The sequence below is a fragment of the Argopecten irradians genome, chromosome 2 (assembly GCF_041381155.1).
Source record: "Argopecten irradians isolate NY chromosome 2, Ai_NY, whole genome shotgun sequence".
NCBI classification, from domain to species: domain Eukaryota; kingdom Metazoa; phylum Mollusca; class Bivalvia; order Pectinida; family Pectinidae; genus Argopecten; species Argopecten irradians.
The window spans coordinates 36,451,986-36,524,074 of NC_091135.1; the positions used below are offsets into that span (position 1 = coordinate 36,451,986).

At 36.3% G+C, this 72,089-nt stretch overlaps 4 protein-coding genes and 1 pseudogene across 6 annotated transcripts; 3 read left to right on the plus strand and 2 right to left on the minus strand.

Moving 5' to 3' along the window:
* The first annotated feature begins 1,524 nt into the window (after positions 1 to 1,524).
* On the plus strand, positions 1,525 to 9,919 carry LOC138316626 (uncharacterized). Its single transcript, XM_069258300.1, has 2 exons — positions 1,525 to 2,056; positions 8,475 to 9,919. The coding sequence occupies exons 1-2, from the start codon at positions 1,525 to 1,527 to the stop codon at positions 9,917 to 9,919; spliced, it is 1,977 nt and encodes a 658-aa protein (XP_069114401.1).
* A 3,646-nt stretch (positions 9,920 to 13,565) lies between these two features.
* On the plus strand, positions 13,566 to 32,890 carry LOC138315340 (uncharacterized). Of its 3 annotated transcripts, none has more exons than XM_069256297.1 (3): positions 13,566 to 13,808; positions 25,727 to 25,864; positions 30,173 to 32,890. In XM_069256297.1, exon 3 carries the CDS (start codon positions 30,221 to 30,223, stop codon positions 31,049 to 31,051), a length of 831 nt encoding a protein of 276 aa, XP_069112398.1. In that variant the 5' UTR covers positions 13,566 to 13,808; positions 25,727 to 25,864; positions 30,173 to 30,220; the 3' UTR covers positions 31,052 to 32,890. The 3 variants fall into 3 exon arrangements, with proteins under 3 accessions (XP_069112398.1, XP_069112396.1, XP_069112399.1); XM_069256295.1 differs by lacking the exon at positions 13,566 to 13,808 and adding an exon at positions 17,510 to 17,646; XM_069256298.1 differs by lacking the exons at positions 13,566 to 13,808; positions 25,727 to 25,864 and adding an exon at positions 17,521 to 17,646.
* Positions 32,891 to 33,174: 284 nt separating this feature from the next.
* On the minus strand, positions 33,175 to 47,536 carry LOC138315335 (protein unc-93 homolog A-like). The gene is made up of 7 exons (XM_069256276.1): positions 47,041 to 47,536; positions 37,955 to 38,767; positions 36,689 to 36,843; positions 36,179 to 36,412; positions 35,823 to 35,958; positions 34,890 to 35,021; positions 33,175 to 34,361 (listed from the first exon to the last, which is right to left on the minus strand). Exons 2-7 carry the CDS (start codon positions 38,655 to 38,657, stop codon positions 34,126 to 34,128), a joined length of 1,596 nt encoding a protein of 531 aa, XP_069112377.1. The 5' UTR covers positions 38,658 to 38,767; positions 47,041 to 47,536; the 3' UTR covers positions 33,175 to 34,125.
* Positions 47,537 to 50,075: 2,539 nt separating this feature from the next.
* On the plus strand, positions 50,076 to 57,880 carry LOC138315343 (uncharacterized; annotated as a pseudogene).
* A 4,490-nt stretch (positions 57,881 to 62,370) lies between these two features.
* Positions 62,371 to 66,378, minus strand: LOC138316627 (methyltransferase-like protein 27). The gene is made up of 5 exons (XM_069258301.1): positions 66,280 to 66,378; positions 65,830 to 65,958; positions 63,908 to 64,043; positions 63,293 to 63,385; positions 62,371 to 62,627 (listed from the first exon to the last, which is right to left on the minus strand). Exons 1-5 carry the CDS (start codon positions 66,376 to 66,378, stop codon positions 62,443 to 62,445), a joined length of 642 nt encoding a protein of 213 aa, XP_069114402.1. The 3' UTR covers positions 62,371 to 62,442.
* Between the last annotated feature and the right edge of the window lie 5,711 nt (positions 66,379 to 72,089).

Here is a 72,089-nt window from a genome sequence, read left to right on the forward strand (position 1 = left end):
AGGCCGCCATCTTGGATTTCGATAGTTAAAGTTTGTTATGGCTATTTCTCAGATAGTACTGAAGGGATCTGTCTCAAATTTCATATGTAGGTTCCCCTAGGGACCTAGTTGTGCATATTACATTTTGGGACCGATCGGTTAACAAGATGGCCGTCAGGCAGCCATCTTGGATTTTGTTATTCAAAGTTTGTTATCGCTATTTCTCAGAAAGTACTGAAGGGATCTGTCTCAAAATTCATATGTAGGTTCCCCTAGGGCCCTTGTTGTGCATATTGTGATTTGGGACCGATCGGTCAACAAAATTGCTGCCAGGCAGCCATCTTGGATTTTTATATTCAAAGTTTGTTATCGCTATTTCTCAGAAAGAATTGAATGGATCTTTCTCAAATTTCACATGTAGGTTCCCCTAGGGCCCTTGTTGTGCATATTGTGATTTGGACCGATTGATCAACAAGATGGCCGCCAAGGAGTCATCATCTTGGATTTTGATAGTTGAAGTTTGTTGCCGCTATTTCTCAAAAGGTACTGAAGCGATCTGTCTCAAATTTTATATATAGTATGTTTGAAAAAGTTTAAAAAGTAGAGAAAAGATCCATCTTTCCTTTGTCAGATATAGATCATTCTTTGGTGGGCGCCAAGATCCCTCTTGGATCTCTTGTTGTGGATTAATAAGCCCCCCCCCCTTCCCTTGTCACAATTATTTAAGTGCCCTTGGCTTTAATTACAGTGAATTTGGTAGGTCTACCAGGAGTTTACTATAGACTGTATAAAAATCTACAATATGCAATTTTAGGGATTCAAAAATGACAATTCCTGTGCGGTTTGCAAAATTATAGGATATTTGCCATTGAGAATGGGGTAGATATTCAACCCCAAATAGGCAGGAAAACCACCGCTCTTGGAAAATATAATTGAATTACAAAAATATACAGAAATCATATAATTATAGAGTGTACATACATATACGTTTGCAACAGAGCAGGGTTTAATATTGTGCTGGCTGTTCAAGCAACAGGGATCCTCACAGAACAAATGGGGTCCTTAGCTCTCATGTAATTGGAATAGACGGTCAGAAAAACGTTGCTTGATTTCAGCATGATTTGGGGCCGATTTTCGTCACCATTCCCCATGGCAAAACCTATATATAAATTTTTCCCAATTCAAGTCAGAAAGTTCCCAAAAGCAAAGTTTCTTGAAAACTATCCAAAAATATTGCATGAACTTTAGTTGGTTACGGCTTTAAATATTTGTGAATTGGCTTCAGAAAAGTACATATACTACACTGAAAATAAAAAATCTTATTTGTTATATATGCCACGGGCCCCATTAATTCCGAAAGCAGTGAGAAAAAGCTCTTGTACTACTGCAATGTACATTTTATATATACTGACAAATAAAGTATCAATGACTTGAATACATTTAGATATTTTATAATTGATATAAAGATCATTGTGATCATATTTTACATTTATGATTTCAGATTTCTACATGTTTGCATTGAATTGAAAGTGAAGTGACTCCAAAATGATCAGGTTCTTCCAAAGACATTTACGCCCTTCTCGTCCTTCTGTTCGCACTTTGTTTACTGAAAATCATAACAGTTCCATGCTGCGCTTGAACTTCAACCCCCTTCAGGTATCTCAAACCTATGTGCCAAAGTGTCTAAGTGCAACATCACCATCAGATATTCTCACTGGCGGAGACATAGAGGAGGTTGAAGATTTTTCATCAGGCTGCTGGCTTCAGGACCATCTCCACCAGTTTGGCAATGGTATAACACAACTCGTGACTGGTACCGATAGACAGCATTTCGACGAGGATGTTGACGACAACCAAACCTGGTCAGGTAGTGAAACCAGTACAGAGCTTGATAACCATGAACAATATGTAATGCCTGAAATTCTGGGCAGCTACAACAATGAATGGAATCACATTTCCTCCCAAAATTACCAACCATCTACAATATCTCGTTACATTGTGGTAGAAGAAGCTCCTCCATATGGTTTTGATGATCCACCTCCTTCGTATGACGAGGCTATTCAGTCACAGATGTACAGTTTGACCAGTTTGACCGATTTTGATGTGTTGTTTTAGATTGCTCCTAAAACGTTATTTTGTTGATAATTTTTTTGTTTTGTTTTCACTGTTTATATGAACACATTTCTCTGTTCTTGTAACTTCCATACTTGGTATTTATATATACATACATTGTACTACAATTTATACATATTTTGTTTTAGATGTTCTGCTATATAAAGTGTTAGTAGGACACCTACTGTTTCTGATATTGGCATGATACATTTTTGCAAATGTGATCAGGTTGTTTGGTTGTTTATCAAAATGTTATGTGTTTTGCCTAAAGCTTATAACTACCAGTATGTAGCTTGTAATTGAAGGTACAGATTACTTGTCTGAACCGGATGTCACTGGAAACAGTATACAATGTATACAGTTGGCTGGTATAGACAGGTTTCCAAACTATACTGGTGTTAGTTGTTATACATTAGTAAGGAAAAGGACTTAAAATTAGGCTGGAATAGGCAAGAGTTGGTTTTTTTCAGAGTTGGTTCCCTAAACCTAAACCCAGATAATTGAAATGAAATTGTAACTATAAAATTTGTTTTGTTATTTAAATAAATTGAATTTACAATTTAATTAAGATACATTTATAATTTGGGGTCATATTATCTTTCCTGTCATTGTCAAAATCACTCCACAGTAGTTGACTATCACCGAATCAAAAAGCAAAGCTGAGAAAGAAAAACTTACGTCGTTTATATAGATTTACTAATTAAAATTAGTGTGTCTATGAAAAATACATGAAATGTGCCTTTGAAGTGTAGATGTGAGATAAAGCGTTTATGTTAACATGTATTTTTATTTTGTTATTCTGTGAGTTTTATTGTAGGGAGGGAGCCTAGTTGTTTGATAAATTAATACCATATATGACTCAATAAGGGTCCTCATCCCCATAAACGTCTCTCACTTTTTGGGGCCCCAATTCTAAAATTTACCTCATTATATGCAAACTGAAAATATGAAAACCTCGTAGTTTTCTTTGTTGATTTCTTTTTCAATCTGATTTATGGCTGACTTAATATTTTTATGAAAGGCTCAGTTATTGTTGGTTCTATTAAGCGCCCCCTTATTATTAGTTATGTATATGAACTCTTTAAATGAGAAAACATTATTTTACTCACCATCATTTTTACATATATATACCTAAATGTGTATCATTTTCATGTAGTAAAACTGCTTTATTGTAAGTCCACCTGTATTTTACTAACCAGTTGTTTGTTATAAGATGTAGTAAGATAGTTTGACTTCATATATGAAATGACCACAACAATATTGTGTCATTAAATAATCAGTGATGTTTGCCATTGTTATTTGTGTGAACTCCAGGATTATACAGTAGTTCACTGATGTTAACTCATGTGTAAGCTAAAGATTTTTAGTTTACTATTGATTAACGTGTGCATTATCTTAGGTTTACCGGTACATAGACGGTTATCCACTTTAATCAGCCTATGGTCTGATACGGAGCGTAATGTTTGTAGACACTGGGTTTCAGAGGGTGAAGTTATATAATTTGTATGTTTTAACATAAAATATCTGTTGTTTTATTAAACTTGATTCAGACGCAAAGAATGACTTTTACATGTATAGTGTTTGACAGATCCTGAAAGAAATACTAGTTATTGAAATGTACTGTCTTAATTAATCAAAATAAATTCAGTTTTATGCTTGAATAAGTTTCAAAGTTGGGGGAGATAATCAATTGTCAAATTCGCAAAAACCTATATCTAATGCATGACTCTATATTATGTGCTGTCTGATATTGCAGAATAATCTGTAATCTTTTCCTTTGTTTAACATTGAAATTATTGTATTTTATATATTATTGGGCATCCTTGATATTCCAGGAGCCACTGCCACTCCTTATATAAACCCTCTTAAGTGATATTATTGAAGCCAGAAATTTGAACTAAAATACATGTAAATGTATAATATTGTTATAGGTGCTACACTGCCAACAAATATCGGTACTAAAAATAAGAATAGACAAATTTGGTTTTTTTCTTCAGTTACTTGACACTTTTACTTTGAAAATGTGAGCTTCTCATTTATCTATTGAACCCAAATAGAAGAATAATAAGTTGCATTTCGAAAAAATGACCTGAATACATGTATAGACAGAGACGATTTTATTTATTTATCGTAACATTGGTTTGTGATCTGTGATGTAGCATCTATAACCTGAGTACCGTATGCTAATCTGTACAGCAATGGTGATAAAATATGTGATTGTACATTGTTAGACAGCCTTTTATGTACCTGTTAATTGTACTCAAATAATATTTGTAAAAATATTTGCTCAAATAGAACATGTTTTAAAGCAATACTCAAAAATATGCAAATATCAACATTGCAGGGAGGAACAAGACAACAATGTGTTATATGTGATCTGTGTTTGCATATTACAGAGTTACCTCCCTTGCAGATTGTGAAACTCACATCATATTCTCTGAAAAATGAAATTACACTCACCTGACATCACAATTGATACCTACCCTACAAGGGCAGATAACACTGTAATATGGGAATGCAGAATACATGTTGGAACAATATTGATATTCATTTTTAGTTCGCCTATTCGAAGAATAGGGGGAGCTAATGTTGTCACCCTGGCGTCGGCGTCAGCGTTGGCGTCCCATTTCACGTTAAAGTTTTTTGAGCAAGTTTCTGTTTCGTCAATTGTTTAAGCTTAAGTCATCATAAATGTTTATGATTTTATTTTCCTAATGTGTATGGATGCTGAACGTGATAATACAACCAATTTGGGGTCCTTTAGGGGGTTTTTGAGTCTGTTAATTTGTCATATTTCCATGTTAAAGTTTTTGAGCAAGTTTCTATTTTGTCAATTGTTTAAGCGTAAGTCATCATAAATGTTTATGATTTTATTTTCCTAATGTGTATGGATGCTGAACGTGATAATACAACCAATTTGGTTCCCTTTAGGGGGTTTTTGAGTCTGTTAATTTGTCATATTTCCATGTTTAAATAGTAAATACTTGAACATCAACTTCTTCTGAATAGGCGAGCTTTGCTGTTCTCCAACAGCTCTTGTTATTTTTATGAGGAACAGTGGGGTTATTAATTCTGACAAATTCTGCATTCGCAGATTATCTGCTGTTGCAGGATGGTATCTTTTGTGACATCATCTGATTGTGAGGGTAAATTCATAATTTTTTTAGAAAAGTAACATCATAAATATGGCACACAATAATTAATCAATACATATACCTACCTGCAAGAGCAGATAACTCTGTAGTATACGTAGACATGATAAATTCTTCTACGCAAATACAGACGGCTTTGTGGAATACCCAACTACTGGGTTAGGATTGCATGTACAATTTTAATTCTTTTTAAAACAGTACTGTATTCTATAATATTTCTATGTAAGAAGTGCAGATGTAATTATAACATATAAGGACAATGCTATTTTTTGTTAAAAAAAATAGATGATGTTAAGTTTTTATTTTGGTTATTCTGTTTTCTATAAACTTTATAAATAAAGATTACTTTATACTATATTCAGGTTTTGTTGTGGTATTTCTTCATCACAGCAATATTAATTATGTCTTCTGCTTTATTTACAGTTTCATCTGACAAAGTTACAACCCTTTATGTCACTGAGTTAGTGGTTAATTATATCAACACTATTATCGTGAAAAGTCTTTTGGGCTACAATACTGTAGCTGAAATAGTCACCAGGTTCCTCTCTCTTATAATCACCAGATTCATCAGTGTCTTCATACATACAAATACTGTAACTGTACCAATCGCCTGTCGTACAACTACTGAGCTGGTCTTTACAAAGTGTACTTATTTTTGTATCCAGTCTGAAGTACTAGTCCAGGATGTGCTCCGCTGTTGCCATCTCGAAAAACATTTTGAACTTCTTCTCCAATTCCACTGTGTGATCATATAGATTAGGTGCCTTATAAAATAAGACCTTGTACGTAGAAGAGTAGACAGTCTAGAGTCAGGAACATAGAAGGTCTAATTTGAATATGATTGCTTGTCTTTTGCAATGTTGAGCTTTATACTCGCGCTCACACAACTGCGAACAACTCAAATATATAATAGTCACCAGATTCCTCCCTCTAATAGTCACCAGATTCCTCTCTAATAGTCACCTGTTTCCTCTCTCTAATATTCACCAGGTTCCTCTCTCTAATATTCACCAGGTTCCTCCCTTTTATGGTAGGGCTGGATCAATATACCGATATATATCGGTTTTTAGCAGCGTATCGAATATCGATACGCAAACATGCTGTATATTGCTGTATCATTTTAACAACTCGACCTACTGTTTTCATTATAGAAATAGAAAATTCCAAACAAAATTTATTCTAAAACATCATTCAAGTAAGAGAATTTCAATCGAAAGGAAGTGTTTAAAGCATTTGTGTCACCAAGATGGATTAGAAATGCCTTTTCATAACAAAAATTAATTAACACAGATAATAACTCGAATCAAATGTTTCGTTGATTTTTTCCAAGTTATAGAATGTTTTATCAAAATTGTCTTTTATTGTCATAATTTTCAGAACAATGGTCAGCTGAATTTGAAAAAGAGGTCCACTGTATCGTCAATACGTATTGTGTATTGTTTCAGTGTATTGTCAATACGTATCGTATCGTTTAAGACCTTCCAATACCCAGCCCTAACTAATAGTCCCCAGGTTCCTCCCTCTTATGGTCACAAGAGGTTCCTTTCTCAAATAGTCACCAGATTCCTCCCTCTAAGTCACCAAATTCCTTTCTAATATTCACCAGGTTCCTCCCTCTAATGGTCCCCAGTTTCCTTTCTCTAATAGTCACCAGGTTCCTCTCACTAATAATCACAAGTGGTTCCTCTCTCTCTCTTTAAGTCCCCAGGGGTTTTTTCTCACTCTAATAGTCACCAGATTCCTCCCTCTAATAGTCAGCAGGGTTTCCTCTCTCTAAGTCACTGGGTTTCTCTGTCTAATATCATCAGGTTCCTCTCTAATAGTCAGGTTCCTCTCTCTAATAGTCACCACAGGTTCCTCTCAGTTCTCTAATAGTCATCAGGTTCCTCCTCTCTAATAGTCACAGGTTCCTCCCTCTAATAGTCATCAGGTTCCTCCTCTCTAATAGTCAACAGAGGTTCCTCCCTCTAATAGTCATCAGGTTCCTCTCTCTAATAGTCACCAGATTCCTCCCTCTAATAGTCACCAGGTTCCTCTCTCTAATAGTCACCAGATTCCTCCCTCTAATAGTCACAGGTTCCTCTCTCTAATAGTCACAGGTTCCTCCCTCTAATAGTCACCAGATTCCTCTCTCTAATAGTCACCAGGTTCCTCTCTCTTATAGTCACCAGGTTCCTCTCTCTAATAGTCACAGGTTCCTCTCTCTAATAGTCAACCAGGTTCCTCTCTCTAATAGTCACCAGTTCCTCCCTCTAATAGTCACCAGGTTCCTCTCTCTAATAGTCAACAGATTCCTCTCTCTAATAGTCAACAGGTTCCTCCCTCTAATAGTCACCAGGTTCCTCTCTCTAATATGTCACCAGATTCCTCTCTCTAATAGTCACCAGTTCCTCCCTCTAATAGTCAACAGATTCTCTCTCTAATAGTCACAGGTTCCTCTCTCTAATAGTCACCAGATTCCTCCCTCTAATAGTCACCAGATTCCTCCCTCTAATAGTCACAGGTTCCTCTCTCTAATAGTCACCAGGTTCCTCTCTCTAATAGTCAACAGTTCCTCCCTCTAATAGTCACCAGATTCCTCCTCTCTAATAGTCAACAGATTCCTCTCTCTAATATCACAGTTCCTCTCTAATAGTCAACAGATTCCTCTCTCTAATAGTCAACAGGTTCCTCTCTCTAATAGTCACCAGATTCCTCTCTCTAATAGTCACCAGATTCCTCTCTCTAATAGTCACCAGATTCCTCTCTCTAATAGTCACAGATTCCTCTCTCTAATAGTCAACAGATTCCTCTCTCTCTAATAGTCAACAGATTCCTCTCTCTAATATCAACAGTTCCTCCTCTAATAGTCACAGTTCCTCTCTCTAATAGTCACAGATTCCTCCCTCTAATAGTCAACAGATTCCTCTCTCTAATAGTCACCAGATTCCTCTCTCTAATAGTCACCAGATTCCTCTCTCTAATAGTCACCAGATTCCTCTCTCTAATAGTCAACAGATTCCTCTCTCTAATAGTCACCAGATTCCTCTCTCTAATAGTCAACAGATTCCTCTCTCTAATAGTCACCAGATTCCTCTCTCTAATAGTCAACAGATTCCTCTCTCTAATAGTCAACAGATTCCTCTCTCCTTATAGTCAACAGATTCCTCCCTCTAATAGTCACCAGATTCCTCCCTCTAATAGTCACCAGATTCCTCTCTCTAATAGTCAACAGATTCCTCTCTCTAATAGTCACCAGATTCTCTAATAGTCCAGTTCCTCCCTCTAATAGTCAACAGATTCCTCTCTCTAATAGTCAACAGATTCCTCCCTCTAATAGTCACCAGATTCCTCTCTCTAATAGTCACCAGATTCCTCTCTCTAATATAGTCACCAGATTCCTCTCTCTAATAGTCAACAGATTCCTCTCTCTAATAGTCAACAGATTTCCTCTCTCTAATAGTCAACAGATTCCTCTCTCTAATAGTCAACAGATTCCTCTCTCTAATAGTCAACAGATTCCTCTCTCTAATAGTCAACAGATTCCTCCCTCTAATAGTCAACAGATTCCTCTCTCTAATAGTCAACAGATTCCTCTCTCTAATAGTCACCAGATTCCTCCCTCTAATAGTCAACAGATTCCTCTCTCTAATAGTCAACAGATTCCTCTCTCTAATAGTCAACAGATTCCTCTCTCTAATAGTCAACAGATTCCTCTCTCTAATAGTCAACAGATTCCTCTCTCTAATAGTCAACAGATTCCTCTCTCTAATAGTCACCAGATTCCTCTCTCTAATAGTCACCAGATTCCTCTCTCTAATAGTCAACAGATTCCTCTCTCTAATAGTCAACAGATTCCTCCCTCTAATAGTCAACAGATTCCTCTCTCTAATAGTCAACAGATTCCTCTCTCTAATAGTCATCAGATTCCTCTCTCTAATAGTCAACAGATTCCTCCCTCTAATAGTCAACAGATTCCTCCCTCTAATAGTCACCAGATTCCTCTCTCTAATAGTCACCAGATTCCTCTCTCTAATAGTCAACAGATTCCTCTCTCTAATAGTCAACAGATTCCTCTCTCTAATAGTCAACAGATTCCTCTCTCTAATAGTCACCAGATTCCTCCCTCTAATAGTCAACAGATTCCTCCCTCTAATAGTCAACAGATTCCTCTCTCTAATAGTCAACAGATTCCTCCCTCTAATAGTCACCAGATTCCTCTCTCTAATAGTCACCAGATTCCTCTCTCTAATAGTCACCAGATTCCTCTCTCTAATAGTCAACAGATTCCTCCCTCTAATAGTCACCAGATTCCTCCCTCTAATAGTCAACAGATTGTTCCTCCCTCTAATAGTCACCAGATTCCTCTCTCTAATAGTCAACAGATTCCTCTCTCTAATAGTCAACAGATTCCTCCCTCTAATAGTCACCAGGTTCCTCTCTCTAATAGTCACCAGATTCCTCTCTCTAATAGTCAACAGATTCCTCTCTCTAATAGTCAACAGATTCCTCCCTCTAATAGTCAACAGATTCCTCCCTCTAATAGTCACCAGGTTCCTCCCTCTAATAGTCACCAGATTCCTCCCTCTTATAGTCACCAGATTCCTCTCTCTAATAGTCACCAGGTTCCTCCCTCTAATAGTCAACAGGTTCCTCCCTCTAATAGTCAACAGATTCTTCTCTCTAATAGTCATTAGGTTCCTCCCTCTAATAGCCAACAGGTTCATTTCTATAAAAGTCACCAGGTTCATTTCTCTAATAGTCACTAGGGGGTTTTCTCTCTAATAGTCACCAGATTCCTCTCACTAATAGTCGCATTATTCCTAAGTAGCTAATTTCCAAAGAAGTGCTGACATTTTTACAAAACAATTAATACTAGAAAGTTGATGACAAATGCTGTAATGCTAATCAGTATTAAAATCATGGCATCAAAGAATTCAATCTGGCTTGTTACGAACATTTTTTCCATCGGTTTAAATATTTACTTCATCAACTAATAAAGGAAAAAAGTTTATAACGTCGCTTCTGGTTGTCTGATACAATTGATACCAGATCATCATAGTCACAATCTGAAACCAGAGCCGAGATTGACGACACATCAACGTGTAAATTATACGTAAGAATAAAAGTTATAATCTTTAATGAAAATTAGTTTGTCAATAGGAAAGAACAAACATAACAATGCGAAATATATTTAAATAACGTCAGCCATTTCTTCAATAAAGAATATGTTTACCATATTTGGATATTCGAATTAAAATTACTATGGACAATAGGACAAAAATGAATTGATTTGATAAGAGCTAATTTTTTGCTTTATATACAGTTTACCATATGTTTAGCTGACTGATCGTTGATTTGTATCTCATTAGACAACTCGTCAATAAACATGTTATATTAAACAATGAAAGAACCACGTTAACATTTATGGACAGAAATGTGTCAGGTGAATATATACATTTTATATCGGTACACAAACCGATGATATATTGATAGGATTTATTGTGGGGACTATACGAGATAAAAATGAGGTCAGCTAAAGTTTTATGATGACGGATGAGTTAATTAAAAAAATGCCACCAGGAACTCCTTATTGGTTTTGAGTACAAATTAGCTCATCACCTATTAATAAGATATGATGAATGTGGCATTCAACATGACATATTACAATTTACAGTAGCCTACAGAAAACTTTAGGGAGAGTACGTGCTGAGTTGTGAAAATGGCGTATATGGATAAAACTTATTGATATGATAAAGAAACATATAGACTTGTTGAAAAGGACACAGTGGCGTAGGAAGATGAAACGTAATGTGGGGGGGGGGGGGGGGGCAAAGGTCCTCAATATTTCGTAACACCCACCCGTCCATCCCCTCGAGCGCCCCTCACCAACAGGAGATACTTGATACATGTATACTTTTTATATATATCATTACATATAACCCTTGTACACATCTACAGTGGCGTCGCTAACAGGAAGTTAATGAATACGCAAATTAGCGTGCGAGTTTGGGGAGTCCGGGTATCCCCTGGAAAATTATAACGATTTAGAATGGCCGAGATGAGTGTTACAATGTATTTGATGATATTTCGAGCGCCGAAGGCGCGAGATTTTTGTGTTTTTGGGGTCTGGGGTCTCCCCCGGAAAAAAAATTACTATAGTGGAATGGCATCCTCGATACTCCAGGGGTTCCGATCACTTACGATCTCTACACCCCTGGACTATCTCATAGTGAAATTGAAGGCAGCTCAGCTGAAAATATTTGACCAATCACAGACCAGCAAAGATTTCCTTTGAAGACTACAGAGAGAGCGACGCCCAACTTCAAAGCCACATAGTCAACCACAGTGTACCGTTATACGGTTCTTTTGATGTACATCAAAGGACTAAATTACCTGTTCTGTTCTGTTGCCTCCAGTTTTACGATGAGATAGTCCAGGGTGTAGAGATCGTAAGTGATCGGAACCCCTGAAAAAAATACTATAGTGGAATGGCTGAGATGAGTTTAAGGATGCATTTTGTTGAATTTGCGAGCGACGAAGGCTCGAGATTTTGTTGTTTGGGGGGTCCAATGGTCTCCCCCGGGGAAAAAATACGATTTAGAATGGCTGAGATGAGTTTAACGAATCATTTTGATGAATTTGCGAGCACCGAAGGCGTGAGATTTTGTTGTTTGGGAGGTCCTGGGTTCTCCCCCGGGAAAATATTACGATTTAGAATGGCTGAGATGAGTTTTACGATGCATTTTGTTGAATTTGCGAGCGCCGTAGCTGCGAGATTATGGTTTTTATGGGGTCCGGGGATCTCCTCCCTGAGAAAAAAATATTACGATTTCATATTTTGATGATTTTTAAGCATTCTTAACACGGTAATTTTTCGATTTAAAGTTACCTGCATTTAGAAATGATAATTGTGAGTGTTGTTTTACCATTATGCAACCCAGCTCGATCTGAACATACCGGATTCACACCATCGGCACATTGTTGTGTTACTCAGAATAATAATGAATTGATTGTCTTGCTAAGACATATAAACAAATTAATCTTTTAAGAAGCAATTTTGAAATAGTATAATCACTTGGTGGACATTTTTCAGTGGCGTAGGAAGATGAAACGTAATGGGGGGCAAAGGTCCTCAATATTTTGTAAAGCGTTCTTAACATGGTAATTTTTTTCGATTTAAAGCTAACATGATTTAGAAATGATAATTGTGTCGTCATAACATTATGCAACCCTACTCGATCTGAATATACCGGCTTCACACCATCGGCACATTGTTGTGTAACATAAAAAATGAATTAATTAAGACATATAAACAAATTGATCTTTTAAGCAACATTTTTTTAAATAGTATATAGAATCCCTTGATGATGGACATTTTAGTCTAGTTCGTGTGTATTGAATTTTTACTATTTAAGGTTTGACATCATTATGTGTTTGAACGTTTTAGGAAATGCGCGCCGCGCAGCGAAAAAAGACATGTTTGCCCCCCTCCCCCCCCCCCCCCCCACCCACCACCACCACCACACCACCACCCCACACCACCCTCCGTCCTGGGGAACGGCGGGGGGGGGGGGGGGGAGTTGCCCCTTATCCCCCCCCCCCCCCCCCCCACTTGGGCAATTTGTTGTGTCTCTTTGTCATTGCGGTTCTTGCTTTTTACTGTGCTATCTCACTGAAGCATATTGTCAAAGACAGAAAACATCAATTCCTGAAGAGCCATCATGAAATGGTGAATGTACGAGAGGAAAGTCGTTGACTTTTATATATTTATATATAACCACATCCTGTTCTGTAGAATAAGACGAGTTAATAAGGTTATCAACAGGTAAAGAGCAGAATCAATACTAGTGCCTCATAAACACAGGAACATCTTTAGTTACCATCCTTCACGATCTACTAGCCGGAGTAAGCCAAGTTCTCTACCCCATACAATATTTATCAAAGTCGATACCCAGACTGGTGGTCTCAGTATCGTTATTTTACACAAAACACAGTCTGTGTATAAAATCTCGTTGATTAATTAATATCTATATGATATAATTATTATATGAATAAACAATGTCTTTCTGCATTTGCGTAAGGAATTATGAACATATCAGAGTCTAGGGATCAATAATTTACATTTGGACGATTTTGCTATCAAGCTAACACAATTTCGACCGAAGTGCTTGCAATAAACACTAGTTGCGTAGACAAAGCACAGGGCCTTATGGGAATCTATATATATCTATAGTTGTGTATTTTTTTATTGTGATATAACTTATGTATCCCTAATCCAGCTCCACAATTCCCTGTGTCAGTATAGATCAATCGACAGGTATACATATATAGATACTGCCTGGACGTGTACTTTTGATGGTACCTTGGAAACAGTTTACACTATATTCCATGATGCCATGTACTTGCGTTGATACCGGAATATACACGACAACGAATCCATACTTCTGGTGATACCGGAATATACACGACAACGAAGTCATACTTCTGGTGATACCGGAATATACACGACAACGAAGTCATACTTCTGGTGATACCGGAATAAAATGGCCATTGGATATTAGATGTCTCGCCCTTGCAACACAGGTGAGCTTTAAACTCATAGTACTATTTTTTAAAGTATATGAGATAAAGATTATTTATAGCATATTACGAAATCAGAAATATATACTGCTTTAAGAGTGGCTCCGTCAGTCTAGCAATAAAAAGAAATATGCTACTATTTGTTTCAAATGAAATTCCCACTGCGCCATTCAAACCCTAACATCTGCTTTAAATACCCTGTGGTAGAAGTACCACCTCACACAACACCCTGTGGTAGAACTACCAACCCCACACAACACCCTGTGGTAGAGGTACCACCCCACACAACACCCTGTGGTAGAGGTACCACCCAACACAACACCCTGTGGTAGAGGTACCACCCAACACAGCACCCTGTGGTAGAGGTACCACCCCACACAGCACCCTGTGGTAGAAGTAACACCTCACACAATACCCTGTGGTAGAAGTACCACCCCACACAACACCCTGTGGTAGAGGTACCACCCAACACAATACCCTGTGGTAGAAGTACCACCCCACACAACACCCTGTAGTTGAAGTACCACCCCACACAACACCCTGTAGTAGAAGTACCACCCAACACAACACCCTGTAGTAGAAGTACCACCCCACACACCACATTGTGGTAGAGGTACCACCCCACACAACACCCCGTGGTAGAAGTACCACCCCACACAATACCCTGTGGTAGAAGTACCACCCCATACAACACCCTGTGGTAGAGGTACCACCCCACACAACACCCTGTGGTAGAAGTAACACCTCACACAACACCCTATGGTAGAGGTACCACCCCACACAACACCCTGTGGTAGAGGTACCACCTCACACAACACCCTGTGGTAGAATGACCACCTCACACAACACCCTGTAGTTGAAGTACCATCCAACACAACACCCTGTGGTAGATGTACCACCCCAAACAACACACTGTGGTAGAGGTACCACCCCACACAACACCCTGTGGTGGAAGTACCACCCACACAACAACACCCTGTGGTAGAAGTACCACCCCACACAACACCCTGTGGTAGAGGTACCACCCCACACAACACCATGTGGTAGAGGTACCACCCCACACAACACCCTGTGGTAGAGGTACCACCCCACACAACACCCTGTGGTAGAAGTACCACCCCACACAACACCCTGTGGTAGAGGTACCACCCCACACAACACCCTGTGGTAGAGGTACCACCCAACACAACACCCTGTGGTAGAGGTACCACCCAACACAACACCCTGTGGTAGAAGTACCACCCCACACAATACCCTGTGGTAGAAGTACCACCTCACACAATACCCTGTGGTAGAAGTACAACCCCACACACAACACCCTGTGGTAGAGGTACCACCCCACACAACACACTGTGGTAGAGGTACCACCCAACACAACACCCTATGGTAGAATTACCGCCCAACACAACACCCTGTGGTAGAGGTACCACCCAACACAACACCCTGTGGTAGAGGTACCACCACCCCACACAGCACCCTGTGGTAGAAGTAAACACCTCACACAACACCCTGTGGTACAGGTACCACCCCACACAACACCCTGTGGTAGAGGTACCACCCCACACAGCACTCTGTGGTAGAAGTAACACCTCACACAACACCCTGTGGTAGAGGTACCACCCCACACAGCACCCTGTGGTAGAAGTAACACCTCACACAACACCTTGTGGTAGAAGTACCACCAAACACAACACCCTGTGGTAGAGGTACCACCCCAGACAACACCTTGTGGTAGAGGTACCACCCCACACAACACCCTGTGGTAGAAGTACCACCCCACACAACACCCTGTGGTAGAGGTACCACCCAACACAATACCCTGTGGTAGAAGTACCACCTCACACAACACCCTGTGGTAGAAGTACCACCCCACACAACACCCTGTGGTAGAAGTACCACCTCACACAACACCCTGTGGTAGAGGTACCACCCCACACAACACCCTGTGGTAGAAGTACCACCCCACACAACACCCTGTGGTAGAAGTACCACCCCACACAACACCCTGTGGTAGAAGTACCACCCAACACAACACCCTGTGGTAGAGGTGCCACCCCACACAACACCATGTGGTAGAGGTACCACCCCACACAACACCCTGTGGTAGAGGTACCACCCCACACAACACCCTGTGGTAGAAGTACCACCCCACACAACACCCTGTGGTAGAAGTACCACCCAACACAACACCCTGTGGTAGAGGTGCCACCCCACACAACACCCTGTGGTAGAGGTACCACCCCACACAACACCATATGGTAGAGGTACCACACCACACAACACCCTGTGGTAAAGGTACCACCCCAAACAACACCCTGTGGTAGAAGTATCACCCCACACAACACCCTGTGGTAGAGGTACCACTCCACACAACACCATGTGGTAGAGGTACCACCCCACACAACACCCTGTGGTAGAGGTACCACCCAACACAACACCCTGTGGTAGAGGTACCACCCAACACAACACCCTGTGGTAGAGGTACCACCCCACACAATACCCTGTGGTAGAAGTACCACCCCACACAATACCCTGTGGTAGTAGTACCACCCCACACACAACACCCTGTGGTAAAGGTACCACCCAAACACAACACCCTATGGTAGAATTACCGCCCAACACAACACCCTGTGGTAGAGGTACCACCCAACACAGCACCCTGTGGTAGAGGTACCACCCCACACAGCACCATGTGGTAGAAGTAACACCTCACACAACACCCTGTGGTAGAGGTACCACCCAACACAGCACCCTGTGGTAGAGGTACCACCCCACACAGCACCCTGTGGTAGAAGTACCACCTCACACAACACCCTGTGGTAGAGGTACCACCCCACACAACACCCTGTGGTAGAAGTACCACCCCACACAACACCCTGTGGTAGAAGTACCACCAAACACAACACCCTGTGGTAGAGGTACCACCCCAGACAACACCTGTGGTAGAGGTACCACCCCCACACAACACCCTGTGGTAGAAGCACCACCTCACACAACACCCTGTAGTTGAAGTACCATCCAACACACAACACCCTGTGGTAGAAGTACAACCTCACACAACACCCTGTGGTAGAAGTACCACCCAACACAGCACCCTGTGGTAGAAGTACCACCCCACACAACACCCTGTGGTAGAGGTACCACCCCACACAACACCCTGTGGTAGAGGTACCACCCCACACAACACCCTGTGGTAGAAGTACCACCCAACACAACACCCTGTGGTAGAAGTACCACCCAACACAACACCCTGTGGTAGAGGTGCCACCCCACACAACACCCTGTGGTAGAGGTACCACCCCACACAACACCCTGTGGTAGAAGTACCACCCCACACAACACCCTGTGGTAGAGGTACCACCCCACACAACACCCTGTGGTAGAAGTACCACCCCACACAACACCCTGTGGTAGAAGTACCACCCCACACAACACCCTGTGGTAGAGGTACCACCCCACACAACACCCTGTGGTAGAAGTACCACCCCACACAACACCCTGTGGTAGAGGTACCACCCCACATAACACCCTGTAGTAGAAGTACAATGTACCACTCACACAGCACCCTGTCGTAGAAGCACCACCTCACACAACACCCTGTGGTAGACGTATTACCCTATACCAGTATACAGTTTCTACCTAAACATGTATTGTGACCCTTGACCTCCTTTACCTTTGACCTCTTCAAGCTGTTACAGTGTTGAGATTGTGTTCAATAATTACATACCGACCGATTTACGTACCCAGTAAGTAACTTTAAACACAACGTACACACTTCAGTAGTGTTCTGTGTATCGATACAGACATGGAGGAAAATATAAGCAAAATCACAGTTTTACAGGTAAGACAATTCTTATATATATATATATTCGTTTGTTACATGTTGATTTGTCTTGACGCTGTTCACACTATGTAACTATTTGTCTAATACGGTTACAGATCAACCGTGAATGACAGCGTTTAAGGTTTATTAATGTATTGGAATTCGACAGTTGTTTCTAGAATCAACATGTTTTTGTGTATATGTACCATGTATTTAGGATGGCATGTAATGAAAGCTGGCATACACATATGTCTCTTGATTCAACGATACGTGTCTTGATTAATTGACATATGCACAACTGAACAAATATACCAGGAATTTAATATGCACATATATATTGAGGACTATATTCATTGTTTTAAATGTACAAATCAATGCTTTGATGTCATTGCTGTTACATGTGCATTACATACTACACGTACATCATATATTGACAAATGTTGATATAAGATTGCCTTACATCTAACACCGATGAGTATATATCATGCGGCTCCGCTATGAAATAGGAGTGGGGTTGGGATTGGGGAGGTTCCCGAGGTGCCATTATAAAGTCTAGTGATACGTGTGACCTCCCCATCCCATCGCGTCTCGTCCACCTGCAATATTGCTTTGGGTTTTTAATTATAGATAACACCAACTATTAATTTATAATCTGACGTTTTGAGCTTTGGGTGATCAGAGTTGATATCAAAGGGAGGGACCGGGCGTTGGAGTGGTGTAATATATATTTGCCATCTTCATAGAAGGTACCCAACAATATAAGCCTGTAATGACTTTACTCCACCCTACCGAAAAGTTAAAAACTAATAATCTTCCTCCATCTTAACTCGGTATACATATATAGGTTAATACTGGATTTTCAGTAATAAACTCATCAAGGATTTGTTTGAACAGAGATTGGATATTTTCCTGAGGCTGTGGACAGACCACAGACCGACCACAATAAGGAATTCCGTCCTGTTGTTATAATAAACCAAAACACACGTGTGCGTTAATACTGTATTGTGGACTAGATCTGGCTTGGTGTTTTCGGACAACAATGGTCAATGTCCTTGTTCACTGTGAGTTGTTAGATGAAGGACAATATACAATGACCATTAAAACATTTCTGTGTGTCGCTATACATGTAAACAGCTAGACAATGCTTCCTTGTCATTACAATCATAGTGAAGAGCTACTGTAGAGATATGTAGGACAGACTTGTATAAAAGCGGTGGGAAATTTTGAAACTTAAAACTCGATCAGTAGATTTCTGCATACATGTAACATGTCATACACTTAAACTCCCGGAAGAAAAAAATAGCTGATGACATATGATTTTATTGTGCTTTTTGTTATCAGGGTATGCCATAAATTAAAATATAAAATTAAACGAAATTATTTAGTATTGGCCCAGAATTCGCTCAGATAACATCATTGGTAAGCTGAGACCATCCTCGATACTCCAGGGGTTCCGATCACATGCGATCTCTACACGTCAGTTATGGTAACCCCTGGAGTCTCGAGGATGAGCTGAGGCTAGCTTGTGAAGATGTATTATAGTGTCTTCGAACAATGACATAGGTTATTCATAACGCGTTTCAGAGGAAACCAGAAGACACTGTCTACCTTAACAAATTTTAGCGACTGTCTTTCAGAGTCTATATAACTCATATCGCGATCACAGCAATGTCCTGCGAAATATCTCACGAACATATAACCAGCTATAGCTGTTCTGTTATCAGTTGTGGTCAATTTAAATATCGTCAGATTAAATACCTGCGAAAAAAAGTTAAAATAATGAAAGATAAGCTGTATGGTTTGTTGGTGTTAACTTGATCGACAAAAAACGAACAATTCTCCTGCCAATTATCTTTAAAGAGAAAACCGCGAGGTATTTGATAGTCAATCAACCCTATTTAATGACTGAAAACGATCTACATAAGAACGATATTATGTCGAAAGATATGCCGACTGTATATAACTAATTATCAGGTACCTGTGTTCTATTTGTGTTTATGACATCATTTCTATTCGGATAAACTTCAAAGAATGAATACGAAATTTTCTGCCAAGCGAACTTTATAATTTATAATGATAATACGCATGACCCGTCGATATCTAATATACGAACCGACGTATTCATCCGGATCACGACTCGACAATCAGTGGCGCACGCTGATGTTGACACTTCGCCAGAACGACATTGATTTATCATTTTAAAACTAATGATGTTGAGCGAGATTTTGTCTATTTAACAGCGGGTTTTGACATGTGTATGGTTGTCAATCAGTTTGTCTGTTTAAAGTCATATTTGTATTGCAATGGAATTGTATGTAGCTTTAAATACAGGGCAGTAATTGTTTATCTTCATTAGACAATGATATTCTATTTGTTTTACCTTTTATATTGACTAAATAGTTTGCCGTTGTTTATCAATGAATTTTGATTTATCATCATACGAACATTATGCATACAAAGTTTCAGTTGAGTTTATCGAGTAGTAGCTAATGTATAAGTCTCTAACAGTTTAAGTTCATTATCAAATAAGAGTAATGGTAATGGGGAAATCATGGAGTCAATATATATCTTAAGTTTTATAAAATTTATTCAACTCCCATGCACTACTTTTGGTTTGATAAAATATTTTGAGAGCTTTGTCAACTCAGATGGACGACGATTACAAGTTTAGGATTAAAATTTCTCATAAGAAACAGCCATGTACACCTACACGGTGTTCTTCACGTAAATGATACTACTGTGATGTATGCAGGATATTAACGACAAACATCAGCATGTACACCTACACAGTGTGCTTCACGTAAATGATACTACTGTGATGTATGCAGGACATTAACAACAAACATCAGCATGTACACCTACACAGTGTGCTTCACGTAAATGATACTACCGTGATGTATGCAGGACATTAACAACAAACATCAGCATGTACACCTACACAGTGTGCTTCACGTAAATGATACTACTGTGATGTATGCAGGACATTAACAACAAACATCAGCATGTACACCTACATAGTGTGCTTCACGTTAATGATACTACTGTGATGTATGCATGACATTAACATTAAACATCAGCATGTACACCTACACAGTGTGCTTCACGTAAATGATACTACTGTGATGTATGCAGGATATTAACAACAAACATCAGCATGTACACCTACACAGTGTGCTTCACGTAAATGATACTACTGTGATGTATGCAGGACATTAACAACAAACATCAGCATGTACACCTACACAGTGTGCTTCACGTAAATGATACTACTGTTCATCAGCATGTACACCTACACAGTGTGCTTCACGTAAATGATACTACTGTGATGTATGCATGACATTAACAACAAACATCAGCATGTACACCTACACAGTGTGCTTCACGTAAATGATACTACTGTGATGTATGCAGGACATTAACAACAAACATCAGCATGTACACCTACACAGTGTGCTTCACGTTAATGATACTACTGTTCATCAGCATGTACACCTACACAGTGTGCTTCACGTAAATGATACTACTGTGATGTATGCAGGACATTAACAACAAACATCAGCATGTACACCTACACAGTGTGCTTCACGTAAATGATACTACTGTGATGTATGCAGGACATTAACAACAAACATCAGCATGTACACCTACACAGTGTGCTTCACGTAAATGATACTACTGTGATGTATGCAGGACATTAACAACAAACATCAGCATGTACACCTACACAGTGTGCTTCACGTAAATGATACTACTGTGATGTATGCAGGATATTAACAACAAACATCAGCATGTACACATACACAGGGTGCTTCACGTAAATGATACTACTGTGATGTATGCAGGACATTAACAACAAACATCAGCATGTACACCTACACAGTGTGCTTCACGTAAATGATACTACTGTGATGTATGCAGGACATTAACAACAAACATCAGCATGTACACCTACACAGTGTGCTTCACGTAAATGATACTACTGTGATGTATGCAGGACATTAACAACAAACATCAGCATGTACACCTACACAGTGTGCTTTACGTAAATGATACTACTGTGATGTATGCAGGACATTAACAACAAACATCAGCATGTACACCTACACAGTGTGCTTCACGTAAATGATACTACTGTGATGTATGCAGGACATTAACAACAAACATCAGCATGTACACCTACACAGTGTGCTTCACGTAAATGATACTACTGTGATGTATGCAGGACATTAACAACAAACATCAGCATGTACACCTACACAGTGTGCTTCACGTAAATGATACTACTGTGATGTATGCAGGACATTAACAACAAACATCAGCATGTACACCTACACAGTGTGCTTCACGTAAATGATACTACTGTGATGTATGCATGACATTAACAACAAACATCAGCATGTACACCTTCACAGTGTGCTTCACGTAAATGATACTACTGTGATGTATGCAGGATATTAACAACAAACATCAGCATGTACACCTACATAGTGTGCTTCACGTAAATGATACTACTGTGATGTATGCAGGACATTAACAACAAACATCAGCATGTACACATACACAGGGTGCTTCACGTAAATGATACTACTGTGATGTATGCAGGACATTAACAACAAACATCAGCATGTACACCTACACAGTGTGCTTCACGTAAATGATACTACTGTGATGTATGCAGGATATTAACAACAAACATCAGCATGTACACCTACACAGTGTGCTTCACGTAAATGATACTACTGTGATGTATGCAGGATATTAACAACAAACATCAGCATGTACACCTACACAGTGTGCTTCACGTAAATGATACTACTGTGATGTATGCAGGACATTAACAACAAACATCAGCATGTACACCTACACAGTGTGCTTCACGTAAATGATACTACTGTGATGTATGCAGGACATTAACAACAAACATCAGCATGTACACCTACACAGTGTGCTTCACGTAAATGATACTACTGTGATGTATGCAGGATATTAACAACAAACATCAGCATGTACACCTACACAGTGTGCTTCACGTAAATGATACTACTGTGATGTATGCATGACATTAACAACAAACATCAGCATGTACACCTACACAGTGTGCTTCACGTAAATGATACTACTGTGATGTATGCAGGACATTAACAACAAACATCAGCATGTACACCTACACAGTGTGCTTCACGTTAATGATACTATGTTCATCAGCATGTACACCTACACAGTGTGCTTCACGTAAATGATACTACTGTGATGTATGCAGGACATTAACAACAAACATCAGCATGTACACCTACACAGTGTGCTTCACGTAAATGATACTACTGTGATGTATGCAGGATATTAACAACAAACATCAGCATGTACACCTACACACAGTGTGCTTCACGTTAATGATACTACTGTTCATCAGCATGTACACCTACACAGTGTGCTTCACGTAAATGATACTACTGTGATGTATGCAGGATATTAACAACAAACATCAGCATGTACACCTACACAGTGTGCTTCACGTAAATGATACTACTGTGATGTATGCAGGACATTAACAACAAACATCAGCATGTACACCTACACAGTGTGCTTCACGTAAATGATACTACTGTGATGTATGCAGGACATTAACAACAAACATCAGCATGTACACCTACACAGTGTGCTTCACGTAAATGATACTACTGTGATGTATGCAGGACATTAACAACAAACATCAGCATGTACACCTACACAGTGTGCTTCACGTAAATGATACTACTGTGATGTATGCAGGATATTAACAACAAACATCTGCATGCAGAACACAAACAAAACCTGTGCATGATTCGAACGCCTCTCCTGGTGAGGTCGGATCGATATAACTTTCCATTTATAAGAACCAATAACAGATTATCTGCTAAAAGCCATGGGTCATGGAGACTACTCGTGAAGCAATGACAAATCCTTTGATATTCTCCGTGATGTTTTAATGTATGTTCTCGATAGACAAAAGTTCTTAACACAGTTTTGAAACAGACCGTAATCTCAGGACCATCACCAACATACGGAGGACAATTTGGGCTTTAACACCGTCTAAGGTATCATTTTATTACACACTTTGTTTTTATTCAAGGTCCAATGTTGACTCTGTTCGCTATCAACAACAAACCGGATATCTATTTGTCACCTACCGTATTTGACTTTTAAATTAGTTTAGCCTGTATTGTTATCATGGGAAAGGGAGTTTCTCGCTGTCTCGGAGTTTGTTTTTGTTACATACATGAGATATGGTCATGGAAAGGTGTATGTTGGTGGTCACTTGCCCCAACAAGTTATTCTCTCCATTAAATCCCTTCTTGCTTAAAATAAAGCTGATATAATATCGTATACTTTTTGTCCGTATTATCAAGACTCCGTGCAGTTGAGGCTCGAATATACATTTGGCCCTAATCAAGCTTCAACTTCCTTTACCCGGTTTACCAAAACTCCTTGGTCCGGATTATCGAAGTTCCAATGGTTCGTTTACAAAGCTCCGATGTCATAGCCCACAGGGACCTGGCACGATTTTTTTAAACTAACAGTATACATATATATACATATCATAAAGCTGATATAATATCGTATATATATATATATGTATGTATACTGTTGGTTAAAAATGTTCGTGCCAGGTCCCTGTGTCATAGCCATGCGGCATTTTCCCTCTAAAGACCATGGATTGAATGTAGGTACGAACTAGCCCGAGATACTCTGGCCCTGACACCAGACTTAGACATTATGACAGATAGATGTCTGGTTTAGGGCCAGAGCGCAGTAGTACTCGAAAACCTGGAATAAGCCGACACCGTTTGGTATCGGGCCAGGTACTCTCCGATTCAGACTACTTACAAAATATTACCACCGAGAATCGCCACTTACCTTGGTCTTTTCAACAAATGAATAATTTATCTACTCATAGCCATCCATTTCATCACGCATGCACGTTCTATTGTGTCAACACAGTAGTTTCTTTTCCGCAACTTTAAATTTCCCTCGTCGTCGTCGCCATTTTCTCGTAGTATGCAAATCATCTTTAATATCGACGGATTGCTATATTTGGGTAGATATGATATTCAATTTGTTGAATAGACTAAGATTAGTGGGTGCTTTTCGGTGCTTGTCTAAGTCTGATGTCAGGGCCAGAGTATCTCGGGCTGGGATTGCCATAGTTGCATCTTCATTTGTCCGGATATTGCAGTTACTGGAGGGTCATTAAGGTGTTCTTGTTGTTGGTCCGGATTACCAAGTTTCTAATTTTCTTATCTTGTCCGGATAACAAAAGTTTTAATATTTGTTCGGATTATCGAGGTTCAAATTGACTTAGCTAGCTTTCTTTATCCGTATATGGTCCGGATGATATTTATTCCAAAACCCTCAATTTATCCGGATTTCCATGGTTCCTCATCCTCGATACCCCAGGGGTTACTTTCACTGTCATTATATTCATTACGACTGTAATAGTTATCCCTGGAATATCGAGGATGATGTCTCACCTGGTCCAGATTCCCAAGGTGTCCGGATTACCCGGATGTATCAACTTTCCAATAATGCCTGTTATGTAGTGCTATGGGCTGAGTTCCCTAATCATCACTATGCCCTGTAACTGGTCAGGTGAAATTCGTCACTGTTGAACAGGTAAAATTGGAATTTAATTGCATTGTTACCTGTTATATTTTGTGAAGGATCTCACACTGATAGACTTTTTATTGACAGTTATAGCATGCATGACCTGGTTTATCCTTGATTTGATCTACACATAGCTCCCTTAAGTATAAGCTTTGTGTACATATATAAGATAATATACAATTACATTCCTACCATGTTTAGACTGTTATATAGGCTAATTTGAAATTTCAAATATATTTATAATTGCAGTTTTTCTTATTTTCACTTTGATATGCTTTTGATATTACCTTATATCTCTACTGACTTCAGATTTACGAGGCAAGTAATTTAGTTAATATAAAAAATGATCGCTCGTCAATATAACCAGACTTCTGACGGTATGTGTGTCGATGATACTAGTAAGTAATATACAATGTATACCTCAATAACAGCCGTTTTAACTCTGGCATTTCTCCAGGTACAACAGGTAAGCAGTGGAGTACTTTAAAGCAGTGGCCATACAAGGAACAACTTATATCGATATATTATATATCCGTCATTTCTTCTTTCCGTCTTTGGTCGTCAGGATAGTAAGACTATCTCCATCGATATACAGGTAAGTGTTATTAATATATCCTCTGCTGCTGATGTTGTAAGTAGTGTAAATTTAGAGGTAAATGGAGATAGATTTGTTTATTTTTTTTATTTTCATAGGTTGAAATTCTTGAGAGCAGTGGCAGTGCTTTTATAGCCCAATAGTTCAAATAACGTGGTGAAAACAAATGCAGCATAGTGCATGCATCTATGTGCATACCCTTTAAAGTGCATGCATCTATGTGCATACCCTTTAAAGTATATAATCAGATTCAATATACAGATTTACCAGATATGGTAAATATATGTTCAATTAACATGTTATTGCATGATATAACCGTTGGTGAATAGACAGATAAAGTGGCATGACATTCTTATCACTAAAATACCAAATGAATTAGTTCAATCAAACCTGTCTATGAAGACCACCCAACGGGCAATCAAACCTGTCTATAAAGACCACCCAACGGAAATCAAACCTGTCTATAAAGACCACCCAACGGACAATCAAACCTGTCTATAAGACCACCAACGGGCAATAAACCTGTCTATAAAGACCACCCAACGGGCAATCAAACCTGTCTATAAAGACCACCCAACGGAATCAAACCTGTCTATAAAGACCACCCAACGGACAATCAAATCTGTCTATAAAGACCACCCAACGGGCAATCAAACCTGTCTATAAAGACCACCAAACGGGCAAGCAAACCTGCCTATAAAGACCACCAAACGGACAATCAAACCTGTCTATGAAGACCACCTAACGGGCAATCAAACCTGTCTATAAAGACCACCCAACGGACAATCAAACCTGTCTATGAAGACCACCTAACGGGCAATCAAACCTGTCTAAAAAGACCACCCAACGGGCAATCAAACCTGTCTATAAAGACCACCCAATGGAAATCAAACCTGTCTATAAAGACCACCCAACGGACAATCAAATCTGTCTGAAGACCACCAAACGGACAATCAAACCTGTCTATAAAGACCACCCTACGGGCAATCAAACCTTTCTATAAGGACCACCCAACGGACAATCAAACCTGTCTATGAAGACCACCAAACGGACAATCAAACCTGTCTATGAAGACCACCCAACGGGCAATCAAACCTGTCTATAAAGACCACCCAACGGAAATCAAACCTGTCTATAAAGACCACCAAACAAACAATCAAATCTGTCTATAAAGACCACCCAACTGACAATCGAATCTGTCTATAAAGACCACCCAACGGACAATCAAACCTGTTTATGAAGACCACCCAACGGGCAATCAAACCTGTCTATAAAGACCACCCAATCGAAATCAAACCTCCTGTCTATAAAGACCACTAAACGGGCAAGCAAACATGTCTATAAAGACCACCCAACGAACAATCAAAGCTGTCTATGAAGACCACTCAACGGGCAATCAAACCTGTTTATAAAGACCACCCAACGGAAATCAAACCTGTCTATAAAGACCACCAAACGGGCAATCAAACCTGTCTATAAAGACCACTCAACGGAAATCAAACCTGTCTATAAAGACCACCAAACGGGCAATCAAACCTGTCTATACAGACCACTCAACGGAAATCAAACCTGTCTATACAGACCACCAAACGGGCAAGCAAACCTGCCTATAAAGACCACCAAACGGACAATCAAACCTGTCTATGAAGACCACCTAACGGGCAATCAAACCTGTCTAAAAAGACCACCAACGGACAATCAAACCTGTCTATGAAGACCACCCAACGGGCAATCAAACCTGTCTATAAAGACCACCAAGGAAATCAAACCCTGTCTATAAAGACCACCAAACGGGCAACAAACCTGTCTATAAAGACCACCAACGAAATCAAACTGTCTAAGACCACTCAACGGGCAATCAAACCTGTCTATAAAGACCACCCAACGGAAATCAAACCTGTCTATAAAGACCACCAAACGGGCAATCAAACCTGTCTATAAAGACCACTCAACGGAAATCAAACCTGTCTATAAAGACCACCAAACGGGCAATCAAACCTGTCTATAAAGACCACTCAACGGAAATCAAACCTGTCTATAAAGACCACCAAACGGGCAAGCAAACCTGTCTATAAAGACCACTCAACGGACAGTCAAACCTGTCTATAAAGACCACCCAACGGGCAATCAAACCTGTCTATAAAGACCACTTAACGGACAGTCAAACCTGTCTATAAAGACCACTCAACGGACAGTCAAACCTGTCTATAAAGACCACTTAACGGACAGTCAAACCTGTCTATAAAGACCACTCAACGGACAGTCAAACCTGTCTATAACGACCACACATGGGACAAACCAAGCTAGTCTCTATAGCCAACGAGTCTGTATACACAGGTCAAAATGTGTTGAAGTTTGGGACCATAAGAAGATGTACTTATTACACAGGTGGTCTTTATACAGAGGTGATCGATAAGACAGGTTTTTTATATTACGCAGAAGTAAGGATAAAATGGGAGTCCGATTGAGTTTAAGCAATATTAGGCAAATCAATTTGTATAATCATGCAACATCTGGTATCACCTGCACATAATTTATGTAGATAGGTAGTTTTATTCAAATGTAAAAAAACCTCTTGTTGAGGGTCTGTAGACTATGTTGTTATCGATATGTTCAATTACCATACCTTTATGTATATTAATTCATATATGATTGACATTATCTAATGACCACTTAAAAGTATCTTTACGAAAAGTGTAATTTATTCAGCTTCAAATATGTTAATATGTGTTTGGCAGTGTAATGGGATGTGCCGAAGCAAATAAATACATTTTATGTGATAGATGCAATCAGTAGTATGTCACTGGTGTATTGATGTATTGAGTGTAGGTATGTATATAAGTGATAACTGTTGTGATCAGCTGAACAATGGTATTTATATCATACCATGTAGCCGGTTATTTTCGCGGGGATGATATTATTGCGATTTCGCGGGTCATCGACGTGATCGCGAAATTTGGATTCTTGAAATCTTATGAATTGGTGGAATTATATATATACCTTTGAAGCCATCCTCGATACTCCATACGTTAGTATAGTAACCCCTGGATTATCGGGATGCCTTCAAGCCAAATAGCCAAATGTTTGACCCTCGAAAATATCCTGCTATACGGTATTCAGTGCGTTATACGTACAGTGATTATCTCAACAAGCACTTACACAACTTTTTTATTGTTCTTCAAATATACTGTAGAAAAGGTTCATGAGATGTCTTTTTCATAGAATATCTTCAAGTTTTTTAAGAAGAAAAAAAAACTGAAATAAAAAAACCCAGAAGAAATGAATAACATAAGATAGTACCACTTCTCTTGATGAGACTGACGTTAAAAGAAAACAAAAACTGGAATATAAGAATGTTTCCACCCTATGGAAAATTAACATCAAACATCGTTTTATGAAAATGACGATATTCTTACCCATGCTTGACATCAGATGATAAAAACGGCTTGTATAAAACTGACTATAACATATTACCTTCGTTCTGGTTATACAAAGGGCGCCACCTGGTATATGGAGATCAATAGAAGATGTTTGATGTCGACAATGAAACATTTATATCATCAGTATTAAAACAACAATGGCTCAGTGAAGCTTAAATATATCATTTCACAGGCTTTTATGTGATGGATTTTGTTTTTATATTACCAAAGCATAAACATTACGCCCTATAAATCAATCTGAGACTTTCTAGGTAAGATGTTAATATATACCACCACCACATGTGAATATTGTTTAGTAAACAAATAAATGTTGGAAAGCGTACATAAAACTGGATTAGTTCTGAGAACAGATGCGTTGTAGGTTAATCTGTTAGTGGGCGTAGCAATCAAATTCCGGAATAATACCGTTACATTGGTCTGGTTTATTACAACCAGCCCTCCCATGTTTGTAAAGTGTTGCAGTGTGTGCATGATGTCTGTATGTTTTGGGAGACAGCGGTATACTCGTGTTGTGTCTCCTTGTTATAGTGCAACTATTGCCATTTTGATAGTGCTATCTCTTTGAAGCGTGCCGCCGAAGATACCGAACAAGCATACTCCACCCGGCCAGATTAAATATTGCATGACGAGAAGATTGTAACATTAATAGCTCTGAGGAAGGTAGTGGAAACACCCACACCCCTAGTACAATGGTGCATATCATTGAATGAAGAATGTATTGGTTGTTTTTAAAACATATAAAATAGCCTCATACTAGCCAAAGAAAAGTAATATCTTGGATTATAATATACTTATTGTTTTGCATATTCGTACAATTTTCCCATTGGTTCTTTACTTTATCATCTTATATTATGGTTTTATTTTTCAGATTTTATGATACAGGAGACGGTGTAATGGTGCAGCTTTTGTTCCAACAATGCCGTCATTCTGGAAAATACTGTGTTTCCCAAATCATCGATATGGAAATAAAAATAATACAACTTCGAAACGTCCACAAGATCGTGATAGATTCAGTGTGAAAACTAGATTAGAGCATCAAAGGGTACCTCAAACGGAAGCTGGAAACGAAACACACTTTCCAGCCCCGGAAATAGAGGATGATGCATTTCGAAATGTGAACAGGGACAGTCAAAAAGGTCTTATCGACGACGATAAAACCAAAAAGCGACGTCGCGTTCAGGATATCTTTAATACAGACAATAAAAAAGATGGTTCCCTGTCAGCCGAAAAGAAATTCAGTGGTTACAATGGCAGTCGGACTTCCGGTGCATTCGATTATCCGAATCGTCAGCACGTGCGTCGCGTGCCAAGTCACAGGGAATTCGGTAGTGGTTATACCCCTCAAGGCTGTCGTCAGAACGCGAACAATCACGTGGAGAGTATGTATAGATATGTGCCGAAAGTCGTGCAAAATGTGTACGCATCCAAAGCTCTGGAGGGTAAGCAAATAGACGATTTCTTCAATAGGTTACACAGAGAAAGTTCCATGACCCATTTTGCGACCAAACCACTCCAGATTGCAAACGACATTGTGATGCAGCATCCTCCTCGTTCTAGTCGGAATGATGACAAAACGTCGTTAATTCCTCAAACAGAAATCGATTCTGGTGGTGATATCTTGAACGGTGCAATGGACGTCGACGATGATTACAGTGGAAACGTATTGTTAAACATGGCGCCAAGGTCACGTGCGTTGAACACAAATTTCGAGCAGATCTGGAATAGCACTGGTGAAGTACTATATTGACGTCATATGCGATGTATGCGCTATTTTAACGTCACTTGTTTATGTGCGTACATTACATGTTATTATTTATGTTATAAATTTGTTTCGAGACGTGTTATATTGTTCTGACGTTCTAGTTTATGTTCTTGCATAGTCAATATTTGTTACATATGTCCTAATCTGTGGATAATTCTTTGTATTTTGTTTACCCTATAGTTGGCAATGTATCTGATGTCTTGATGTGTTCGTCCTGTTGAAAACTTATGTCGTATGTTCGTCCTTGTGTAGAGAATATGTCGTTTGTTCGTCCTTGTGTAGAGAATATGTCGTATGTTCGTCCTTGTGTAGACAATTAATGTGTCGTATGTTTGTTCTTTCACCTTTTTCTGCAGGATACGCCCTTGGCGATTTAGTCAAACTGTTTAATATATCTGTTATATTATTTTTCCCCTTATTTATTAAATTATTAATAATTAAATATCGTCAAAATGTGACCTAATTATGTCAATGAAGTGGGTGTCAAAATGTTGTCAAAGTATGACAAAATTGTCAAATTATAGTACATGTATATAGAGCCGTACACGGGCAAAATATCGTCAGGTTAATTTTATCCGGAAAGAGCTTGACCTGGAATTCACCTGAAACAATGTTTGTGTAAAATTCAGGTGAATTTACATTGAATTTCACGTGGCTCTTTTCTGGTAAATTTGACCAAGAACATTTTACCTGAAAGTGGCATGAATTTACCTGAAGATATTTTACCTGTGTAAAGTGAGATTCAGTTATTATCCAAGAATCAATTTGTAAATCTGTAGTCTAACAAGGCTATATCAATAGAAAATGGTAGTTTTAACGATTTGTACAAATATATGTACATTTATAGAGTATACAGTGGCAAGACCTAGCTAGATTATCATTAGAGTGGTACGTGTAGGTTTGTGTAAATCTATAGGATATTTTTTTCCGTTAAGGCTTGACTCGCTTGTAGATTTGTACAAATTTGTTAGATGGTCTGATGATTTGGGTAAGTGGTAGTTCTATGCTAAAGAAAGTTAGTTATCGATCCTAATTGCGTTAATGTAAATTAAGATATCAACTTATCTATGATAACGTGTACAATAAATATAAATAAATAGTGAGAAACTAGTCCATTAGGTTCTACCAATCCTCTTATACTGTAAACAATTTTCTAGCGCAGTTTCCCTATCTCCAGATTTTCTTTCAAAAAATCGCGAATGAGCGGAGACAATCTTACTTTCATCGCGGAATTCGCGACCTCAAAGCTCGCGCAAAAAGAAACTGATTTACTGTACTGTAAACCGTATACAATATTTCGCGGCTTATTCATTTTCAATGTAGTGGCGAATACATAAATTCGCGTTCAATGGCTCTTACTGACAATCGTACATTTATGTGTATAGGTTTTTATATTTATTCGCAAAACATTTGAATTCGCGTTCATGCTCTCTCACGAAATTATACGAAAATGTGTCTCGCCAAAACAAAGTTGTTTACAGTATATATAGTGCCAAATTATTTATCATGCACGCACTGGTGCATCTTCTTATTACTAACACAAATTATACAAACATGTAAATATGAAAATGAAAAGAGAGTGAGAGAGGGAGAACATCAGATTTATCAGAGTAACTTCCCTTTGTTTGACAGAGTGAAACGAAAGGTAGTAGTAACTGATAGATCAGAAAGGGGGAGAACGAGACGACGAGAGAAAGATGAAGATATATGCAATCTATCTTAATCAATTTCACATTTATTTATTTAATCATAGTCATTGTATTGTATATGGAAAGTGAAAGTGGCTATGTTAGTATAGTTCCTAATAAACATTATTTAATTGTGTCTAGGTACGAGTTGTTTATTTGTGTTGATCAACGTATTATCATTGAGTGTATGAGAATATGGGTAGAGAGAAAAGGTCTCTGAAGTTAGTCTAAACCGATGTAACGACCAAATATTACAGTTACGAAGCACTCCAGTTCTTAAAGGATGTTGGTACAAATGCTAGAAAGAACTAATGCCCAATATAATCTCTCAAAATCTATAAAAAAAAAATACAAAAAAAATACAGAAAATACAAAAAAAAATAATAATAAAAAAAACAAACAAACAAACAAACAACGTAAAATGAGAAAAAAATTATAATTAGATATTTCCTCTTACACAAGCCATAAATGGGTCCAATTACAATCAATGTACGCGAACCACAACCACATTTATCAACAGGGACATAGAAGAACTAAAATTCAACGTCTACATCAATCCTATAATAATCAAGATTCACAAAAACAGTATGCCCTTTACTACTGAATAGATATGTAAGGTGTTTTTTTATGCCGGACGTTAAACTAGTGAGGGACGACTGAGAAAGGTTTTCTCTGGATTAGTGAAGGAAACCTTATTTCCCTCATTCCATCTCACACATAACCAATATCCTCCAGTAAATGTCTTACTGGATACGTCTCATTATATGCCCTATGAAAAAACACTAGTTCGAGGCACCAAGCCAATAACAACCTTTCATGTGATGGTATTGTTTGAAACAGTTTGGATGTAATAAGGCAAACAGCTACTCATTATACAGTAATACTAATATCACTTAAGCCATTAAGGATTAATTCATACAATGTATATTCGAAGTGTTAATATTGACGAGAACCATTAAATTGTTTAAGTTATGCAAATGTTTAAAAAACGTCAGAAGAAAAAAAAATCATTGACTGGTTAGTTGATTGTAGTAACGTCCTATTAACAGCCAAGGTCAATTAAGACTCATGTGTTTTATAATGTATTCAGTGTGTTAAGTGTTTAGTGGGTATTTTGGGAGGCTGCAGTATGCTCATGTTGCCGTTCTTCGTAATAGTAGAACTCTTTCCCTTTTTATAGCGCTTTTTCACTGAAGCATCACCAGATAAACAGAATAAACTTTCTCCTCCCGGTCACATTATACTCGTTGACTACAGACAAACCAGTCATCTCACTCCCTAAATGCTGAGGGAGTGGAACGACTGACTTGCCTTTGAGCAATTAAAAAGCATTGCCTATATTAATGTGTTAGATATTTTTATTTTGCTGTTTTACTTGTGTTCTAGCTCGACGACTTCCTTGACTGTAATTTGCCTCCTGCTAATATACTCCACACTATAGTACGAGATGGCACTACACAACAGTAATACCAACAGGATGTATAATTTGACATCAGTTGTTGCCACCGTGCTGTACGAAAATGAGATTATAAAACCTGTCCCCTCGCAAACGAAGTAGTTCCCGTAAGCTGCCTCGGTATTCTCCGGGAATAGATGGCCATATATTGCTGAAATATACAAACGTAAGCTATTGGTAGTCATAAGGTTAAGTGAACACACATGATATAACATCTAATTCAAACATTGATATCTTGCTTGTCATAAGCTTCTTGTTAATCGTAAATTCATCGAAATAGTGATTCGATAAATTTTAAACGTAGGTGAAATGTTAAATAAAAAAACCTCAAATAAAATATTGAATTATATATCCAATTCTAGAGTGGTAATCACAGTTTGGTATGATTTGATGATATGTAACTATTCTTTTTTTCGGATATTTTTGTCAACGTTATGACTGCATGCACAATTGCTATAATTTATTACTGAATGCTATCTTTGATTACAGTTACTTTACTTACGACCGTATAGCCGGTTACTTTCGCTTGTCAAACTGGTCAAACGATTTAAACTTTTAAAAGTCAAAAAGAAAAAAATTGATCGAAGATTTATCTTTTGTTTATTATTTAACGGATTATACTTTCGTGACAGCATCTAGGCCTATATCCCCGTATAAGTACCAGATATGCTATACTGACCCAGTACTTGAGTTTTCAGTATTGCGTCCGCTGCTCCCCACATTGCCGCGAATATGAAGAAGAGGTAGCTATAATCTGGTCCGGGCTTCCATATTACAAACGTTATCTGCACAACACCGTAACACAGAAAAGCTACAAAACAACAATATTAAAGTTATTAGTTAAATTTACGGCGATCCGAAGAAAGTTTTATCATATATATGTATTTTTAAAGTTATATATGCCGTAATTGTCATACTCACGAATCAAGAAGAGCTTTTAATATTGTATACAACACCAAAAATTTACCAACGTTTTGAGTATTTCAATACTAAGTATGCATTGGTTTTAATTTTACAAATAAGAGCTGAAAATGATTTTGGCATAATATCGTCGCATTTACACATACAGTGAAGTAAAATGAGTACAGTCAGACCATAAAGCCGAGTTGTGGTCTACAATATTTCATTTAACATTTTTACAGTGTTACTGGTAATTGCCATGTGATTTCTGCAGGTTATGTTTTCATCTTAGCTATCCATAAGGAATAGAGAAATATCAAGACTTTTACAGCGTGTATATTCTGTGTTGTAACTAATGTTTATAAGGCCTGTTTGTCGGTATATTGGAATGCTATTTACAGCTTAATTCATCAACTTTTATGGTTTTCAATAAACCACTGAAGGAAAAATAACACGTCAAAATTTTCGTCCAGTTATGGCACATATAACATTAACCAATCTTCTTTTAAAAGATACACTTTGAATTCTAATTTTATGAAGCTTCTTACAATTTCAGATTTTTTGTTTTTTTTTTACTGATATCGATTTCTTACCTTTTTACAATATGAGGAAATAAAGAAATTCGAAAGTGTGTTTTATTCCAGTCGATGGGGGAAAAAGTAAGAACCAGAAATTGATAAATGCTTTAGCCTTGATAAGATTTGCCACTTACTGAATGTAAAGAACGGTAGATGACCGAGATGTTTTACTAGCCGTCCGATGATTGCTGACATCAATGTGTTAGAGATGGCATGGCAAAGCATGACGTCACCAACCGCTTGGATTCCGGACGTGCAACCAACGATTGACTGAAACATAATCCGGTTTATTAATAACCACAAAATACTAAAAATTCTCAATCGAAAAAATGTTAAGATTGGTACTAAAAATCCTCAATCGAAAAAATGATTAGATTGGTAAAGGGAACAAATGAAAGGAAATGTGTATACACATGTAGATATTTACATGTTTTTTTTCACATCTCTGTAAAAAATGTGAAATATTTCAATTTCTTTTTCGAAAACATACCTTGGTAAAATCAGCAACAAGAAACCCACAGACAATTCCGTAATGCAGCGAAAGCGGTATCAAAAGCTTCTGAAGCCGGGAGTCCCAAAAATGTTTCATAGTTGATGTGAATTTACTGCAGATAGGTTTTCTTTTTTCATCTTTATTTCCATACCTCGGCAAAGAGGTCAGGAAAGCCATGACGATAATTCCGATAATGCCTAGTCCAATCCAGGTACCACACATAGCGTAGATCTATGGAACGTGTAGCAGCGTGTAAAAATGACAAAGGAAGTTAACATAACAGTTAACTTTTTTCAATCGAATTTGATGTACTTTAAATCTTTTTAAGATGTTGTTGTTGAATAAGAGTGGGTTAATGAATGACGACGACGACGACGATGATGATGATTATTATTATTATTATCTAAATAGAGAATATGTCATGAGTTTCTCTTCATATATGATTGATGATACGAGTTTAGATTTTTTTTTTTGCGAGCCTTTGGCTAAAGCTCATAAGATACACACCGTAGTGTCGTCTGGTCGAACCAATGTCGTGGCATTTTCTACCGCTTCTTGTTTATTCGTCATACAATCCTCTATTTCCTTCGCCGTCATGGAGCTATTGCCTCTGTCGTCCTGCTTCAGGACAAGTGCTGCCAGTAAATTCCCAGTTATCTTACCTATCAAGATATATCAGGACTGAAAAATTCAACGGACTGTTTTTTCCAATCTCTAAATATTTAAATTTAAATATGAGATAAGAAAATATACTTCTTTTCTTTCCTTTTTCATGTAACAATAAAACTTAAATATCGTCACATATGAAAAAAAATACATGTTTACTTCGAAAAAATATTTTTTCTTGTTTTTTTTTCCCTGATTGGCCGATTCTTTTTCATATTTCTATAATTAATTTTCATTTGATTTCATACTAAATGGGACTTTCTGATTGGCAGATACTTTTCTTCATACTACTATGAGGGAAAAATCCGAGAATGGTGCGAAAACTCAACGTTATCATGACGTCACAATAGAGACGTCGAAGTTGCGTATTGATTAGGAAAAATAATCCATTGGAAAATCAATGGAATCGTTCGTTTAAACGTACATGTATTTTATGTTATCATGTAGTCTGAAAAAATAATTATAAGCAATAATGTTACTATTTTTAACTTCATCGGGTTATGAAATAAATTTTGCTTGCAAACTTTTGTGAGAATCCGTTACGAAACAAAAGTTCGTTCATGCCCTGATGAAATTAATTAAATTAAACATGAAAATATTTGTACAGCTCAAAGAGCAATGAGACTCGAATGGTGTAGTGTATTCGTATAAATTAATTTTCGCTTTGTTATAAATCATAGTTAAATAAGATTATCATACTAGTATATCAGGGCCCAGTTTCATGAATATTCCTTAACTTAAAGGAATTCCTTAACTTCAAATTCTTCAAAGGAAAGCGCTACTGAAGTTAAGGGGAAAAACCTTAAGCTTAGGAGCCTTCATTAAAATCTTTAATGCTTACCTATGAAAACATTAAGGTAAGGAATTCCTTAAAGTTAAGGAATATTCACGAAACTGGTCCAACCTATATATGTCGATAAATTTGCGATGAAAATTGATGCATGGATAATGAGATGGAGGAATAAGTAATCGTTTGAATTGAAATGTGGTGACACACAAAATTATGTGTGAATTATTCTCAAAGGAAGAATAAATGACTTTTGTGTTTCGAAATTTTTTTTCTTTTTACCGTTTCTCAAACATCCTTAAACCAAGAAATTAACTTACTTGCATTGACACACATATAAAATATCCCAAACAAATAACTGATTGCGTCTTTTGGTTTCATATTATTGGCTTTTGCGTAGTATCTTGAAAGTTGGGAAAGGTACGATGATTGTGAAGCCCAAAGAGGTGCTGCTGCAAGTCCACAGAGAAGAGCTGTTGGGACCATAATTCCCCACACCGGATATAGGTTGGCAGCCATGTATAAAATATACATAGTCATAGAGACACACATTGTTAATTTCATACCGAGGCGATGGATGAAGACTGAAGAGAGGAACATCGAAGAAGTTACCATGGAAACATAGACAATTACCAATGAAAATGTCCCAACGCCCTCTTCCTTGTTTAAGGAGCTCTGTAGATTTTGAAGCGAGTGAAAAGACGTGAACATTAGAAAAAATGACGAGCATACAATGAATAAATTTTTCATTATTTGCAACTTTGTTAAACAGTGCACTTCATCAACACCAGCTGGCTTCACTTCAATGCTTTCAGTCAGTAAACCTATAGTATTGTCGTTGGTTTTTTCGTTGTCTTCCATTTGAAGATCAGGTTTATTAGAAATATCGGTTACATCTTTATTGCTACTATTGCCATCATCGCCAACTGAGTTCCTGTGTATCCGAACATGTGCGCAATCTGTGTTCATTGAAAATTTGACACTGCTTTCGTCATGACTTGAACCGGAAGTGTGGTCCGTCATGGTGTGGTGATATGAGAACTGTAAAGAGTTTTATATCCCAACACAGAGATAATATCACCATATGGATCCGTCGTCACTTTACATCAGGATAGACTTTACATCACTGGATACTGAAATCAAAGGACATCAATAGATAACGAATATCGACACAAAAGCAAACACAAGTCTAGAAGGCTAGAAGAAGGGATAGACAAAAAAATAGAACTATGTACTCAGAGAAAATCAGCATTCCTTGCCTTATCGCACGCCTTGTAATATATATAAAGTTTAGTTCAAGCTAAATTTCTGCGTTTGAATCGTTTATAACCGTGGATTATAGAAGAAAGCATCAATTTGGAAAAAAGCGAAACTCACATTAAACATCACAATTTTTATGCTAACTATCGACAAGGAATGGATATTGGATTCATATAAACTTACAACGGTTACAAAACCATTGTTAACTCAAGTTAGAATTTTGACCCTTGAAATTCAAATGAGCTCAGAAAAATTTTGTTTTCTAAGCATCACTCCATGCCACATTCTCTAATAACCATGCTAACAATATAGTTAATTATATGACAGACACTGTATGCAATCAACATCATCAAATATAGGACACGATATACAACCTGCATCATCAAATAACCATGCTGACAATATAAATATTCATAAGACATAATATACAACCGATGAAAATAAAATATTCTCTTTAAAATTTGATATTGCCACAGATGGTGTAGCAAATGAGAATATTATGTAATGGATATCCAACTATAACATGTTCCTAAGTAAGCTGTGTATAGCACGTTAACAACACTAAGGTATTGGGTCTCTGTTTAAACTTAGTTATAATAAAACTATAATTAAGTTGATAAAACGGTGTATGCATCGGGGCAAACATGAGGTGTTACTGTTAATTCGTAATTGTTGTATAACTTGTAAATATGGGAAGATTTGAATATTTCAGGAAAACAAGTCTACAAAGTTCGGGAAAAAATTTCACCAGATACCAATGTCGTACGTGATGTGTACTAGTGTCTGTAGAAGGTTCGAATTTTCAAACGTATACACTGTTATGTATGACACTAAATACATGTAGTTATGAGATAAGGGAGATAACTCCTATAGCTTTTTTTATCAATACATCCTATGGAGGTCATATCATTGATTTAGGTTATAGAACTTTCTAGAATATAATCATGTATAAACAAATATGTTTGTAAACATGTTGATTTAAAGTAGAGATCTAGAATGATCTATTTCCAGAAAGTTATGTGTGTTTACTTGTTTACTGTTTTTAGTTAGATATTTCTAGAAGTAGAAGGTTCTCCAATATTCTTGAATTACGGTTTAGCTATATATACTCCAGCTGTCCAAGGCTAATCAGAAATGAGAATTGTAATGAGACCTGTAATAAGACATATCAAGAATTGTACAGCGCCATATAAGATTCTATTGGGAGAGCTATTGTGACTTTATCTGTGGATTATTACAACACTTTGTGTGGATTTATTCATATTGCCTGGAACTTTACAAATCATCGGTGGACATTCCATTTCCTTGTGGATTTGTGATTATTGTTAATTTGAAACCTGGAAGGATCAAGGATTATACCAGGACATTCGCATACAGATAAGTAACACTTTAAATCATCGTATTACTCTTGTACCACCACCAATTACTCTAGATATTGTAAACCATCTCTGTATAATATTGTATACATAATTAAATTGTGTTTTTGAATTTAGCTGCTGGTTTCTCCTTTCTGTTATTCGTTAATGTAACAGAATTGGGGGCTCGTGTCCGAGATCGATATTCAATTTGTGAAATCTAACTTTGAAAAATTAATTAAGAAATTTTCAAAATTTGTGTACAAACTTTGAGTTTACATTTGAAACCAACAGCTAGATAAATATGACTACTATGCAGGTAGAACAGTTTGTTAAAGCGCCATCCCTGGAAGTTCTTTTGCAAGTTAGTAAAAAGGATTTACTGTTATTGGGTAAACATTTAGGCCTTACTATCAAAACTAATTTGAGGAAAGCTGAAATTAGGAATGTAATTATAAGATATTTTGTTGACAATGGCAAATTTGACTCTAGTGCATTAGATAGTATAGAGGAAACAGTCACTTCAGAAATCCAAATAAGACAAATGGAACTTGAACATGAAATGAAAATGAAACAAATAGAGAAAGAAATGAGAGAAAGAGAAATAGAAAAGGAGTTAAGAGAAAAAGAAATAGACAAAGAAAGAGAGTTAAGAGAAAAAGAAATTGAGAAAGAATTAAAAGAAAAAGAGAGAGATCAGATGTTAGAGCTAGAGAAGCAAAAAATTCAAGCTGAAACAGAACTTAGAATTAAAGAATTAGAACTAGCTTCTCAAGACGGTTCAAGTAATTTAACTTTTAGGGGTTTACAAGGAAACAGAGGTTTTGATATCAGTAGAAACATTAGGTTAGTTCCTCCTTTTCAAGAGAAAGAAGTTGACAAGTATTTTCTGCATTTTGAGAAAATAGCTGACAGTATGAAATGGCCTGAAGATAAGCTTACAATGCTTCTTCAGAGTGTCTTGATTGGTAAAGCTAGAGACATTTATTCTTCTTTATCTGTAGATGAGATTTCAAATTACCAAGTAGTCAAGAAAGCTATTTTGAAAGCTTATGAGTTAGTTCCTGAGGCTTACCGCCAGAAATTTCGAAACTCGAGAAAGAGAGATGAACAAACTCATGTAGAATTTGCCAGAGAAAAAGAACAATTATTTAATAGGTGGTGTGATTCTAAAGAAATTGATGAGGATTTCGGTAAATTGAGACAATTATTGTTGATAGAGGAGTTTAAACGTTGTGTCCACACAAACATAAAAACTCATTTAGATGAGAGAAAAGTTGAAACACTTAGTGAAGCAGCTACAATGGCTGATGATTACGCTCTCACCCACAAAGGCTCATTTGTTAAAAACAGTTCTCAAGACAAAAACAGTACCACAGGTACTAGTAAATTTGGTCAGCCTAGGAACCCAACCTTTAGTGGCCCTTCCAACGACAAACCTAAATTAGGTGATAAAACTAAGTCTGCTTCTAAAACAGATGATAGGGTAGGTGTGGGGTCTCCTTCTGGTCCTGTTTGTAATTACTGCAAGAAAGTAGGGCATGTTATGTCTGAATGTTATTCTCTCCAGCGTAAGGAGCAAAGGCGTAAACAGTCAGTTCCTTCTGTGTTAGCTATGTCAAAGCCTAGTCAGAAACTTAGTGATATTGTGGAAAATTCTAAAGTGTCTGTTGAAATTAAGAGCTCAGAGTCTGATAGTGTCTTGGAGAAGTACTCTCCCTTCATTTCTGAAGGTTTTGTTTCACTTACTAGTGATATTACCAACTTGAAACCTGTGAAGATTTTGCGAGATACTGGGGCTTCTCATTCTTTGATATTAGATGGCGTAGTGCCTTTGTCTGAGGAGACCTCATGTGGTAGTAGTGTTTTGCTTCAAGGTGTAGAGTTAGGTTTTGTTAATGTGCCTCTCCATTCTGTTTATTTAAAGTCAGACTTGGTTACTGGGCCTGTCACCATTGGTGTTAGACCGGAACTTCCCATAGAGGGCGTGTCGCTCATTTTAGGCAATGACTTGGCTGGAGAGAAAGTTAGGGTAGATCCCTTAGTGTCCAGTATCCCTGATAAAACAGATGATGCTGAGACTATTCAACAGGAATTTCCTGGTATTTTCCCTTCTTGTGCTGTAACTCGTTCAATGAGTAAGAAGGTTTCTGATGTTGCAGTAGTTGAGGATCATTATAGTCCAGGGTTAGGTGACACTTTCTTGGCTCATGATATAGAGGATGTCGGGAGCAAGTGTGATCTTTTGAGCAATCCGGTAGACTTTGATAGTGATAGAGTTGTTCCTAACAAGGGTACTTCTTTGTCTGACATGATGAGTAAATCATCTTTGTCTAGAGAGGAGCTTATAGTAGAACAGGAGAAAGATCCTGAAATCTCCTTATTGTGTAATCGGGCTTTGAGTGAGGAAGAGGCTGAGAAAGTCCCGGTTTGTAACTTCCGTCGGTCAGGTGTGTTGATGCGCAAGTGGCGCCCCCCTGATGTGTCTCCCGAGGAAGACTGGGAGGTTGTCAATCAAATAGTTGTCCCACCGAGGTATAGGCAAGATATTCTAAGTTTGTCTCATGACGTTCCTATGGCAGGGCATCTAGGTGTGACCAAGACTTATAACAGGATCTTAGATCACTTCTTTTGGCCCAAGTTGAAACGGGATGTGGCTGATTTTTGTAGGTCTTGTCATACTTGTCAGGTGGTAGGGAAACCTAATCAGAAAATCCCTGTTGCACCTTTGCACCCCATTCCAGCATTTGAGGAACCATTTAGTAGAGTCATTATAGACTGTGTAGGTCCTCTACCCAAAACTAAGTCTGGGAATGAGTATCTTTTAACTATTATGTGTGCTTCCACACGCTTTCCTGAAGCCATTCCACTCAGGAATATTAAAGCCCCTAACATAGTCAAGGCTTTGGTTAAATTCTTTACATTGGTTGGTCTTCCAAAAGCTGTCCAATCGGACCAAGGTTCGAATTTCATGTCTGGTATTTTTCAACAAGTCATGTACCAGCTCCAGATCAAGCAGTATAAGTCTAGTGCTTATCATCCAGAGTCTCAGCTCAGGGTGCTTTAGAACGTTTTCATCAGACATTGAAGAATATGATGAGATCTTATTGTTTTGAAAACAAAAGAGATTGGGACGAAGGTATACACATGTTGTTGTTTGGCGTTAGAGAATCTGTACAAGAATCTCTTGGCTTCAGTCCTTTTGAACTTGTGTTTGGACATACTGTACGTGGTCCTTTGAAAATTTTGAAAGACAAAATTTTGGACGAAGATTCTAAAGTGAATCTCTTAGAGTATGTGTCTAACTTTAAGCAAAGGTTGACAAGGGCATGTGAACTGGCAAAAGAAAATTTGGCCGTTACTCAAACCAAAATGAAAACATGGTATGATAAAGACGCCCGTGCAAGAAGTTTTGATCCAGGTGACAAAATTTTGGCTTTATTACCAATACCGGGTCAGCCTTTGCAAGCTAGATATTTTGGACCTTATGTTGTTGAGAAAAAGGTCGATGATGTTAACTACATTGTACAAACTCCAGGGAGGCGCAAGAAAACTCAATTATGTCATGTTAATATGCTTAAGAAATATGTAGATAGAGAAGAGAGCAAGACCTCTCAACCTATTGCTACTTTGGCCTCTGTACCATCACAAAGTGAAAGTACAGCTGATATTTGTAAATTAGACTTAGATGGTGGTGTACAAGATGTAGGTTTAGACTGTGGTGTTAAGTTACGGAATTCAGATGTGCTCGCGAACTTGGACAAGAAACTGTGTCATCTATCAGAAAAGGAACGCAATGAACTTAAAGATTTGATACTTGAGTATAAACATTTGTTAAACAATACACCAGCAAAACAGATGATATTATTGAACCAAGCAAAAGTGAATGGAGCTCTCCATGTGTTCTGGTGCCAAAGCCAGACAAGACATACCGGTTCTGTACTGACTTCAGAAAAGTAAACTCTGTCAGTAAAACAGACTCTTATCCAATTCCAAGGATTGACTCGTGTATTGACAAAGTTGGCAAAGCCAAGTACGTAAGCAAGTTTGACCTGTTGAAAGGATATTGGCAGGTGCCATTAACAGAAAGAGCTAAAGAAGTGTCGGCATTTGTAACCTCGCAAGGTTTGTACCAGTACAAAGTTATGCCATTTGGTATGAAGAATGCCCCGGCAACATTTCAACGTCTTCTTAACAGCGTGATATCAGACCTGGAAGGCTGTGATGGATACATTGATGACGTCATCAACTACCACGACACGTGGGAAGACCATCTACGCGGGATTCGTGAATTCTTCGAAAGACTCACTACCATGAAATTGACTGTAAACTTATTGAAATGTGAATTTTGTCATGCAACTGTTGAATTTTTAGGCCATGTTGTAGGACAGGGGCAGGTTAAACCTGTTCAGGCCAAAGTAGAATCAATTATAGATTTTCCAGCTCCTGGAGACAAGAGAGAGCTGATGAGGTTTCTTGGTATGGCTGGATACTACAGAAAATTTTGTCAAAATTTCTCTGTTATAGCAGCTCCACTTACTGTTTTGTTAAAGAAAAATGTCAAATTTGTTTGGTCAGACGAATGTAAGTCTGCCTTTGAGAAATTGAAAGCCATACTATCGAACTCACCAGTTCTGACTGCTCCAGATTTTAATAAACAGTTTAAACTGTTTGTTGACGCCAGCGATGTAGGTGTTGGTGCTGTTTTGATGCAAGAAGGTACTGAACAAATTGACCATCCAATTTGTTATTTCTCGAAAAAGTTTGACAAACACCAGAGAAATTATTCCACCATTGAGAAAGAATGTTTAGCGTTGATTTTGGCCTTGAACCAATTTGATGTGTATCTCTGCACTACAGTTGTGCCTGTGTTGGTCTTCACCGACCACAACCCTTTGACATTCATTGGGAAAATGAAAAACAAAAACCAAAGAATTCTCAGGTGGAGTTTGACTTTGCAAGAATACAATCTTGACATCAAACATATCAAAGGGAAAGACAATATTCTAGCAGATGCTTTATCAAGGATTTAAATATGACTTAATATTTGAAGAAAGTTTCCTTTTCAAGAAAACTTTCTTTTCTTTAAGGAGGGGTGTGTTATGTATGACACTAAATACATGTAGTTATGAGATAAGGGAGATAACTCCTATAGCTTTTTTTATCAATACATCCTATGAAGGTCATATCATTGATTTAGGTTATAGAACTTTCTAGAATATAATCATGTATAAACAAATATGTTTGTAAACATGTTGATTTTAAGTAGAGATCTAGAATGATCTATTTCCAGAAAGTTATGTGTGTTTACTTGTTTACTGTTTTTAGTTAGATATTTCTAGAAGTAGAAGGTTCTCCAATATTCTTGAATTACGGTTTAGCTATATATACTCCAGCTGTCCAAGGCTAATCAGAACTGTAATGAGACCTGTAATAAGACATATCAAGAATTGTACAGCGCCATATAAGATTCTATTGGGAGAGCTATTGTGACTTTATCTGTGGATTATTACAACACTTTGTGTGGATTTATTCATATTGCCTGGAACTTTACAAATCATCGGTGGACATTCCATTTCCTTGTGGATTTGTGATTATTGTTAATTTGAAACCTGGAAGGATCAAGGATTATACCAGGACATTCGCATACAGATAAGTAACACTTTAAATCATCGTATTACTCTTGTACCACCACCAATTACTCTAGATATTGTAAACCATCTCTGTATAATATTGTATACATAATTAAATTGTGTTTTGAATTTAGCTGCTGGTTTCTCCTTTCTGTTATTCGTTAATGTAACAACACATCAATTCCTTTTTCACCTTGTCATGCAAATGATGGCTGTAAAATATATCATGCAAATATGGCATATAGAAAGGCATTTCAATCATCAAAAATGTTCCTATTATATACATTTAGGAACACTGAACGATTACTCGTTTAAAAAAAAGTTCAGCCGCTCTATTTAGGGCAGAACATGCTTTGTGAATACATGTATTTTAAATTCGCATTCTCACTATTCTCAGATGAAATTTTAACATTGAATAGGTGCATTGGTATCTGTTGGAATGTCTCCATATATGCATCCTCGATACTGCATGGGTTACTATCACTGACGTTATATCCACCCCTGGTCTAGTTAATCTGGAACAACACCATGAACCCTAAGAAACAAGTAATTTGATTCTTTGATATACATCAAAAGAATTGTATAACGGTACACTGTGGTTGACTGTGTGGCTTTGGAGTTAGACGTCGCTCTCTGTGTAGTTATAAAGGAAGTTTTTACAGGCCTGTGATTTTTCAGATTTTTTCTGCTGAACTGCTTTCAGTTTTACTATGAGTTAGTCCAGGGGTGGATATAACGACAGTAATAGTAACCCATAGAGTATCTAGGATAGAAAATATGATATATTTGCATAATATAATTGAAAACTGCTATTTGTATGACGATGTCAAAAAAAACTATATCTATGTTATAAAATCGAATTTGGTCAAACAAGCGTTCCTTGTACCTGCTATAGACACTAGTTATTTCGGTGACAGAAATATGTTCCAATCCCTGTGAACTTGTTTTCCTGAAATATTTATTGTCACAGTTGACAAGCTACACAACAATTAACGAATCAAGAGTGATAGTTTAACAAAGACTAGTTTAAATAGGTGGCTAATACCCGAAGGTACATAGCAATACTTAACAATATACTCACATATACCAGGGAGTCCGTCAGTCATCAACCAACAATCAATATTAAATCAGATGGTGATACTAAAACAATATACTTACACTGTACTATGTACCACATGTCTTTAGGATATAGCGTACCAACCTTGTTAAAATCCTCAAGAATAGAAGTGTATTAGTACTGAATGACACTATCAGTAATGCAGAGCGTTTGTATGTTAGGATGACCTAGCTGATAACAGCTGACATTCAATCCTGCTAGGCTTACTGTTTCCATTTGATTCGCAATAAATTTATTTTACACTTTTCTGATAAGGCCAGGGTGTTATAAACCTGTAACGTTTTGCTTGTCATAGTAGATGAAAATGTCATTGATCAATGACAAATTAGTTTTCTAAATATTAAATATTTAAGACATAGAACGAATATAGCTGATTCCTATTATTAATAAGAAGCAGAAAATATACTTAAACATGAATACAAATATGTAATTTGTGGTTTGTTATGTCATGTCAAACAAACTTTATTATGACAGTAATATCATTTTCTGGGAATGTGTCGTAAAAGATTTATGTCATAGCAAAAAGTATAAAAAAGAGGTTATGTGATAAATAACAATACATTACATATTCAAGAAGGAGGAAATAATGTTTTCTTTAGCACTTACATTATTCAGGCTAAAATTGCACTAGAAGTAGAAATAGATATGGATAGTAATTGTGAAATCAGTGTAATCCAATACTGCCCCATTAGTCTAGTTAAAATTATCAAATGACTTAACTTTTATTTTAGTTCTCCAGTTGGTTAGTAGCGTTTGGGTGCAAATAGATTTCTCCAGTCCTTGAAGTGAAATAGTGCCGAGCTTTTCATCCTCGATATTCCAACTGAAGCAACAGAAAGCACAGGTAATTTGGTCATTTGATTTACATCAAACGCATCAAATATTAGTACACTGTAGTTGAGTATATGGCTTTGACGTTGGGCATCTCTCTCTCTCTCTCTCTCTCCCCCCCCCCCCCCCCCTAGAGTATCGAGGATGTGAGCTTTTCGGACATTTGTTATACAAAGTTAACGTAATCAGTGGTGAAACCCACTCTGTAGAAATGTTATGTAAAGGTTGAAGCATAAATTTAGAAAAAAAAAATCAATAACTGTTTTAAATCGTGTATATATATGTCTAATTTACACAAAAATTATATTATTTTACTTTTGGTGCATGCGCAATCAGTACTTCATTCCATATAGAACATAGTGCCACAGACATCGGGATGGAGTTAATTGTCTTTGATATTTTAATGAAGAGAAAAAATTAGAAGCTCAAATTTTCAACGATGGTAAATGTGTAAAGTAAGTAACTTATATTTTAAAGTTAAACATTATGATTTAATTTTTTAACTTGTAATTCCACTTTCACTGACTCTTTTATCTTAGAAATTATCACTTTGCCGTATCAACTAGTCAAATGCGCGGTTATAAACGGCGACGTTATTTTTACGTTATGGGCTGATAACATGTTTTTAATCCAATGAAAATGTTTATAACAAGCAATATCATATGTTAATCATTGATAAAAAAACCCTCTCTATGTTAATCATTGATAAAAAAACCCTCTCTATCAATATCTGATTGTGAATCTCCCAACCTTATTTTTTTCAATAAAATGCTGATCCATAGATTTTAAAGAAATATTCATTTTCTGAAAGATGCTAGAACGGCGAAGAATAGTAATCTTTATTAAAAGTAGTAATAGATGAATTAGTGTTTTCCTTCAATAACAAAAGTTACTTAGGTAACGTTATTACCATCGCTGAAAAGTTTACTTTTATAGAAAACTGTATTTCTATCGGCTAAAAGCGCATATAATTGTGGTAGAAACAGGTCACACGACTCGTGGCTGTTGGATATGGAATTTATTTCACACTCGTAAGTTATTTTTTTTAAGTTACAACAGACACTCGCTAAAGCTTGTGTCTTTTGAAACTTTTCAAAAATAACTCACTCGTGTGGAATAAATTCCATATCCAACAGCCACTCGTTGTGTAACCTCTATTTACATACTTACATGTAGGCTATGCTATGTTATCAGAAACATATATAAATTGCCGATGCTACCATCATGATATACGTATATGATATATAAAAGACTAGTATGGTTATACAAAAGAGGAAATTTTGAACTATATAATAATTTAATTAGGAAACATAATTGGAATACTCTTTTTTCATTGTTTTTGCTAATGTATGCATACCGAATAAAGATGTCACTGTTAGGCCAAAAGATAAGCAATTGATGAATTCTGATTTGAGGAAAAATATGAGAGTTCGTGATAGATTGAGAAAAATTGCCATACATTCCAAACATCCAAGGGACATATCTTATCTTAAAAAAAAGACCAGAGGAATAAAGTTAATAACATGAAAAAATTTGCAAAGTCATCATTTTACGACAATATAGGTGATCTTATTAATTATTATTATATAGGAGATCCGAAAAATTATTGGAAACTTGTAAAGAGACTTATTGGTGATTCAGGGTCAGAATCTATTCTTATAGACCAAACCTCTGGTCTTTTATCTGTGGATGATAAAGACAAGGCAAATCTATTAAATGGATATTTCTGTAGTATTACTAATATTGATGATAACAACAGTGAAGTGCCTATGTTACAGTTGAAAACTAATAGTGTTTTAAATAATTTACTTGTTACTTCTAATGAAATTTGTGATGTTTTAATTAATTTAAAGCTTGGAAAAGCTTCAGGTGAAGATGGTATAAGTCACCATATGCTTAAATACACTGATGATACAGTTTGTAAACCTCTTGAGGTTCTTTTTAATTTTTCTCTATCTACCTGTATATTTCCAAATGTATGGAAAATGGCTAAAGTTATGCCTCTCTTTAAAAAAGGAGATAGACATTCTATATCAACTATCGTCCCATTTCTCTTCTTTCTACTGTTGGGAAAGTGTTTGAAAGGGTAATATTTAAGCACTTGCATAATTATTTTTTTGAAAATAATTTATTTTACCAGTTTCAAGCCGGATTTATGCCTGATCATTCAACAGTATACCAATTAATTGAAATATACCATAACATTTGTCTAAATCTAGAAGAAAAGAAACATACTTGTATGATATTCTGTGACATTTCTAAAGCCTTTGACAGAGTCTGGCACAAAGGTCTTATAATTAAATTAAAATCATATGGTATTTCGGGTAACCTATTGTCCTGGATAGAAAATTACTTAAGTGAAAGACATAAAAATTATTTATTAACAATTCTTCTTCTGATATTGGTATGATTGAAGCAGGTGTCCCTCAAGGCTCAATTCTTGGACCTCTTCTTTTCCTTATTTATATAAATGATTTAGCTGGTGAACTTCAATCAACAGCACGTTTATTCGCTGATGACACTAACCTTATAAAGTCATCATCCTTATGTCGTGAAATAGAAACAGTTTTAAATAGGGATTTAGATAAATTTAATCGATGGGCAAAACCGTGGCTTGTTTCTTTTAATCCTAATAAAACTGAGGTAATTTTTATATCAAATTTTGATGACATTGACGAAAATTTGAATTTAATTTTTGATGGAACTTTTTTAGATTTTAGTAGTTTTCATAGACATCTTGGAGTCATTTTTAATTCAAATGCTAAATGGTCTGATCACATCAATGAAATTTATAAATCAGTTATGAAAAAACAAATTAATATCTTGACGAAAATCAAATATGTGTTAAAGCGTGATGCTCTTTTAAGAATTTATAAGTCTTTTATTTTACATGTTCTTGAATATGCATGTGAAGTTTGGGACGGATGCTCTCAGGCTGATTCAGATAAATTAGAGCGGGCTCAGCGAGAAGCAGCTAGAATTATTACCGCGTTACCGTGCTATTATACTAGAAATTAATCATTATATTTTGAAACAGATTTGGAACTACTTTTGGACAGAAAAACTAAAAGAAAACTACAATTACTTTATAAGATAAACAATAATATGACTCCAAGTTATCTATCAAACTTATTCGCTCCTACAGTTGGCTATGATAATCCTTATACTTTAAGAAACAGTGAAAGTTTCCAAATTCCAAATTACCGACTATCTACTACAACAAAATCTTTCATACCCACTACTTTAAGAAGCTGGAACAACTTAGATGCCAATGTTAAATCCTTACCCTTTTCTTCCTTTAGACTAGCTCTTTCCCAACCTATTTCTACTAGTCTACCATGTTATCTTAATTATGGAGAAAGAAAATTTAATATTACACATACTAAATTAAGACATCAGTGTAGTTCCCTAAATGATGACCTTTTCCGTGTAGATTTGGCACCAAATTCTATTTGTATAAATTGTGGCTACACTTGTGAAAATGCTAATCATTTCTTTTTGAAATCCAAAATTATGCTGCTGTCCGTACAGATATGCTCCAAGTTTTAAATGATCTAAATATACAAGTAAATTAAATTTATTAATTTACGGAAATGAAAACTTGGCTTTGGAAGAAAATTGTCATGTATTTGAACTTGTGCAATAATTTATAAAGTCCAGCAGAAGACTTTGAAAATTACATGTACATAATTTTATAATATATAGTATATCTTGTTATTATATACTCTGATGAATTCAATTATTAGTTATACCCATTGTATGTATGTCATCACCTGTTAATATTTCATGTTGATTGGAGAAGGCTTCTTAAGTTGAAATAACTTGTGCCTAATCCATTTGTCCTTTTATGACAATGAAATATGTTTAAAGTCAAAGTATGATATATTCCTATTTCAGTTTTACGCTTTGCTATTTAAAGATTAACTTGAATATGTTGTGCAGATTAAGAAATAGTCTTACACTAAAAATCTAAGTATACTCTAAAATAAATCACGAAGTGGTTAATGATAATAGTAGCGTTACATAACAATAATATCCAAGCAGAGATTTAGAAAACGTTTAAAATAATATATCTCTGATTCAAGTTAATTTTTTTAATCTAATCGTTCTGGCTATAATTCTACTTTTAAGCGATGCACTTTTTTCACTCAGAAAATATCATTACTGCTTGTGTGTGATAATTGTGAGCTGAATGAATTTTACTTTTTCAATCGAAACAATTTCACACACAAAAAAAAAAAAAATAGTGTAGATCTATGTGGTTATTTATTTTTATTTTCATTGGAATTTTTTAGAAAATACGATTTTTACAAAATTTTGAAATTATTGATACTATTCAAGAAAATATCCAAGTGCATAGCATGTCAACCTGAACGACATCGGGCATACAGCATCGTTTTGATTTATCTCCCTATTCCCTCTCTTGTCGCTCCAGTTGATAACATGATGATAAAAAAGAGAAGTTTATAAGGAACATAATTTTCTACTCTTAGTGCTTTTTCACATATCATATGTAAACTTTCTATCTTTCTATGTCTGAAATCCTTTTATAGTGCTCACTACTAAGATGAATTTTATTGATTTATTGTCCCGTCTCTGCTTGTTTGTCTTATTTCATAATCTGCGTTTTTATGTTTTCTTCTTACTATCCATTGTATGTATTACAAACGTGCTCCATTTGTTTTAGGTTATGCTTTATTAGGATGTATTCCTATACCATATTGGTATTGTATTTATATAAATGTACGAACCTTGTCCAGCGGTTTTGTTGGTAGAATGTTGCATGGAACATTTCATACAGCATCTCGTTTAGCTTTGCTTTTTTAAAATGTCCCATAAAATGTATCTCCTTTGTTGTTATAAAATTTTTATACCTTTGTTTGTCGTAAGAATAGCTCTACAGAGCTAATGTTATTTACACACAAGCATTAATGTGATTGGTTGTAAAAAAAAATTTAGCTCACCTGGCACGAAGGGCAGATGAGCTTATATCATTTTATGTCATGGTGTGCAATCTGTCCGTCATCAGATGGTCGGCTTTTCTAATCGCTTTACATCGGTGGTCATCCAATGGTCCGTCCGTCCTTTGACAATTCTTGTTATCGCTATTTCTCGGAAAGTACTGAAGGGATCATTCTCAAATTTCATTTGAAGGTTCCCCTGGGGCCCTAGTTGTGCATATTGCATTTTGGGACTGATTGGTCAACAAGATGGCCACCAGGCAGCCATCTTAGATTTTAATAGTTAAAGTTTGTTATCACTATTTCTCAGAAAGTACCCAAGGAATCGTTCTCAAATTTCATATGTAGGTTTACCTAGGGCCCTAGTTGCGTATATTGCATTTTGGGACAAATCGGTCAACAAGGTGGCAGCCATCTTGGATTTTGGTATACTTACCGCTATTTCTCAGAAATTAACTAAGAGATCTCAAATTCCATATTTATGTTTCCTTTGGGCCCTAGTTGTGCATAATGACTTTTGGGACTGATCAGTCAAATGGCCAACTGCCTGTCATCTTGGATTACATCGTTGAAGTTTGTTACCGCTCTTTCTCAGAAAGTACTCCAGCGATCTGTCTCATATTTTATATGTAGTATTTTTGAAAAAGTTTGAAAAGCAGGGAAAAGATCCCTCTTTCCATTGTCAGACATAGATCATTCTTTGGTGGGCGCCAAGATCCCTCTGGGATCTCTTGTTTATGAAAAAAAAATCAGTCAATTGTAAGAAATCAATAGAAGGAAGATAAAAACACATACTCATAACAAAAACACAAGATATATAAAAAAGGATACATGTACATTACAGTAGTGGAATAAGCTTCTGTGTACGCAGTTCATATATTGTGTCCCACTACTGTATAATGTTAAAGATACCTGGTATCTTGCTAATGAAAGATCAGACACAGAGTTATTGTTCCAAAATGATTTTAATCTCATTGTCCTACATCTCTGTGAGGTCATTAGTTCATATCGAGGTCATTTTTGAAAGTGAAAGCTATTTCAAATTCTTCTATCTCACATACATCAATGTTTCAGGTTGAAGCATGAGTGCATAGGTATGGCATCACCTTCAAAGATAAAAAGAAATTCAGTATGACCATACAATGTCGCCATTGAGGATGACATGCGACATCAACTTTTTGTAAGTGTATTAGGTTATGTGTGTTTATAATTTATATTACCAGACTGTCCAGCACTGATAGTCATGTTCAAAGTGATAACAATCAGTTATATATGATACATATTACATGTAAAAACCAAATGAATACCAATTATGTAAAAACATAATGGCCATTTATTGCTCATGTGGACATTCAAAGATGGGTGAATTGGCGGAAGAGCAATTATATTTTATTCAAATAGGAGCTGTAGCAGTTTTGATTTTAAATTTCCTGCTGTTTCTTAATGCTTGAGTGTGTACATTGTCATGATTTTGTTTTGATTAAGTACCTGTTCAATTTGTATATATATCTTTTCGATTGCTAATGTAGCTAAATACAATATTCTAGATATGGTGAAACATTGATTTGATATTTTTCTACAGGGCTGGAAGGGTAGTTACAATCAAAGAGCTGTTCTTGTAAGAGTGGTATGTTATGGAGGCGGACAACAAATGCAAAGTGGTATTCAATGTGTGAAAGTCATTGATAGGGGATTGATAGAACAATATGGCTACCCTGACCTGATGCCCGAGGAATATTCTGTGTTCAGTTACACAGGCTCAAATGTATCATTGGATAATCTTAATGGTGTGCTAAAAAGATTTAAACAATTCGGAGATTTCCATCTGGATGGGATTTGATGGGATACGATTATGGAACATCGCGGATATCACTTCATTCCTGGACAAGATGGTGGTTGGAAATCAAAAGAGTGGACATATGTATTGCAGGAGGAATACAACAAGCTGTCAACAGGTTAGTTTACTAGCATGACTGCTCGATAGCCAGATTATCTATTTTAAATTTGAAAACCTCTTCTACCTCAAACGTCTAGATTCCTGCTCTTGTATATATAGCATGTTCTTTGAAATTTTTACTGCATACTGTCCAGTGAAATTCATAATCTTAATTTCAAAGACTGTACCTTCTAAATTTTGAAAATAGCACATTTTTCACTCTATTGAAATATGTATATTTAAATACGACTTTTTAAATTGGGAAAATAATATTTAAATGGAATTGGGGGAAATACAAGGGATAGAAGTATTACTCCGCACAAAATGGTCACTGACCTGTATCCAATGAATTTTTTTTTTTCATTTTGTTGGGTGGGGACAGGGGCACAATCACAATAAAGATTCCTATAACACTGGACTATTATATTGGCCCTGTAGGATACTTATATCTGAAGCATGTTTGTCCAAATGAATGACCTTTAGTTCATTAGAGGTCACAGACCCACAATATAGGGGTCAGATATGTTTTAATAATTTTTTTAAACAACTGCATGCACAAAGACTTGATATTGGGTCACTCAGACTCTTGAAACATGGCATTTTATGACTATTTCAACATATATATATATATAAATATATATAGTGCTCTTTATTGCAGAACAAAAGCTTTTCCTGACAACATTCGAAACGGCTCTTAAATGTGATATGAGTGAGGGTGAAGCGAAAGCCTGGATGACTAAAATGGTCGAACTGTTGAAAAGTGCAGATGATGCACTCAAAATGTTGCTTACTTTGGAACCATCGATGCATGACAGCACAAACACAGAGATGGAGGTTATAAACGGTGACGACCAGGAGGATTTTCATAGTCTGTTAGTGCCATTTTATCAGACAAATAGACGTCCTTCTACTTCATCGGATTTAAACGAGAACGTGGACTCTGATGAAAGCAGCCCAAAGATTCACCGCTGCACCGTTGTGCCAGACTTCTGTGTGCTACTCCTAGACTATCCTGGTGTGTTTCCATTAGTAGCAGCAATGAGACCCGTGAACTGTGAACTTCAAGGATTGTCTAAAAATATTGAACAAATGCTCTCCAAAATGTTCTTTCAGGATATAGTTTTTGGTGTTGTAGTTACTCCAACTGCATATGTTTTGTCTGTAATCATGAAGAAAGATAAAACTGATGAACTTCTTTATCAACGAGCAGTTGTTGATTTAACTTCTGTTGATTCAGATGGGAATAAAGTCCTGGATATCAACAATTTTAAGGAATTATGTACTTTCATTTATCGTGTCTTGAAGTGGAGTGTGATAACAAAATGCAAGCTTTAGGGTCATTTCTGTCTGAGCTGTGAATTATCTCTGTATTCATTTCCTTTCAACGAACTTTGATAAGTCTTCTTTTAAAAAGTCAGTTGCTGGAGTTATTGGATATGAGTGACTGTACATGTGTTTCCACAGAGTAAACACACTAATGTTCAATGAGTTGGATTTCAAAATTCCTCATGTATAACACCAAAGATATTGATCATCTTAAAAAGACATGAATCTACATTTGTAGGTTAGACATGCGAAATAGCATAACAATTTTGATACATCTTTACAGATTCTCCACCACCAGAGCATAAATGACTCTCATCATTTGAACAGTAAGTGACATTTAATCGTGTATATATACAATGTATATCTAATTAACAAAAAAAAATAATGTAAAATAATTCATTTTGCTTTTGGTGATGCGCAATCAGTACTTTATTCCATAAAGAATCGTGCAAAATATTTTTTTCGGGATGTAATAAATTGTTTTTAATATTTTTAGTCCACCATCATCAGATGGTGGGCTATTCAAATCGCCTTTCGTCCGTGGTCCGTCGTCCGTCTGTCCTTCGGGGCTTCCGTCTGTCTGTCCGTTAACAATTCTTGTTACCGCTATTTCTCAGAAAGTACTGAAGGGATCTTTTTCAAATTCCATATGTAAGTTACCCTAGGACCTTAGTTGTGCATATTGAAGTTTGGGACCGATCCGTGAACAACATGGCCGCCAGGCCGCCATCTTGGATTTTGATAGTTAAAGTTTCTTACCGCTATTTCTCAGAGAGTACAGAAGGGATCTTTCTGAAATTTTATATGTAGGTTCCCCTAGGACCCTAGTTGTGCATATTGCATTTTGGGACCGATCGGTGAACAAGATGGCCAATGGGCCACCATCTTTGATTTCACCACTGTTTCTTAGAAAGTATGAAGCGATCTTAAATTTCATATGTTAAATATTTGGAAAAGTTTGAAAAGCAGGGAAAAGATCCTTCTATCCATTGTCAGACATAGATCATTCTTTCGTGGGCGCCAAGATCCCTCTGGGATCTCTTGTTTATCTCGACGAAAAATTAGAAGGCCAAAATTTTCAATGGTGGTATTAGTGTAAAGTAAGTAACTTTTGTAACTGAAGAAAAATACTAAATTGTCTGCTCCTGTTTTTGATAGTGAAAAAATACCATTTGTCAGCGGTGGAACATCTTTAAGTTCCAATTTTGTAGAATTCTGATGTATAGCTGAAGTTATTTGATGTCATTGTCATTTACTTTATCTTTGTTTTGTTTACAAATCATTGATTTCCTTAAAGATGCTCCACTGCTGACAGAGCATAAAGGATACCCATCATTTGAACAATGACTGATGTTTAACTGTGTACTATATGTGTGAAATTAACACAAAAATACATATGAAATAAGGCAAATAACTTGAATTATTTTAATTACATTGAATTATTTTGAATATTTTTATCTTGAAGTAAAATAATTAAGAAGCTCAAACTTTACAATGATGGCAATGGTGTAAAGTATGTAACTTTTGTAACTGAAGAAAGATACTTAATCGCCTGCTTCTCTTTTTGATTGAGAAAAAATACCATTTGTCGGTGGTGGAGTATCTTTAAATATAGGTGCAGCATTGTAGCTCAAAAGACTTTTAGACAGAAAATGATGTCGTCTTTAGAGCTATTGGTGCCTATTACTGCTAATGGAGCAGAGTAATGATTATGCAAACCATTATAAAAACGTCTGTTTGCATTATATCATACTTTTTTGATAACACTTACCTACTGGGCAATAAAACTGAACCACTTAAAATATCAAATTCTCATTGAGGCATTGTTTTTTTTACATATCCAGTGGCGTAGGAAGATGAAACGTAATGGGGGCAAAGGTCCTCAATATTTTGTAACCCCCCCCCCCCCCCCCCCCCCCCCCCCCCCCCCCCCCGCCGCACCTACAGGAGGAGATTAATTCAACACACAACCATATATACTTTACATGCTTTTTTTATATATCATTAAATATAATCCTTGTGCACATTTATTGACAGTGGGGTCGCTAAAAGGAAATTAGCGAATACGCAAATTGGCCAAATTAGCGAATACGCAAATTGGCCAAATTAGCGTGTGAGCGCCGAAGGCCCGAGATTTTGGGGTCTGGGGGTCGACCCCGGGAAAAATATTACGATTTAGAATGGCTGAGGTGAGTTTTACAATGTATTTTGATAATTTTGCGAGCGCGAGATTTTGGTGTTTGGGGGGTTCGGGGTTTCCCCCGGGAAAAAATATTACGATTTAGACTGGCTAAGATGAGTTTTACGATGCATTTGGATGAATTTATGAGCGCCCGAAGGCGCGAGATTTTGGTGTTTGGGGGTCCGGGGGTTTCCCCCGGGAAAAAATATTACGATTTAGATTGGCTAAGATGAGTTTTACGATGCATTTGGATGAATTTATGAGCGCCCGAAGGCGCGAGATTTTGGTGTTTGGGGGGTCCGGGGGTCTCCCCCGGGAAAAAAAATACGATTAGAAAGACTGAGATGAGTTTTTACGATGTATTTTAATGATTTTAAAGCGTTCTTACCATGTTAATTTTTCGATTTAAAGTAACATGCATTTTAGAAATGATAATTGTGATAATAGTGTCGTTATATCATTATGCAACCCTGCTCGATCTGAACTCAAAATAATAATGAATTAATTGTCTTGCTAAGACATATAAGCAAAGTATAATCTTTTAAGAGACATTTTTTGAAATACAAATGAAGTACGTAAAATCCCTTAATGGACATTTTCAGTGTAGTTCATGTGTATTGAATTTCTGCTATTAAAAGTTTGAACATTATGTGCTTGAACGTTTTAGGAAATGCCCCCCCCCCCCCCCCCGCTTCCTACGCCCCTGATATCAATACATATGAAGGTCTTTCTGAAGGGAATTTATACGGCAAGTCCACAAATTGTGAATTTGACGTCTTGTGAGCAGTACTGTAGATATTAAGAATGATAGTTATGTTTGTTTTGGACAAAATAATATGTAAATGTATGTATACGCATAAAATAATTGGAAACCTACTAAACAGTATAGAAAACTGTGCCCAAGTGATTTTCGGAGGCACTGCTCCACTATGACACATAGGGACCAATTCATACCCAGCCGAAAGGTATAGTAGGCAGGGTACGTATATTCGTTCTACTTTAAAAAGCACTTCAATCTGATCTGTCAGAGTTGTCCTTCATTACTAATCTGAATTTTCTAATGTTAAATTCATCTGATATGGGCCAATTAAATTGTTCTAAAGGCCAATTCAACATCAGAAACCTTTGGATTACGTCATTACCTTCATTTTAATGATAGTACTGTGTTTATGGAGTAAAGTGAACTCCAATTATACCTGTTATTGGTGAGTACTTAGTTTTATTTTAGCAAAAAGTTGACCAATTAGTTATATAACATATATGTGTAATGGTAAACCCAATGTAATCAGTAGTATAGCATGGCCTCATATGGACAGAATTAAAAATATCAATGTTTCAAACAAAGTTAGGATTGAATTAAGTATGTAATTTAGGGTCATGTACAATTCATTGGTCATGTACAATAATGAATTGTACATGTTAGATTACACTTAACTCATATACCCTTGATGCCATACTTTTGCTCTTCTAAATCAGAGACTGGACCAGTCCAATATGAAATTTCTAGAGTGAATGACTCAAACTCTGTTGATGCTTTCATGACTGCTTATTTCAGGTAATAAATTTATTATTTGGTTATATTTGTGCTGTTGGTGACTCCATTTGTTTTTGGCTATGTTGCTTTGTCTTTTTTATCAATACTATAACATACAGCGTTTGAAATCGGTATACAGTTATTCGTTATTGGCATTCCATGTAACACATGTGATATGGTAATCTGCATAATTATCATGATAACGGGTGTTTGCTCCGTTTCTTCTTATTATTATTCTTCTTCTTGTTGGTCTTCTTCTTCTTCTTGTTCTTCTTTTTCTGCCGCAATTTGTCCAACCATTTTCTCGAAAAACGATGAGTCGGATCGCCATGAAATTTTGTGGTCATTTCAGGTGACCTGCAGATGTGCACGTGTCTACCGGTTTCATTTTTTCCGACCAGCATCTATATCCAAGATGGCCACCACAGCCTTTCATTGTTCAAAATTGAACTGCTGATAGATATTCAACTACTCGTCCGAATCGCCTGGAATTTGTTTCAATATATAGTTTATATCAGATTCTAAATTTTAAAGTGAAAAATGCTATGATTATGACTATAATATATATATGTATACTATTGGTTAAAAAATTTTCATGCCAGGTCCCTGTGATTATGAGTGGGGAAAAAATTTGAGACAATTTCAATTTTTTTAACCAGTAAGAGTTATCTCCCTTTATTCACAAGAGCTACAAGTTCATGTTTGTTGTGCAACTATCAAGATGGCTGCCACAGCATGCAATTAATTATTCAAAATTGAACAAAAAGCAACATGGTTGAGAACACAAATCTAATACAATTATAGGTATTGCTGTGCCTAACATATTAACTTTAAGGATGTACACCTCTGAGAAGTCAAAATTTTCTTGTATTAAACTTTTTTTCTCATATAGATTTTTGTAAATAGGAGTTCATACCATACAAGAAAATGGAAGAAAAAACGTATGTCGGTGTGCTTGTTTTTGAGCTATTGTAACTAAAAGATACCAAGTTGACAAAATCTTAGATTTTTTGGGATTTTTGCCGTTTTGACCATATACCCAAGAGTTTAAAGTCATAATTTCCTAATGAGATGTTTGATACGTATGGAAGTTTGAAGAATTTATTTTCCTGTAGTCTTCTTTAAAAATATACAAGTTTTGATTAATAAGACTCATATTTTTACTCAGAATAACAACATATGCTACCCGTACCCTTAAATTTGAGCTACAAAATACACCATTTTCAGCCATTTTTACCAAATTTAACCCTTTATAGAAACAGTTGTGGTATTAAACTTTTTTTAATATTAAGCATATAAATAGGGAATGGGTTTGTTCTTTCTAAATTAGGCAGAAAAATGGGGGTCAGTGTGCTTACTTTTTTGCCCCATTTGAATGTGTGTTATATTTCAGTATTTTATAGTAAAAAATGAAAGTGCTCAAATTTCCATTAAATGTAAAAATAAAGTGACAAAAGCGTATCACTTCACGCACTAATGCTCAATATTTTAATAACCACGAACCTAGTAAAGATTAACAGCAAAAATTAACTCAATACAGCTAAAAATGCTGGTGCATTGATGATTTAAGTAAAAACAATTTCAGTAAAAAATGGTTAAACTATGGCTCCACTCGAAGAGGAAAAAGACAATTTCAAAATGGCCGCCAAATGGGCCATTTCTTAAAATCCCTGTATAAAAAATCTACTGAAAATAGAAATGTATTTTTTTGACAAAATTTGCATCTGGCAACTTGCTACAGATATTGATAAAATATATTTGAAAATCTCATAACTTCTTTGATCTTTGTCGAAACGAGACTTCAACGGGACTGAAACCTCAGAAGAATACATCCTTAAATGATGTGACTTTTCAAAAAACATTTTCTTATGCAAAATCAAATTTATTTACCTGTATAACAATGTTACGTCATCATTCAGGGGGAGGTCACTCTTGTCAAATTAGGCTCTGTGGAGATTGGGGGAACTTTATGTGACGGCACCCGTCATAATTAGATCTTGTTTGAAAAGGTTAACGTTTTGCAGCATGGTTTTCAAGGAACCAAATTAAAGTTATATGTGCCATAATATTCATAGTCACGAATGAAGAAGAGCTTTCAATATTTTATTCACCAGCGACAAACATTTTGAGAATTAAAATACAATTACAAAAAGCGTTATGGTATTTTTGGATACTCAATATAGTGTACTAATTATAACATGTGTTAAATATAATCTAATTTAAATAACGCAAACTTTACTTTCTAATCTGATATGCATAATAATATCCCTCAACTTAATAACTACAAACTATCTTTGGATTTATTGATTGCATTAGAGTGCCATATTTAAGACCTTGAATTTGGATGAAGGTTTTCACTTAAATTGATGACTTCATGCTTTGTTCCCAGGCAAGGACATACTGGAATTTCTCAAAATGGTAGCTTCCTCTGTACCAAGATAAACTATTTTGACAACTGGCTTGTAGTTATATATAATTATACATTGTATATGGTTTAATATGTATATACACAAAATTTATCTATTTTTAGCTGTCTCGTACAAGTGGATGATAAAGTGACAAATAAAAAAAAAAGTTTTATCATTTTCATTCCATGTGTGTACAATTGTTTTCATTGGTAGATAAGCCTGGGTATGACTATTGGCATTCTTTAAGTGTGATTGCATCTAGTTTTTAAAGGATTTGATATACAAAGATAATTCCATCATTTTCAAAAATATAGCGAGATACAATATCCCTTCGTATTTTTTTCCATTTTCCTTCATTCTCAAGCTCATCTATCAAGGAACCAAAATGATCTTTGTATTCCTCTGATGTGTTCAGTATATCTGGTCGTGTTCCCATCACAAAATATCCTCCTGAAAAGCATAAACGTATCTTGATAAAAGTAGAGATGCTTTGGACACTTGATCATAACTCTAAGACAACGACTCAAAAATATATGTCGAATATAGAGGATCTTACATGATTGGGTATGTGATATAAAATTTATCAAACGAGTTTAATAATTGATATGCCACGAGCCTTTAGGCGAGTGGCATGTCATTTTATTTAACGAGTTTGATAAATTTCATAATAATAGAAATATTAGTAAAAGTTAAACGAAAGATTTCGTCTCTCTATATAAAACAGTAGAAATCCGACTTGGATGTGACGTTTCCGTCTGCTGAGACAATCATGCGACTTCATATCAATATTATGACGTCAGAACTACCTGTGACGTCACAATAGTGTTATTACACATGTGTCTTACGAGATTTATGACATGGCTGGACGGTCTAGTTATGGGATAAATTTATTTTGATCAAGTTTACTGAACTGAAATTAACCTTGAACTATAGAAAACTCCTTTGAAAGAATGAAAAGAGGAACGATTTAGAAATTATTGCAACGATGTATTATATATCTTTGTGTTATAATCATTAATTTTTCTAGAATAATACTGATGATGGGTTTTTATTTTCAATTAAATTGCGTCTAAATTTATAATACGTTTGTGTCTTAAGTTGTTTGTGTACAGTACCTGGCTTCACCAGACGGATGACCTCCCACAGACAACCACAAGGGAGATGATTGTTGTTACAACCGCCACATACTACGATGGCGTCATAAGTTCCTATTGGGAAATAGAAGATAAATAAGAACAAAGAACATAAAAAATGAAAGATGTTTCTTCGACAATAAAGAATGAGTTTCCTTTTATATATCATGGTCTCTAATTCATGTAATGTCAAAAGAAAGCGTTCTGTTTTATTAGGGGTGTTTATAATCACAGTGATAGTAACCCCTGGAATATCAAGGATGCGTCTACCAAAGTTTCTGATATGAATGAATATTTGCGAAATGTTAGTTATTCTCCAACACAACCATAACCATTCCAGGAATAGAGGATAAAAGGAGGTAACGCTTACGAATTTGTCTCTGAAAGAAATCCGTCATGTGTTCCATTTGATATCATAATACGTTGGAACTGCAGGAAAATATCCATTACCTTGACGGAATCTGCCTCCGTATATTTAATGAAAGTGCATTTGGTTAAAATACCTTAGTAACGGTGTTCAGTGATGTAGACTTCTTTATACAGTGTACTAGTATTTAATTGATTTAATAAATATTGAATTGGTAAATCAAACCTCACCTGGTTCTATAGCCAGTGGTGTCTCATCAAAGTACTCGCATCTCATGGTTTTGTAAACATTCTTTTCTTTCGCTTTATCAAGCATTCCTTGAGAAGGATCTAAAGCTTCTATGAGGACAAATCCTTGTTTGGCAAGCTTAGATAAGAAAAATGAAACACCAATCACATTTATAAACACTTGATTACATATTTTCAAAATGTTTATTAAAAACTTACCAGTTTCATTAAATGCTACATAAGTTGTATTAGTTTGGGTTGCTTTGCTACCCCTCCGTGATAAGGGTAACCTTTCACATGGAGATACCTGTCAGCTACTTACTGTAAACCAACTGATTTTCGCGTGCGATTAACGTGAGCGGACCACGAAAATTCGCGAAAATAAATTGAGGCAAAAAGGTCTCAAAAAAAAAATGCTACAGAAAATTTTACCTGGAAATCTCGAGATCAAATCGCGGTGAAAATATAATTTGACGTGACAACGCGACCTCGCAGCGAAAATTTCACAATACATGTCTTGTATTGGTACAGTAAAACACGGTTATAACGAAGACACTTACAATGAATTCATGGGTATTATATTATTTCCCCGTCACGGTCGTTTATAACGCAAACACTTACAACTAGATTTGATCGCGATAAAAACACGGGGTTTCCATCCAGCAAAATAATCATGTTATCGATCAGACGATCACAAAAATAAACGAACGAATAAAAGTCTGTACACATGTCCTTACAGACAGAACACACTGCATAAGCCATTTGACACTAACATAAACATGTACTTCCAGATATGATTTTATTAACTCAGACAGACAAACAAACAAACACACGAACAAATGACAGACGGACGGGTGGGGGGAAAGGCAGACATACACGATATGATGATCACAATTTGCACACATTGATGAACAAACAGCGCTGAAAAAGTTCAAAGTGAAAGAACGGATAACGATGAAATCAATATGCACATAAATAACACATAAATAAGATGGTATAATAAAGTACATTAAAGTCTTAAGTAGTCGAAGTTGGATGGACTATCTTACAAAGTTCTACTCATCTGGACTTCGACGCATAAACTGTAGACAAGGACCGACAAATTTTCTGTCGATTTAGCTACCTACTGGGTCTAGACAGTGACCATACATTATAGGTTTAGATGATGTTGTCACTTTAAAAATTTTAGTTTAAAAAGATTGTTCAAATTACATTTTAATGAAACTGATGCAATAAAATTAACTGAATGGATCACTACCTGGCGTGTCTCTGGACTTTTAAACTTTATTATTAGTCTCTTTACAAAATACATTATGTAGAGAAAAATATTTACAGCATTAAACAAATGCAACATACATGGAGGACAAATTATATAACTTTTTGTGGAACATACATGTTATTGACACTGTTTATAGTGTCAAGAAATGTCATCTGCCTGTATGAGTATAGACTTATCTTCTCTGAGTGTAGATAGAAATTAAAACATCACAATGCCATGTTTGCAAACACAAATAACCTTATACAAGTATATCATACATATAGGTAAATATGAGATTTTCTGAAACGTTTTTATTTTTGCGAGCATGGACATGTAAAAGTTAACACTTTACAAGTTTCCTAAAACCTCACATGAAACGAATTCAAATTTAAGGTACTTTTTATCACGAGGTACGTATCTACAACAATATACATTTCGAAGAATCTCAACATCAAATGAATCGCAAAACTCCTGCGGAGGCCACCATTTTTTCCTTAAGTCACGTCATTGCTTACTGATGTCAAGGCATGACGTCACAATGGATTTCCAACCAATGGAAATCGCTCAAGATTAAACATATATTACACTAGTGACATATGCAAAAATATTACATGGGCGAAATCACTGGAGAGCAGGCGAATTATGAGATAAAAAATGTATAGTATACCTGTTCTCCTACCAAACCGGTGCCTGCTGCCACATCAAGTATCCGAATGTTCTCGCGAGAATCCGAGTACATTGAAGCAAGGGCATTTGCTACCAAAGCTGGACCTTGATATCCATCCAACACTGCGTCCTGTCATGTACAGAAAGATATATTGTGACTTCATGACCAGTCTCTTTAATATAAGCTGTATATTGGCGAGGGTTAAGAAAGACAAAGCTAAATCCACAAAAAGAGCAGTAGTTTCAAATTTGTTTCTAAAATACCAATTTTGTTTTTAATAAAATGGATTTGAATGGTAACAAAATTTATTATCTTAATTATATTACTCTGAAAATCAATAATCCATGTTAGTCATCATGCCGATTACGTTTTATTTAATAATTTTATCCTTCGCTGAAACCTCCTGTAAACCATTGTTATCTGTGTGTAAAAGTTCTTAAAGACATTTACCTTATCATACTTGTCAGACCATTTCTCGTAATATTGTGTCATATCCTCTCGGGTCTCGGAGTTTTCACAAAACTTATATAATTTCCTAGCGCCCTCCATTGTTCGCTATTCTTGAATTGGCTCTGACAAAATACAAAAATGCCGTTTGACTTGGTTTTTAACATTTAACCAAACGACCTCGATAGAGAGTGGTTATCAAATCAGTGAGTCTTCAATTGCAGATTATTGTATGGGTAGGTCGCAACACGTACGTCCTTCATGATTCCTATATTTAGTTGAGATCGCATGACTTGGGTTTTGGTAGTTTATTGTAAGGACATTTCAAAACCTCAATTAAACTTGTATAGCGAATGCCATCCGAATGTCCGAGTAGTCATTGGCTATTTGAAACTGCTGGCACAGCATTTTATAATGTTTGTATAGCAGCACAGGAAAGATAATTACAGCAAATCAATTTTGCTTTTGCGAGTGACAAATTCGCGGATTATTCGAATTCCTGAATATTATTTGCTACAGAAAAATGTAGTTTCAATCGCAAATACAGTATAACTTTTACTCTGTTTGTCGCGAAATCGCCATGAAAACAAACGTTGTGTATAGTAACGCAATGGATTGGGAATGCAATAAGAATCCTGACAACATCGTCAGTATATCAAAGATGAACAAGCTTACAGTAAGTGTTGCACGCGTCCCCTGCCGTCAACTACATTTTTCTAATCAATGGCCAGTTATTATTGGTTAGTTATATTATCATTTTATGAAGTTTGAACAAATATTCTATTTAAAGTTTGTTTTCGTCCAGAAACGAAAATTTGTGAAACAAACTATTTTTTAGTAATAGTGACCTCTTTACCCAAAATTCAATCCAAGCTATGTTTTCCCCTATGTACCTCCACTGTATGAAGTTTGAACAAATTCCGTTGATGTGTTTTCAAGTTATCATTTGGACACTAAAATTTGTGAAATAATCTATTTTAAGTAACAGTGACCTTTGTAGTTGACCTTTTGACCCCAATTCAATCATAAGCTGTATTTTCTCATATGCTACGACTGTGCAAAATTTGATCAAAATCCGTTGATATTTTTCTCAAGTCATCGTCTGGAAACGGATTTTTTAAACATATGTTTTTAGTAACAGTGACCTTTGTACACAGGCAAAAGTGCCACGTATGAAATACATGTGAAAAACATGATTTTCATGCGAAAATTTCATGCGTATTTGAGCTGTAAAAAGCACACCCGTATATTATGCGTAAAAGTCATATGAGAATCATGCATTTCTCGCATGTTTCTCATGCGTAGAATTCCACATGCGTAAATTATGTGTAGCCACATATGAGAATCATGCGAGAAACGCATGATTCTCATGCGTAAATTTCAAAATACGTAAATCATGTGAAGCCACATATGCAAATCACGACTATCACATGCGTAGCACGCATGTAAATTTTATTATATGTAAATCAGCCGAAAAGTGCCACGCATGTTTTTCACATGTATTGTATACATGTGAATGGTGATGCATATCACAAATGTAAATTATGTCATATAGTGTAATCTATTCTCTTGCGTTTTACATTTGTAATTAATTAATCAAATTATGTTTATAAAATTTGTAAATTATATGTCCCATGTCTAGACATTCTATCATGATGATCAGAAAAAGTCTCCAATTGTTCTAGAACTTCTCTAGAAATGTACTATATATAACAAGTACGCATTCCATGTCAAATGTCATATCTCGCATTATGTTATTGTAACTTAGCAATACAATCCTATGTCAAATCTCAAATTATATCAAAATGTAATTTAAGGAACAGACAAAAACTCATCAGATATTTAGATAAAAATTATTCATTTCAATTTGATTATGTACAAACAATCAAAAGATACACTGTAAAACAAAATTAATTTTCCTTGCATATCCTATATAACATATACAACATTTTATATGTAGTTAAATTGTCATTCTTTAAGTGTGACACATTAAGCTTTCCTTTTGCCTTATCATTTCAACACTATATTCACTGCTGGATATAAAAGTCCATTTCCTGTCTTCCAGTTGATATAAATGTTCAGTCTTTTACTGTGGGATAAAAACACTTTTTCCAACAAGGCTTTTCATCCTGGTTTCATTGAAAATTGCCTTTTCAAATAAAGCTGTTTTCACGAATCAAGAGCACATACCGCCCATACAATATAGTCTCTAACACTCAATCCACAGTTAACAAGAAAACAGGTTTTATAGAATATACCGAAAAATGACATGAGATATTGCAAAAGAGTGAAAATATCAAAATTTAGGAAAATGTTTCATGTGATATTCATATGTATCATACGCATGTTTTTTCACATGTAAATATAAATCATGCGATTCTCATGTGTAAAATAAATGACATGTTAATCGCATGATAATCATTTGAGAATGGCATGAAATTTTCATGCGAAAATCATGCGTGTCAAAAAATCTCGTATGATTTACGCATGAGATTCATGTGAAAATCACATGAAAATTGCCACGCATGATTTACATGCGTGGCAGTTTTGCCTGTGTATAGTTGACCTTTGAACCCCAAATTCAATCATAAGCTGTATTTTCCCATATGCTACCATTGTGTGAAGTTTGATCAAACTCCGGTGATTTTTTTTTCTCGTCTGAAAACGAAATCCGGACAGACAGACAGACAGACAGACGGGAACAAACAATCCGGTTTCTCCGGTATGGGACTATCAAGTTCGAAATTAATTCAAATAGAGAGAAAAGGGACAAACTTAATTTAACAAATATCTTAATGACAAAACTTATAATTAGATAATGACTTATTTAAGGCAACTATATATCAGTCAATATAATCAACAAAACACAATAACAAAATGTTCATTAAATTAACCAAATAATGTTTCATAGTTCAACAGGCAATAATTCGACAGTTCCTCCTGGGATACATTCACTAATGAGGCAAACAAAATGTCTTTCAAGCAAACAGTCAAATGGGATAAAATAGAATCATTTTCCGATACCGATCTCCACATTTACACATTATTCGTTTGACTTTGCTTTTGTGGACATATCTTTAATGATATTTTTCTTGACTTCTATTTATAATAAAACCAATGAAATAACTTACCTCACACAACCTCCAAAGGAAGGGATGTTTTCGATCCTCACCTAAAATACTTATGATGGCAGACGTGCATTTGATGTGGATACCTCAATAAAAAAGTATAAGGTTATGCTCGACGTAATCAGAGCAGAACTTATACCATTAGATACACGACACTTGATATAGAGTTTACTACAGAAATGGTTTGAGAGTAAAATAGGTGTCTTGATCCGCACAAGCACATATGAATTGCTGGGTGAATAAATTTCTGCATGAAAAGTCGGTATAATATGAAAGACTCCATTTTAAAAGTGTTCCATAGTAAGATAATGATCATTTTAAAATACGAGTTGCTCTTTTGAAATTTAGTACATTCTCTTAATAACTTCAGAGCGGCAAAAAATATTAACCAATCCTACATCCATAGTTATAACTTTTTCTTCAGAATCCAATTACTTCATTCATTCGTTTTGATTTATCTTATTTATAGATATGTATTTAAAATGTAAATTAAGCATTTAGCTGCATTCAGCTGGCAATTATGAAAGTGTGAATGCTCAATGGACAGCGGCATGTTGTTTCATGTTGAATTTGCCGCTGTCCAGTTGGCATTCGCAGTTCCATAATTACCAGCTGATTACAGTACAATGATTATATATACATTTTATAACAATTTTATCATAGAATAGTTTGTATTTATAATAAATAAACATTATTGTCAATAATGGAAAGTCATTTTCCGTGATCACTTGGACGACATATATGACGTCACAATGATAATGTCGTCAAAATAAGCGGATGTAAATTCAAGTACTAGTGAGTGCGAACTGTGTTTTGTAGGTAAGGGATGTTGTGAAAAATTAGATATGTATAAATGATAGCAACTTTCACTGCTTTGCAACAGTGACCTTATTCTATTTCATCGATGAGTTTCAGACAGTATGAACAAGTATTAGGTTGATATAACACGTATTTCATTAGGACGGGAATGGATCTAGAAATTAAACAGCAATTTTATTGACTGTCAGTTTGTAGAGTACAAAGCTTAGATTTCAACAACGTTTGATTGCCATTGCTACCATCTGGTATACGGCAATACAATGATCACCAAACAAATTAAGCAGAGAACATGATACTTACCAGCTCACCTTTACCTTTCACCCTGTCTTCTGACACTATAATCTCTTGTTCCAGATCCAATGCACGAGTCACAGGGATGTGGGTGCAACACGACAGTTGAAGTATAAATGTCTACTCTCATGACCTCAGGCAGCATATCGTCAGAGCTGACTGGGATTGAGGACAACAGATGATTTTTTGTACCCGAAGACAAACTGTTGCACGAGGCTGAAGGCCGAAGGCAACAGTTTGTGTGAGGGTCCAACAAATAATCTATTGTCCTCAATCCCAGTCAACAACTGTTGCCCAAAAACCCAGTCGGTAATTGTTTTATTATACCCGATTGTGACGTCACTCCGGTTCAACAGCATATTTTAACAATTCTTTGTACCACTCGACGAAACAGTTCATTTATTTGCATTTTTGTCAATAGAGCGTTTATATAGAAACTATTTTATAGGGGTATAACAATATCTCTGCTTCTTTATTTGACAAATGTTTCTTTAAATGTTGACACCTTATTATCAGACAAGGAACTGGAGCTATTAGAAATTATTGAAAATGACAAGCCAGATATCATCTGTTTAACTGAATTTTTTCTAAAACACACAAGCCTTCATCTCGACGAGGATTCCTATCATCTGAGAAACTATACAACTAATATCTCAACATTTAGTCACAGAGGAGTAGTAACCTACACCAGAGATACACTGAATGCTGAAAAAAACTGATCAGCACATTCCTTTTCAAGAATATACTACAATCTCTGTAAAACTCAATGAACAGATGAACTTTTGATATGCTGTGTGTATAGAAGCCCAAACAGCCCAGAGGAAAACAACAAACATCTGAACGAGTTGATAGACAGTCTGGGAAACACAAAATGCTACTCACACATATTGCTACTCGGTGACTTTAATTATAAGGAGATTGATTGGAAAAACCAGATATCACTGTCAGGCCTAAATAAACCAACAACAAAATTCCTAGAAGCAACACGTGACAATTTCCTGATCCAACACGTAACTAGTCCAACACGTTACCGAGAAAACCAGACTCCATCTACTTTAGACCTCATTTTTACCAACGAAGAAGAAATGATACGAGACATATCCTATGAATCAGGACTGGGAAAGAGTGACCATCTAAGTCTCCAGTTTAGACTTTATTGTTACAAGGAAACACCTCTAGAGAACCAAACTTCAACTCATCGAAATTTCTTCAAGGGTCAGTACACAGAGATAAAAAGTAACCACGCCAAGATAGACTGTCATCGCTTAGACTCAATCCAAGTTGTTGATGTAGCTTGGAATTCCCTTACTGTTCATTTTAACTACATTATAGAGAAATTATAGAGAGAAAGTAAGGGGAGAAACACCAACAAACTTCAAAACCGTGAATTGAGTCACGAGGCCAAGTCAGCCATCCGAGCTAAAAATCGTCGCTGGATCAAATACTTACATTGTAAAACAGAAGATAACTTCAGACTTTACAAATCTGCCAGAAACTTTGATACAAAACAAATTCGATCCTCGAAATACAACTACGAAAAGGACCTAGCCGGGAAAATCAAAACAAACCCAAAAC

Excerpts from the sequence above, each read along its gene's own strand:
- LOC138316626 (XM_069258300.1), top strand. The coding sequence starts at position 1,525 with ATGATCAGGTTCTTCCAAAGACATTTACGCCCTTCTCGTCCTTCTGTT. Across the intron at positions 2,057-8,474 it reads TATTCAGTCACAGATGTACA|TCACCAGATTCTCTAATAGT; the intron begins GTTTGACCAGTT and ends TCTCTCTAATAG.
- LOC138315340 (XM_069256297.1), top strand. The coding sequence starts at position 30,221 with ATGCCGTCATTCTGGAAAATACTGTGTTTCCCAAATCATCGATATGGA.
- LOC138315335 (XM_069256276.1), bottom strand. The coding sequence starts at position 38,657 with ATGACGGACCACACTTCCGGTTCAAGTCATGACGAAAGCAGTGTCAAA. Across the intron at positions 36,413-36,688 it reads TTCGACCAGACGACACTACG|ATCTACGCTATGTGTGGTAC; the intron begins GTGTGTATCTTA and ends CACGTTCCATAG. Across the intron at positions 35,959-36,178 it reads TTGTTGCTGATTTTACCAAG|TCAATCGTTGGTTGCACGTC; the intron begins GTATGTTTTCGA and ends ATTATGTTTCAG.
- LOC138316627 (XM_069258301.1), bottom strand. The coding sequence starts at position 66,378 with ATGGAGGGCGCTAGGAAATTATATAAGTTTTGTGAAAACTCCGAGACC. Across the intron at positions 65,959-66,279 it reads GGTCTGACAAGTATGATAAG|GACGCAGTGTTGGATGGATA; the intron begins GTAAATGTCTTT and ends TGTACATGACAG. Across the intron at positions 64,044-65,829 it reads CCGGTTTGGTAGGAGAACAG|CTTGCCAAACAAGGATTTGT; the intron begins GTATACTATACA and ends TTCTTATCTAAG.